Source organism: Pempheris klunzingeri, chromosome 22, assembly GCF_042242105.1.
Source record: "Pempheris klunzingeri isolate RE-2024b chromosome 22, fPemKlu1.hap1, whole genome shotgun sequence".
In the NCBI taxonomy this organism is placed as follows: Eukaryota; Metazoa; Chordata; class Actinopteri; order Acropomatiformes; family Pempheridae; genus Pempheris; species Pempheris klunzingeri.
The window spans coordinates 14,957,078-15,010,645 of NC_092033.1; the positions used below are offsets into that span (position 1 = coordinate 14,957,078).

The window sequence follows — 53,568 nt, forward strand, 5'->3', positions numbered from 1 at the left end:
GGGGGAAAATGACATTTCCACTCAAAACTGATTTTAGAAGAGAGATATTATTGTCATGTAGGATTCGGCATTAGGAAACATTAACTCTGTAAAACTTTCCACTGAGCACCAAGTTCATCTAAAATGTCATTTAAACTGTCGTCACTGAGCATCCAAAAGCTTAAGCTGGGACTTTTCCCATCTAAGTTCACAGACAGTGCTTTCTAACTTCTCCTTTGTGTGTTCCTTTCATAAAGAAGTTTGACTGCGTGTGTGGGTGGATGGATCAATGATGCGTTCAAGGTCTCCGCGGAAGTTGCGAAACCTGAATTAAAGATTCGCTACTGCACAAGAAACATTGACACTACATGGTCATTTATAGTCTGTTTGCCTTGTTTAGGACATCAGCAGTAGGAAGGAAACGTGCATGTATGAGTCACTAACGCTCAAGCTACACAATTTTAATGCCGCATATATTTGTTGTGTCTGCCCTGTGATTGGCTGGCAAACAGTCAAAGGTGTAACCCACCTCTCACCCAGTGTCAGCTGGGATCGGCTCCAGCCCCCCCCCCGACCCTTAAGGATAAGCAGTACAGACGGACGGATGGATGTTTGTGTATGCTTTCCAAGCACTGCTAAAATTCCGACAGTCAGTGAAGGTGTCATGGTATCACGGTTAAATGCACCCGCCTGTGCTCCCCCCCACCCCCCACCCCCGCTCTGTCAGAGAAATGCTCGGATGGAGAGCAGCTTCTGTCTGCAGCCTCTCAACTTCAGAGCTCTGTCACAGGTTAGTTTTTTTTTTCCATCTGTTTTCAACATATTTATGGTTTCTGCAAAGTTTGGGTTATTTCAAACGGAACTATTCCTACTTTTGCTGTAGTAAAGGTCTGCTGTGAGTGTGTGTTTGACAATATACAATGCAACATAACATCAACACAACAGAAAAGGCTGCGTGTGTGTGTGTGTGTGTGTGTGTGTGTGTGTGTGACATTTAGCCTTCAGTGCATTATGGGCTGAGTGCTCTCCTCTCAGTCTGAGCTTGTTATTTGCTCGTTTGGCTACAGTCAGAAACAGAAGTGAAGGCTGGGAGGGGGTGTGAACTGTTACCTGGATTCTTTTTCATGATCTACAGTATCTTTGAATGAGTGTCCACTGCAGGGAGAGTGTCTCCTACTTCATGAATTAAACAGTAAGAGATGACATGTTTAGATTACGTGTTCAAGTCAAAGTAGAAATAAAAGTAAAAATACTCCATTACATGTAAATGTCCTGCACTGAAAATCTTACTTTAAGTACGGAGGGATTCTCAGCTAAATGCACTTACAGTATTAAAAATGAAAGTACTCATACTGCAGCACAATGACACCTGACAATTTGAATTCTATACATTATTTGGTTATTATTGATGATGCTTTAACAGTAAGTTGAACTGCTTTATATACAGTTAGACTGTTTGATATATAATAACACATCTTATATAGGCTGTGTAAAACCTTCAAAGTAACTACAGCTGTCAGATACATGTAGTGGACTAAAAAGGTAACTGTAATGTGTATCAAGACTGCACACATGTTAAACTACTTGAGTAAATGTAATCAATTACATTCCAAGCTGTACTTTGAGGCTGTAGCTGTTTGAGAGGGAACTAAATGTAACTGTTTGGTATGTGTTTTAGGGGTTTAGCCTGTCATAAGACATTATATAATATAAAATGATCATGATGTAACCATAACCATAGCTTATATATAGCTGTAAGATTAATGTTCTGAATTAGACGGATAACGGAAACTACAAGTATTGCACATGAGTAAACGACCGTAGTTACATTCACAAATGACCTTTTTTTCCCCCACTGTAAAACATGCTCTAAATCGGTGTCCGTCCCATGCAGCGTTAGCTAACAAGGTAATTCACCGATGTGAGCTGTTGAGCGTCACATCCTTGTGTGTACTACGCTCTGTCTTTGAATGAGTGACCACTTCAGGGACACTTGGAGCATCTGGGCTCTTGTCTCAGCGGCAGCTATGGTCAAAGGCTTCTGTCACACACATGGACCTCCTGTCAGTAACAACAAAGATCTCCCCCACTCCTCTCATGGCTACTTCAAAAAGCTTTGATGCATGCGAACACGCACACACACACACACACCCACACACACACACTGTGCTTTGATGGTGCTCGGTACAGAGGGTCAGGTGGGAGGCTCGATTGACTTTGCCCTCCCTCTTTAAAGGTTTGCGAAAGGTCTCGCTGGTACGCTGCCACTTGACCTTCCCTGTGTCTCTATGTGTGTGTGATTGAGGATGGGCGGGGTGGCATTTGAGGGTCCACAGGTGGTTTCATCAGCGCGGATCCACCGCCTCAGATGGCACCCTGATGCCTGCGCACATAAAAGCGCGTGCTCAGAGACGACACAGCACAATAAAGTTTGTTTATTCTCTCTGTTGGCTGTACTGAAAGGGATAAACCTCAGCCGCAAGAGCTTTGACAGCCACCGACTAAATAACCAAGAGTAGCTCACTAGGATGAAACACTACAATGAACACAAAAGCCTGTGATAATTGCTAAATGTGCGTAAAAGCACATTAAAGTTCAACAGCAGGTGATTTACAGAGCGGCAGCTTGTTTTAACAATGACCCCTGTGTTGTTGGTCCTGCCCAAATCCTCTTATATATATATATATATATATATATATAGAGAGAGAGAGAGTGTGGTTACTTCATAGGAGAGAAAAAGGCCATAGATGTTGTAATCCCATTAGGACGTCACCACAGGCTTCATACTTTACATCACATCAGCTCAAACACTAAACACTGTTCTGTGTCTTTTAATTTTTTCACTATTTAACTATGACATTGGCCCTCCTCTCAAAACTGTTCCATATGGGCACAAAACATTCATCAACATTAACAGCCCCAAGGTAACAGACCTCGGATAGAAAACAAGTGTATTAACTTGCAAAGAGAGCAGGAGTGTGCCGCGGTATCGTGCCTCCTTCACAGCTTAAAGGGAAAAGCCTGAAAACAGCATTCTTGCAGCTCTTTAATTCTTTATGATGTAAATAATCCACACGTAATATTTTGTAAGCCCTTTTCTTAAGTCTGCAACAGTATACATAAACTGTTTCCCAAGGAAAAGTTATTAAAAAAAACTTGAAGTTTAAAAGTTTAAGTTCAAAAGTCAGAATCAGCTTATTCCCCAAGTATGTGAACTTATACAAGGAATATGACACATAAAGTGAACATGAACATTTAACTTAAGCATGAATATTTAACTACATGCAAATGTCAATATTTACTGTAAGTATATATGTAAAAATCAACTATTTGAGTATAAATATTACGCTCAGTTTTTTTAAGTTGATTGATCTAAAGGGCCACGATCACTCAGATGTTCAAATGAATGGCATTCACCAATATGTTCGTTCTGAACAGAAAGTTCTGTCCTATGGGTACCAAGCCAGAAATGTGGTATTTGCACATTAAATTGAAGCTTGGATCAATCGATTTGAATACAAATACAAGTCTCAAAAAAAGGTCGATTTTCAGGACCAATTAAAGAACACCAGGAAAAATATCAAATATTTATCTGTATCTTAAACCTTTCAATGAAATGTTATTTTAATTGTATAAACTCTACTGCTGCACAGTTTCAACCTTAATAAAACGACGACTGAGTTTGACGATATATACTGCATCAGGCTTTAGTGGGACTATTTTCACAATTACACTTAATTAAGACATTTTTGCTTATGACCTGCAACCTGGTCAAAGCTAAGTCCTTTTTTTTTATAAAGTAAAAAGTCAGATTTAAGTCTAAAAGGAGTGTCGCTCTCTTTATTTAATCATAGATTGAGCAAATCACACACATGTAAATGGGAATTTTTCTTAAAAAAGGTACAGTGTGCGTCAACCAAAGAGCACCAGCAAAGTTAGATTACAGATCTTCCAAGACAGGAAGCAACAGTAGACATGTGCTAAATCTAAGTTCTTCATGTTTTATGATGCTGACAAATGTTTACATCAGTAACATTATAAACACAGTATACAATATAGTAGGCCACGATATTCAAGTGTATAAATATTGGGATTTAAATCAAGTGACATTAATTATATCAGGATAATCAAGGCGGGGTGATGCGAAACAATGTATGAACTCATCATCGTTTACGTCAAGCACATATTCTGGTAGCTCCTAACTTGTATTTAGTTCATCGTAGCTGTCGTCTGCCCTCCTTTTCAAAATTTAAAGCAGCCGGGTTTTGACTTTGTTGGTGTTTTCAGTTTAGTGTTTGCAACAGCCCCACCTGTGAAGCTGCAGAATGAAAAAGTATATCCACCCACTGGCAGGAAGTGTGGTTACATTGCCGTAACTTCGGTACCGGAAGTTTTACTCCTCCTGCGTGAATGCTGCATTATACAACATTGCCAAACTGCACAGGACACTGCAGGGGAGGACTGCTGCCTCCGCTGCATAGTTGAAAGGTTTGAACTTGTGTTGGCGGGAGGAGTGTGTGGGTGTGAGTGTATGAAGAAATTATAATGTGAACGGGTAATGACTGCTGAAGTGAGGACAACTCAGCCCAGCTTTGAACAGTTAGTAAGTAACTTGAGTCATTAGTTTATAGGATCAACTTCACATTCTACTGTAATTGTTTTGACAATGATAGGACAAAAATAGGAGGGCATAACTTTTGTTGATGGTGCCAGCCTTATAATATTTAAGATATTTAGAATTACTATAGCCAATACATTTAGATGATCAATTTATAGCAAAACAATAGAAAATGAACCAGCCACTATTTTATTTAGAAATTAATCGCATACATAATTTAAATCTGAATATTTGCTGTGATATTGAACTGTTGGTCAGACAAAGGTTGGCTTTGGGAAATTGTGATGGGCATTATTTGTACAGTTTTCTGAAACTTTAGTAGGCAGTGTAAATCCTCATAGGATTAGTATTTGTAGTGCCTGCACTATGGAATTATGAGAAAACTTGAGTGTAAAAGCCTGTATATCATCCAGACACCCAAATTAACTTGAACCAACCGATTGATCAGCACAGTTTGGCTGCGCTCACACTTTTAAACGGATTTATCCCCGATTCAGCCCTCGCGACATTCAGAGGAGAAAGCTGGTACCTTGGTTAGCACCAATGTTGGGCCCAGATTATCTGGTTTAAAGATCCCATCTTAAACCTTCAGATCCGCTCACAGACAGATCTCGGCCCCCCTGATGATTTCAAATATGTTTGAAAATTACAATTCAAAATCTGGATAATAACATCATTACTTTCTGCAGGCGGACAACAATAGCCGATGAGAGAGACAACCCTAAGAGAAGACAGAAGTCCTGGAGCAGCTAATGGCATCGCACAGCAGCTGTAAACATTTCTTCACCCAGACCACAAAGCATTAGCAGGTGCACCGCTTGGGTTTTGTTTACATGAGATCCCTCCGGCATGATAATCTTCATCATATCCTGTAGTGTGTGATTAATCATTATTTTCAAATCTTGCAGTGTTTGCATGTTTGAAATTAGAGAGAAGAACATCTGTGAAGATTCTCCTTGTGAAATTCAGTCAGGAATTTAAAACTCCTGTAGTGTGAGAACAGCATTAGAGGTTGAGGGGTCACATGCTGTACTTATTTAAAACTATGAGGTAGTGGTACTGATTTTATTTGTTTATTTCCATTATGACAGTACTTTTACCCTATGACATTTCAGAGGGAATGGTGATACTTACTAGTGGGACTCATATGCTACTAGTCACTATATGGACAAAGATTTCACTTTCAAGGATGAACTCATAAAGTATTTTTAGCAAACTGATGCCTGTTTACACATCTAGTAAATCCTGCTACTTCTACAACAATGCCATGCCAAGTATATCAACCGCCTACTGTGCTTTATGTGTTTCTGGTCACATGACTCCACTGACTCAGGGTCAGCAGGGTTTACAGTAAAGAAAGTAATTTGTGCCAGTTTCACGTCCATGACATCCAGTACTGCAGACTTGGGCACACGTGGGTGCGTATTCCTGATCTACGTTTAGTATTTCAGCTCTATTAATAGTCACCTCCCAGCCTCCTCTCCACCACTGGGACAGCTCTCCGGCAGGCCTCAAATATCACATCGACCGCCACCAAGTCGAAGATTGTGCCATCAAAACTGCCGCAGTAGAGGCAGCGCCAGTGCTTACTGCAGTTATTTTTCAGGTTCACGACAAAAAGCAAAGCTTTTTCTGAGATTATTGTATTTTTGAAGGTGGCTCTGCCAAGCGTGGCAGCAGGTGCTTACAAGTCCTGAAGGTAGGGCGGTTTTATTTTAGTTGCAGTCAGTATCAGAGTGCTGGTTAATCTTGCTGTGGTTTTAGGTGTGAACAACTGCGAGGCTGCTCGAAGATTTTCCTGTCTACACAAAAAAAAGACACTTTTGATTCAATTCTTTTTGTGCATGGATCTCCATGTGGGGAGCTGTTTTGTTGTTGATTTAGCTTAAACCCCTGCTGTGACAGCCAGCTGGAGCAGACAGAGTTCTGAGTTTGCAGGAAAACTTGCTCACAGCCAGCCCTTGCGGTTACGGTGTCACGGGTGTTGAAATCTCTCTCTCTTTCTCCGTCTCCGTCTCTTCCTCCCTCAGGTTGTGTAAAGCATCAAGGGCAGAAAACAGCAACCCTCCTCCCCTGCGTCCTCCCCCCCTGCCAGCCTCTCTTTCCTCTGGAGGAAAAAAGGCCAGTCGGTGTGTGCTGCAGCTGAGGAAACACGGTTGACAGCAACAACCGAAGCGAATCTGCTGAAACTGCTTCACAAAGAAGTCATCATTACGGTTTCCTGGAGATTGTTTGAATATTCACGCAGAGGGCAGAGAGTAAAAAACCTGCAGCCATGTCGCCTTTCCTGCGGATTGGGTTCTCCAACTTTGAGATCGATCCCGGTCTGGCCTACCATGAAGAGGTGCTGAACCCGTACTGTGCTGTTTACATGAAGGAGGCCATCGACACAGGTTAGTGACTGTTTGGGTTTGTCTCTGTGTGTGAAATATATACATGGAGAGAGACAGATCAGTGTAAAGGAGGAAAGGCTGGTTAGATCAACGATCAAGTCAGCAATTCTTGTGATTTCTTGTGATCGTTTCTGCTTGTGAGCCTACCTTAAATCAATAATTGATTATCAAAATCATTGGCAACTATTAGTGATGTCTCCAGAGTTAGACCAATATCTCAACGTTTGTTGACTTTTTATTGAGAATAGTTTCCGATCAAATCAGTGTCGTCCAATGTTCTGATGTCCTGATAATCAATGACGTACATGTCTATAGTGGAAATGATCTGGACAGTAGCAGTGCTGGCTGTCTGTGGGAAGATGTTCACCCTAACATTAATTTGATGAAGCATTTTGACACAGCTGTGTTGCTAAAGATGGTTGAGTTGTGATGATACCATCACTCTGGGTTCAGGTATTTCATAGTTTGAAATAGAGCAAAAAGTTTGATAATCAATTCATTGTTCGAGTGATCTTTGACACAAAAAGGCCAGATTTTTGGTTCTGTTTTAGCTCTTCAATTGTAATGATTTGCTTATTTTCTTTGTCTTATGGAAACACTGAATGTCTCCGGGTTTACGACTGTGAGTGAAGTATTAGTGGACTTTTACCAGAAGTAACACCTTTAGCTCTAGGTGATAAAAAATGGATTGTTTTAACTATTTCAGACATTTTATAGACAAAATGAACAATCAATTATTGAGGAAAAAATTGGTCATGTAAATACCCGTTAGCTTCAGCCCTAACTTGATCTGTTTTTCATTGTCTTTTCCACTCAAATAAAACTACTTCAGGTGACAGTGCTGTCTGTATCTATGTGCATTATAATGCACAAATGTAAACATTTTCATCTAAATATATTTATTACGCAAATGTTCTTTGCCTCTTTTATATTGGTCTTGTAAGCACGAAAGGTTCACAAGGGCTTCACTGACATTTTATATTGTGCAGTTGTCATATCATTGTAGAGAGTGTAGCTTTTAAGAGACTTAAGGTAAAGTGTATATATATAACTTTACTGTAACCCTGTTAGGAGACCTGAGGAATACGATGACAGGCTCCATATAGTTGCGTGTTGCAGCCCTCTGCAATATATAAAAATACTGTAAATGCAAGTTGGTCCATATATTTTAAAAAATATCCTTTTTTCTTTAAGATCTTCATTGTGGTTGTTGATTTACATTCATTGTCAGAACTCTGGGAAACTTCCCACTGTGATAACAGACACAGGGCAGATATCTTTGTTCTACATCTGGCTATCTTTAACCACTGGTGAGTATGAGTGCAGGATAAAGCTAAAAACAGTCACTGAGAGGAAAAAGGAGGGCTCTGATGTGTCTTTTCCTCTCTAAAACCACAAGACTTGTCCTACAAGGCAGCAGAAAGAAGCTCTAAGAAGTATGTGTGTGTTTCATTTACACTACTGACTCAGTGAGGGGCCAACGTCGTTTAGCTTCATTTCACTTTACCTCAGATGAAAAGCTGCTTCATGACTGAATGACACCGACTTTGAGCAAGCAAACACTGGAGACTTACAGTAATTCTATCAAATATTGATACAACTCATATCATATATCATATCACATAAGCATTCTCTATTTTTAAACTTGAACGATATTTAAGTGAAATTACAAACCACACTAGATTTTACCCCATTGATGATCACATAAAATAAGCTTCAGAGTTTTCAGTGTTTGACGGACGTGTTGCTCACTGGCACCATGCTGAGGACGTGAAATTAAGAGCTGATGATGAGAAAAAAAAAAAGATCCCATCAGGCACTCTGGCTCGCTGCAGCCGATTTCATCTTCAAATAAAAGAGATGGAAAGCTTCAATAGATAGCTTTTCCTTTGAAGTACTCTACAAAGTCATTTTTTAAACTCTTTTAAGCTCTCGGGCATTTAAGGCGCTCTGTTTTTTTCCAAATATAAAGTTATTGACTTTGGTGTTTTAATGGGTTAGTCCAAACTAACCAACACAGTTTCCCTAATGGATCACTTTGCAGTCATTCTTTGCAGCCTCTCAGCCCACTGAGGCGATCTACTGGACCAAGCTGAAAACCTTTTGTACATACTTGTCATTTTGAACCCTAAATGTATAAAAAGTAGGGCTGATGTTTAAAAATACCAAAGTTACCCTTTAAAGAACGCCTTTTTATGTAAAGTGTGCCTCTATGCCTGCACTTATAGCACAAGCTTGTTCATATACTCTTTCCTGAAAAGATAAAACAATACTCTATATTTCTTTTAAATGATGTATTAGTCTGTCTTCTTAATACTTTCTGACTTCCCTACCAAAGCCCATTGGTCCGTATCAAACACATGCATCTTTAAAAACAACTCACAAATGTATCGTGTCATTTTATGAAAGAGTCAGTCATTTCCTCAAACAGCTGGGCACAGTTGGTTTTTACGAAACGTGACTCAAACAGAAGAAAACTGTGCATTTGCTGGGGACTATTTTCAGCAGCGGATTAATTTGGTGCTTCAATGAAGGAACAAGTCATCCAGTGCACCAGTGTGGCTCAATGGTGTGTTTTAAATAGGTTTTGGACAGCAATGGAGCTCCATGGCACAGAGGAAGAAGGCATATCAGGCTTAAGACACACATACAACACTAGTTAATAGGATTAATTCAGTGCTGGTTTTGGTGTTTTCATGGGATTTGTTTGACTTGTTGTGTGACAATAAGCAAAGAGCAGTGAAAACTGTGTCTTATCATCAAAGGGAGCGCCCTTTATAGCCTTTTGTGGCCCTGTAGCTGCTCTTATAACAGAACCTGTAAATAAGCATGTTTGTAATAACTTATGTAACTGATTTTTAGTAGTTTCCTTTCTTCCTCTTAGTGACATGCAATATAGCATCTTTGTCAATGGGGAATATTGTTTGACAGCTTGTTTCTGTAGTCAAACAGTGGGCCATTCTTGGCTTACTTCCTCATTTAGAGTCCTATTCAATTGAGGCAAACCTGCATTCTGAGTGAAGACTTTAAGAGCTTAAATACTGCTAACAGACTTTCTGTAGCGAAAGGATTTTACTTTTTGTTTAAAGGGGATTTAGTAACCAGGACCAGGTCCAAGTCCAGCTGTGGTGTGTTTACGTCTCTGAGCTGGTTTGAAACTTCTTGTATAAAAAGGATAATCAATCATTTTAAATTTCAATAAACACAAACAAACTCCAATTTAATTTCTTCATATATCTTTGATAAGCCACCTGCACTGCATAAAACATGGAACATCTAAACTCCTTCAAAGCAGCAGAGGCATGAGTGCTAACCAGTCTAAATGTCACCTTGGTACTTTTTCACAGAATAACACAGGAACTGACTGAGTGCAGGCTGACACAAAAACACTTCTCACTCTCTATAACTCGGCAAGGAAGAGGTCTTTGAAAAACACACCTAGTCTGATATATATGTATGACGGGGGGGAAGCAGACATATTTTACTATCTGGGTGCTTTAATCGGCAGAGACGGCAGCTGGCAAAGCAGGCGATGAGCCGATGATGGACAAGGCCGTAGATCAATTTGGGAGTAAAAAGCTTAGTGGGTTTTATTGTTGAAGCAGCAGGATGGCATGTGGCTGTTATGTAAGTGGATATGTGGGATGTTCTTGCAGTAAAAAAAAAAAAAAAATCTGCAGATGTCAATTATGAAGACCAGGGTTTTTTTTTTCTTTTTTGGCCTTGTGATGAGATGTTAAATTTCTGAACACTGGCCAGGCAGTCAATGTTCAGATGGTATATCGAACATCCTGCAATGCAAACTAAACGCATCGGCCAGCCAGGAGTATCTACTTCAGGGTGATACACTATACATTCATCCTGTTTGCCCGACTGATTCCTGGTGTTGGTTTTCATCACTGGCAGGAAATCTCCATCTTACGGATGTTATTAATCAAAACTTGCAACTTAAATTCTTTAAAGGGAAACTTTGCTGCTTTAATATGGATATCCATTCAGTGTTGATGTGCAAAAGTAGTTCACTGAAGCAATAAATACCTCATTGTGTGCTGTATTGGCCGAAAAAGATGACTTATCCTGCTCGCCATGATGCATTATGCACAAACTCTTGACCCCCAAACCTCAAGTCCTCTAAGCAACACAAACAAGACTCAACACAAACTGTCTATGCTGAAATTCATTACAGCAGCTCAGACTGATTAGCCCAGGTGACGGAGCCTGTAGTTCAGAGAGCATGACAGATTTTGCTGGAGAGCTCAGTTTTCTTGGTCAGTATTGTGCACACAGAGTTATTTAGTTCTTCCATTGACTACTGTTTTCAACAACACTGATTTGGTTATGTTTCCCTGAAAGGATAAGGCCTTGTCAACAAATCTATCAAAAGACTAGAACCTGACAAACTTTATTACCCAGTCTGCGACTCTCAGCCAAGACCTTTAATTTTTTTTAAAAGCTAAATAATTTCCTAAATCAGCAGGGAATTGTTGTTTGTAGCAAACATTAACAGAAGTAAGTGGTGCATTTGTTGGGGTTTATTTTCAGTGGTGGATTAATCTGCATTTGGTATTTTTAGTGAGTATCTGGGACAGCAGGGTGGTAGGGTTAGGTCGCTTCTGATTTTGACGATCCGGTTCAGCGTATGAGCTTAACCTGGTTTGATTTTATGCAGACTGACCTAACCAGCGTTCATCATTATGAGATGTTCTGGCAAATCGAAAAGTAGCCTACATCAGCAACCTGTGTTGACAGCACTAAGTCTATCTTGTATTACATAAGTAGTAAGCAATACGACAACGTGATTAACATAATATTATACTGCACTGTCTGAGTAAAGTTACAGGTCTTTGTTTTTAGCAGTTCATACTCTGTGTCAAAAGTGTGGTCCAGTAACAATGAGGGATTTTATCGGATAAAGCCTGAAAATTAAACAAACCGGACAGACAGAGCTTGATCCGAGGTTTTATGCAGTAAATCTGACCTAACTTTAGATACTGTGTATACACGGCAGATTCTTACATTAGCTCTGGTAGCCTTTGAGGTTAAAAACAAGAATTAGCAGAACAGACACCGTCTGATAAATCTCGCTTTCATGATGGCCGTGATGATTGAACCCTGTGGGCCTAATTCCCAGTTCCTTCTCGAGTGCATCTTTTTTTGTTTTGTTTTGATGTTAAACTAAAAAGAAAAGTTAAGTTCCGTTTTCCTGATTGTGGTGATTCGTGGTCTCTCATTATGCTGTCACACATGTTGTCACATGTCACACAGCGGAACAAAGTGGCTCACTGATGTGTTTTCCACGAGAATTCTCTCCAAGTCTGTGAACTGGTGGATGCACTGTATGGTGCATCTTGCATGTTTTGCCAATCATCATCATAATTCCAATATGAAGCTTTTTACTGATGTGTTGTCTCTGTCATAAATAAGATGCATCGCACTTTGGCGACACAGATAATACTTGTTATTAGATGAATTCATTGTTTAGTTTTGGTCTTTTAATGAGATTTGTTGACTATAAGACATTGTTAATCACAGGCCTAGCCAATTTGTATGTAACAGGGAATAAACTAACCATTTTGTGAGCCTAACGTGAGCCCAGATGTGCTGGTCAGGACGACCCAGGCGGTCTCCAGTTCCCATGGTAGAGGGTTGAAGTGGAGAAAAGATGTTTAATAACGTGATGGAAAGCACCTGGGAGACTGGGATGGGAAAATTAAGGGAGTTATCGATCATTGTTTAAATGATAAAGTGATCGGCACATGTGACGCACATTGGGCAGACTGAAGATAGTGTGTACTGGAGTCAGCTTGGTTTGTTGTATTCATTGTTGATGTAATAAGTCTGTCGGGAAGTGAAGATAGCACTCGGTCCTAAGTATAGTGATAGTATAAGTGAGAAAGATCATTTAAAAATCCCCCACACCTGCCAGCAACAACAAGACCTTTAAGTTGAGGATTAATAAGTATTGAAGTGAAAGTGAATATCACACAGTGCAGCTTTGTTTTCATTTTGTTTCCTGTCTGTTGCAAACAAAAGGTTAAAGCAAAGAACCTGCCAACAAAGATGTGTGTTTGTTTTCCAGAAAAGGGCCAAGTGTACAAGCAGAAGAAGCCAACCATGTACCCGCCATGGAGCACCACGTTTGATGCCCATGTCCACCGCGGCCGCATCATGCACGTGATGGTGAAGGACCGGACAGTTGAGCTGAAGTCTGAGGCCACTGTGGCTCTGGACTCACTGGCAACGCGATGCAAGAAGGAAAATGGCAAACTGGAGATCTGGGTTAGTGCAGTGGGATGTGTGTGTACTTCACGTGTGTGTGTCTTTCCATGTTTGTCGTCCCCGACCAGCTGTTTGGCTATTCCAGCGAAAACCCAGATGGGCTGGCTCACTTTAGGGTCGAAAGACCAAATTATTAAAGCGATAATCCTCCTTTTAGTCTCACACAACTGTGTGTGTATGTGTGTGTGTGTGTGTGTGTGTTTGTGGTGCTGAGCATAATTACCTGACCCAACAGGCCTGGAGATATTTTGATAGCAGGAAAAGCACAGGTGTAGTTTAAAGCCACGTCAGTGAGCCAAGCATGTACTCTAGAAAACTGGGCTGAACTGGAAAAACTCACTTGAATGCAGCTGTCAGTATTGCGGTTAGCTACACATGCTTCCTTTCCTGCTATGACATGTCAACCTTTCTGCAATGGAAAAGATCTTTACTGTATCTTTAAAGGGAATTTATTACCTTGGATTTTTTTTCTTTACATTTACGTGCGGTCAGACTGTGGCTCATAATTGTCATGGTTTTTCTCCTTGCATTGTGCTTTGCTTACTCATTAATATGGAATAACTATTTTGTAGCTTCGACATAACACAATCTGTCTTCTCCTCAACAATAAGTCAATACTGACAACAGGAGAATCATGTCTTTTAATCTAATAATCACAATAAAATAAGCCAGTATGGGTTATGTAGCTATCGTGAAGTAAATAGCACCTGATCACGAGAAAACAAAAGTTATGTTGGTATGAGATCACATCATAGTTATTTCATGATTGCAGTGTGAAGAAATCTACACCTATTAAGTCAACACCAGTAATCTGTTAATCTTTAGTCACAAGAAAACAAGTTATATAAATTATCTGACTGTCAAACTTAAAAAAATGCTTTTTTGAATGAAAAATATTGAACTCTTTTGGGCTAGAAGATTACTTATAAATCAAAAAACTACTGTTACTGTATGTTTTTTTCGACTACATGCATCTTCTCCCTCTACTTTCATCCCAGAGTGCATCAGAATGCTTCATTTACTTAAAAAAAAAAATCAGGGTGTGCTGCTGCACTGGGGGTTTAAGTATATGTAATGTCAATATCCCCAGTTGGAATCCGGGCAGGGACCACTGTTCCATATCACTTCCTCACACTCATTTCTTGTCATCTCTCCGTCGTACAGTCTAAATAAGGACAAAAATGCCCCAGAAATACTTGAGTTGCATCATCATTATTTTCAGGTTACGAAGGACATCACTGCTCATGCTAATTACCCAGATCTTCCTCAATCTATTTTTAACTAATCAGATATTAAAACAGATCACTCCTTGTGCACCAGAGATTTTGTTTCCCTGGAAAGACTCAGCTTTGGATGACACCGCAGGCTTCATGCCAAACTAAGAATCAAACAAAAGTAAAATGGATGAATCAAATCAAATATATAAATATATTCTGGGGCTGAATATCCTCCCCAGTCTGGTCCTGTGTGTGCGTGTGTTGGCTTGTGCCAGACACCAAACGGGTTCTCCATTATACATTTCATGCACATCATCACCATTCTGAATAGACATCCTTCCCTTTTCAATCGAAGTGTTTTTTTCTCAAGAATTTCTGCAGAAAACTATAAATGCTGACTCAATCATGCTTTTGTTTCGTTTTTTCTTTTCTACCGCTGTCTCTTTTTGTCTCAGCTCGAGCTGAAGCCACAGGGCCGCCTGCGGATGGAGGCCAGGTATTATCTGGAGAAAAGTGGTGAGTGGTTCAGTTCTATATGTAACTCAATCAGCTGCCCCTCCATCAGTTATAACAGCTACAATGTACAAAAAAACATGAGAATTTAAATCAACTATCCAAACTAAATCTGTCAACTGAGAGTGAAAAAAAGAGACAATTATCTTCATGATGTGACGTTACACAGATAAACATTTGACTAAAAAGGAGACGTTTTCTCCACTACCATTAAGGCTTTAATGAGCCTTAATCGTCCAAGCCGAATTACATTTTCTCAAACTAAAAATAACTTAAAGTTGATGTGTGAGCGCTTTTTGTTGGATCCTTTTCACAGCTGCTTTCATGGCATTTACACCAATGCCATGGCCTGAGAAGTCACGGACAACTAAAGGGAAGAAGCCATCTCATGTTCCTATATATAGACCCAGTTAATAGGAAATCACTGCTCAGAACAACAGGTGGCATAGTGACGGCTCCACTGTGACAATTTGATCTGTGCAACTTCCCCCAGAACTACAAACACACAAGTCGTCTGAGTGGTCTCACTGACCAGAAATCTAATAAATTCCACATTTTTACGTGAAATTGCCAAATATTCACCCTCTGCAGGGTCGATTCATGCAGTACACAGTATTTCTAAACAGACATTTTGCTTTTTAAAGGGTAGTCGACATTTTGGGCTTATTCACCTCCAGTACTGATGCTAAGCTAGGCTAACCCCATCCTAACTCCAGCTCTGCACTTAATGGAAAGACATGAATATTATCAATCATTGTGTAACCTAAAATGTTAAGGTGTTATATAGTATGTACATGTTATAAAGTTAATAAATAAGGTGAATGGTTGATCTGACGTCTAGTAACAAAGAAAACTAATTCAAGAGTCACAGATTCAGCCACATTGACTTAAAAATGACAGAATCTACAAACAAAAGCCAAAAAGAACCCGAAAGTGCTTTAGCGGTTTACACATAGAAGGGAATCTGACTCTAGTTTCTAGTGGCTCCTAGTACACGTCCTTGCAGTTCCAAGGAAGGGACATAGACATACAACCGAAACAAGGAAACAAATCTGAACAAAGACAACAAACATAAACATATAACTACTATGTACATAAGGCTGTTATAAACTACCACCTGTGGTAATCCCTTCAAACTAAAATCAATAAAGCAAGTAGATGATTCACATTTTCATCATTTTACAATATGCTGGGCAAAGTTTTTGTAGCAACAGCAAAGACTGACTCATCCATACGAAACGGTATAAGCTCTTTGGTCAAAATGAAAGTGTCGGTAAGGAACACTTCTCGATTCACAAAAGGTGAGAGCATTTAGGTGTGAAATCTTCCTGGCAGTGAGGGGACACTCTCACCAGACAAAGCTGAGCTCAATATGTCTTTTCTATCATCCGTTTTCTGTTTTTTTGAGTACAGGCTGTGTGATGTGTTTCAGACGCTGCAGGTCACACAGAGGGAGAGCCAGAGCCCGAACAAGAGAGAGAGGGCCTGTTCGCGCTCCATCAGCGCCGAGGAGCCATCAAACAGGCTAAAGTTCACGTCGTCAAATGTCACGAGTTCAGCGCCACGTTCTTCCCTCAGCCGACCTTCTGCTCCGTCTGCAAGGAGTTTGTCTGGTGCGCAACAAACTGAGATAGTGCAGATGGCCAAACGGTCATGTTCCTCATTATCAAATTAGTCATTTCACTTGTTTTTATCCACCACAGGGGTCTCAACAAGCAGGGTTACCAGTGCAGACGTGAGTGTCAGACTGTTTTCCACTGACGTTCTGGTTGGCAACGTTTGAATCACGACCTCTTCCCCCTTTCTCTCGTTTTAACTCTGTCGTCTTTGTGTCTCTTAGAGTGCAATGCAGCTATTCACAAAAAATGCATAGACAAAGTAATCGCCAAATGCACCGGCTCGGCTATTAATAGCAAAGAAACAATGGTAAGTGTCTCCCTCACACTGATGTTTAGTCTCTACAGACACTCATTGTTTCACATAAATGTTCTGTGACAGTGTGTCACTTCTTACATCTGGAGACCGCTGATGCAGCATGTGTTAGAGATTTGTAAACTTGTGGTTATAAATGCTTACTAATCCAACAGTCATCTCATAGAGAGTCATCTCATATCATTACACCAGACATTCTTGTCTCATTTGCTGCTTTTATCTTCTTGCTCTTGTTTCACTTCCTTGCCAGCCACATGCTTGCTGACTTCACATGCACGAAACCAAAAGAGAATGCAAACCCACGTGTTGTAGTACACAATTTAAAAGGACAGACCTGCCACCCACTGTCGGGATACAGGAAGTGTTTCTGCTACTGCTCTTGGCTTTATTTGCTTCTCTTCTGAGGTCTGGCAAGCCTGTTTGCAAAGCTTAACCTGTAGTAGGCCCTCGGTGATCAGCTGTATGATGTGATGTGTGTGCTGCAGATTCACAAGGAGCGCTTCAAGATCGACATGCCCCACAGGTTTAAAGTCTACAACTACAAAAGCCCCACCTTCTGTGAGCACTGCGGTACTCTGCTGTGGGGCCTGGCCAAGCAGGGGCTCAAATGTGAGGGTGAGAGGCTGGAGTTTTATGGCTTCTGTGGTTTTATGTATGTAACTTGCTGTGTTCAGAAAATGGATTCTTGTCTCGGCTGATAGGAACTTTTGCCCCTTTGCAATGGGTCATTTCACAAATGTGGTTTCTGCAGGGGGCTGTGGAATTTCATTTAGTAAAACAGCTAGCACAATAACAACCACACTGTGCTGTGGAATAAAAACACAGCAACACATTTGTCTAATATAAGTCCAATATAAGCTTTCAAGAGTCAAAGGACTTGTCGCACACTCATACAATAGGTTAAAGTTAAATGCTGATAGTCATACTCTTAAGGCTGTGCTAAAAAGGACAATGAAGAGCAATAATTAAGAATAAATAAGAATTAGAAAACAAATAGAGAAAGATGTAAAAGATAACAAGTTATAAATGAGATATAATTGAGTGTATATTGGCCCAGTGATAGTATGTCCTTCTCGGTTCAGATAAGGAAATTCCACGTTAAAAGAAAAACCCTTTAAGATGGAAAAAGGGAAGAAACCACAGGAGAAAATGTGCTAGATAAGGGAGAGACTATACAGAGGCCAAGGAACACCAAATCCTACTATTCATCCAAGAAATCCAGAATTACCGAAACACATGGTTTAGTCAATAATTTAGTCAACAGCATGACATGATAGACTTCCAACAGCTGGCAGAATATATTTACAACATTTACAACATTTCCCATCAGGAAGACGCAGTAAATATTCAGCATGTTTTGGATGCTCAACCAGAAACACGCTGCAGCTGTAACAGCAGCTGAAAGATGCAGCGGTCCATCTGAAGTCAATCAAATTTCCAAATGAGTCCAACACACTGATGCAGTCAATGTGTGTGAGGCCTTTAGATCTGGGCACAGAACCCAATGGCACCACGAGGGGAAAATCTCTCAAACAGAATTTGTAAGACAAAATGTCACTTCCTCTGTACACAAATGAAGCAATGCATTGGCCCCACTCCGAGAATAGTGTTCTTTATCTTGCATAAACATAGCTTAACGCCCCCTTTTCAAAGTATTGTTGCGTCATATGTTGTGTGTGGAAATATGTGCAGGTACGGTCAGTGAGCATAACAGATAAAAATGTGTTTTTATTAGATGGTAAACTGTGGTCATGCTGTGTTTTCTCTGTGCAGAATGTAGCATGAACGTCCATCATAAATGCCAGAAGAAAGTAGCCAACCTTTGTGGGGTAAACCAAAAACTGATGGCCGAGGCGCTGGCCATGATCGAGAGCAAACAGCAGGTCAGACAAACAAATCTGTGCTTTCAAAACGTCTAAATGTTCGCATACAAAAGTGCTCTTACTTATAATGTGGTGGAGTAAATGTGCCCCGAAGCAGTTTAGACACTCACACAATAAATGAGTGACATTTCCAAAACTAATCATGTTAAATAATCATCATCTTAAAAACCTCAGTGTGATTTTGGTCCCACCTTTTGCCTTCAGGCCAGAAGCACCAGAGACAGCGACATCATTGGTCGAGAAGGTCCAGTAGGTGTTGGCCAGCCGGGAATGATCCGAGCTCCGTCGGGGTTAGTAACAGGTGTACCAGCCACACCTGCAAACAAAGGTACACAACATCTAAAATCAGCTTTCTCATCAAGCCAAGACATTTCTTCTTGATAGTTTTTTCTGTTCCATTCCTGCTTCCTGACCTTCCGTCTTCCTGCAGAGTTGCAGGGTGTTTCGTGGGACGGGCCGGCTGACGTCAGCAGGTTGGTCACTGAAGCGCTGACAGAAGAGGAGCCTCTGTACGCCGTCCCCAGGAAGGAGCACCAACCCAAATTCACCGTCGATGACTTCGTCCTGCACAAGATGCTTGGGAAAGGCAGCTTCGGCAAGGTACTGGAGACTATCTGATCGAAAGACGAAAGGGTTTCCATCAGAGCGGACAGCACACGGTGAACATAATGTTAACGGTCATTACAACAAAAAGAAGAGTGAGGGGAAAGGTTCGGCATCTTGGTCATGTTAAATGGCTTCCTTATTCTTGCTGTGTTCACCACTGACAGTTTTATGTGAAGCATAAAAGTTTTACAGTATTGATTTTCTGCATCAGTTTTAGTAATTTTAGATGGAAGGAGTTAGGTAGATATGAGAGTTATTCACAGAAGTACAGAGCAAAGGTGTAGGATGTCGCAATAATGTTCCTGCAGGAATATATAGAGGTGTTCTTTATGGAGTGTTTTACAGCTGTAAGACTATTTCTGATATGTGTTAGATGGAACATCTTCAGGGGGAAGACTTCATCAGTGGTATTCTAGTCATTCATCAACATGAAGCTTTCATGCAGCACATTGTGTGTCTTGCGGTCACATTTATTTGTGCAGCCAGTTTCTACAGAAAAACCACAGGCTTCTCGTTGCTTTGATGACAGCACTAGCACATTTTTGGCCGGGGGCATTAGAGCAAAAGGAACTATTTAACTGTGCGGCCGCAGCACTTTTTACATGTTCTTGCTGTGTTTCCAGGTGTTCTTAGCCGAGCTGAAAAAAAGCGGACAGTTTTTTGCAGTGAAGGCTCTGAAAAAGGACGTGGTGCTGATGGACGACGACATCGAGTGCACCATGGTGGAGAGGAGGGTCCTCTCTTTAGCGTGGGAAAATCCTTTCCTCACACACCTCTACTGCACCTTCCAGACTAAGGTATTTACTTTTTTTTTATATATACTTGATGCTTGAAGCTCAGAACTCATCTGTAGACCTTCACTCTAACCCTCCTCAGCAAACTCCGCACCCCCCTGACCTCTGTGCATTTTTGTGTCCAGGAGAACCTGTTCTTTGTAATGGAGTATCTCAATGGAGGGGATCTCATGTTCCACATCCAGAACTGCCATAAGTTTGACTTGCACAGAGCCACGTATGTTAAGACACACAACTGTAACCTTGTACAATTTGGGAGGGATGCATGTTCATACTGTGAATCTTTGTTGACATGTTGTGAATAACCATTTGCTTTAACCTTGCTGCATTATAAACTTCTGTAATTTAGTGTAGGGGTGCGAATGAAACAAGCAGGAGGAAAGTCAATAGTAACACACCCACATGTTTGTTTTTTTTTTGTCTCCCTGCAGCTTCTATGCTGCTGAGATCATCTGTGGGCTCCAGTTCCTGCACTCTAAAGGAGTCATTTATAGGTAGAGCCTAAGTATAAGCCAGAAACAGAACTGAAACTGATCACTGCTTTCTGTATTTGCTCACTGATATATCTTGTGCTCCTGTTGCTCTCCAGGGATCTCAAGCTGGATAATGTGCTGTTGGACTCTGACGGTCATATAAAGATAGCAGACTTTGGCATGTGTAAGGAGAACATGCGGGACGACTCTCGGACGTCCACCTTCTGTGGGACGCCAGACTACATTGCTCCTGAGGTGACCACACACACACACACACACACACACACACACACACACACACACCACGTTAGAATGGAATTAAACCAATTAAACAACACAGAGTAGAAAGATGCATGATGCAAGCTGTACTTCTGGCAACACCCTAATTAGTGATGTCACAGTGGCTGTTTTACTTTGACAGGTGGTAGGAAACACCCACTGTATCACACACAAAACCTTTTACTGTTGGAGGCATATGATACCGCAAATATCTGTGGCCAGCTGCATAAAAAAACACTTTCCAGAGTGATCCCTTTCTTTATAGTTAGATGATGCTGCTGCAGTGTCACCTATTGGCCAAATGTGTCAAGGTCACTCAGAGACCATATTCACTGATGTCCACTAAATGTGGCTGCTATAGCACAAAGCGTTTAAGAGGTATGCCATTTTTACATACAGCCCTGTACACCATTTGAACTTTGAGGGCCACTGATAGCAAAACTGTACAGAATATCAAAATAGTATAAAATTCATTACAGTCAATGACCATGTCAATCAATGGAATAGACTTAGAGATATCTCTATTTGGTGCAAAGGATTGAACGACCATCCCGCTCAAACTGCAGCCTCTAAATCCAACCACTTCGCATGTTTAACACACTAAAATCTAAAGTTGGCACAGCTACGTTTTATACAACTCGATCGAGAAAACAGCAAAGGGTAACAGACTGCTTGTTATTTAAAAGCTACACTGAGAGCAGAGCTGGGGAGTGGACTGCTTCAATTGTTTCTGTGTTGTCGTGGGTCAGATCCTGCTGGGTCAGAAGTACAACAGCTCAGTGGACTGGTGGTCGTTTGGGGTGCTGCTATACGAGATGCTGATCGGTCAGTCTCCGTTCCACGGCCGCGATGAAGAGGAGCTGTTTCAATCCATTCGAACAGACAACCCCGTTTATCCCCGCTGGCTCACCAAAGACGCCAGGGACATTCTGGTCAAGGTGAGGCACTGTGTGTGTGTGTGTTTCAGTGGTTGTGTTTGGGGTTGTTAGGGGAACTTAACTAACTCATCTCTGGGATAATCTGGGACTTTGTAAAGCACTATGAGACACTGTGTTGTGATATTGGGCTATACAAATAAAATTGAATTGAACTGAATTGAATAATCTAAGAACTGGTTATTTACATGCAGTTCTTTTGCAGGCAAACATTTGTAGCAAGTGTCAATCGCTGTCACGTGTCCTGAACAACAAAATGTGAGGCTCGTGCTGACATCAACCACACAAATGTTTAAATCAATGAACAACTCTGAATCTGAGAAAAAAAGCCACGGCTCAAAAGTGCTGGTTGACATTTGAGACTACAAACTAAAGCCACAGTGGAAAGAATAAAGGACCGCCTTTCTACAGTTGCAGGACAGGCTAAACTGTTTGTCTGTTCCTTTCTGGGAAATTCAGTCAGAGACACACTAATGGAGGTTTATCCTTCGACGATGTAAAACCAAATAAAATTACAGCTTTCAGAAGATGAGTGAAAAGATTATGCCTGCGTGCGTATTTCCAATCGCACCGTAAACAGTTGGTAAGCCCTGGTGTGTCTGTGCTGCAGTTGTTTGTGAGGGAGCCGGAGGAGCGCCTGGGAGTCAAAGGAGATATCAGACAGCACAGTTTCTTCAGCGGCACCGACTGGAACGCCCTGGAACAGCGACAGGTGGTGCCGCCCTTCAGGCCAACTTTAGTAAGTACAGTCGCGGTTGGTGCAGCGCAGGGTGTCACTCACAGTCAAATACACTCAGTGTGACTCATTCTGAGCTAATGAAAACACAACTATTCTTAGTTTCAGGTGATGATACACTTATGAGTATGGTATTTCATTTCTGCCAACAGACACACACTGCCCTTTACATGGCAAATTCATTGTCACTTTTACAATGACATTTGCTTTTTTGAAACTTTTATTATAAATTCAGGACACAGACAAGCAATTCTGATTACCAATTTGAATCATTTTTGAGTAGAAATGACAAAAGACTTGTCTTGTATGATGGACAAGCTCTGATTTCTGATTTATACACCAGTGATTGGCAGATTAATCAATATGTGTCACATAATCTGATGACTAAAGTTGACCAAAGCCGTTTTACTTGACTAATTCTGACAGTGAGCCGTCCTTCTCATCAAATGATGAATATGTTAAGCTCAACTCATGGTATTACCACACACACTTTACCAGGGTTCCCACTATAAGTCAAATCTAAAATCACTGACGTTTCTATGAGCTTCCTTGACTAAAAAGTTGAATTTCCATTACCCATAACATAACACACAAAATAATTTAAAACACACTTTAGATTAGGGATCTCTTAGTGTCCTCAAGGTTTCATGTAACCAGAACAGGCATGAAACCAGAAACAAGAGGATTCTAATTTGTTGAATTCCTGAACTTTCCCCTGTCTGGAGTAGACTTTTAATTCTATGACTGACTGCCATGACCCGAGGGCCCCCTGTCCTATTCATGATTTGAGGAACAATTGATACACAATTCACAGCACGCTGGAAGACTGTTGAATCAGTAGCGTATTGTACGCGTCATTGTGTCTAATGAAATACTTTCCCTTCCACCCTCACAGACGTCCCCCAGCGACTGCAGTAACTTCGACAAAGAGTTCATCAATGAGAAGCCCCGGCTGTCATGCGCCGACCGGACGCTCATCAACAGCGTTGACCAGACGATGTTCAGAAACTTCTCCTTTGTTAACCCGGGGATGACTCACCTCACAGCACACTGACCGCCCAGCCAGCAACCTACTACCTACAAACAAGCCGCTCAGTCGCCAACAGCACTTACTGTAACTGAAACAAACTGCAAAGACTTTAAACCGTGAATGTCACAAAAGTCAACTGTATCCATACATATGATGATAACCACTAAGGGGGTGTGAGGCACATACAATCGCAAATAGGATCACAGGATCTTTGTCACATGACTTGTTTGTCTCTCTCCGTTTTACAACTTTAGGCTTGAGACAAAGAGGCGCAGAAGATGTACCAAGACACTTCACATAAAACATGAACATCCCAGGACAAACATCTCAGAGCATATAAATAATCACCCATAGAATTCCCTCTTAAATTATTCAACCTCCTTCAAGGACAACTCCAGTATTTTTAAACTGGGGCCACATTTTTACATATTTTGGGTTCGAACTGACTGACGGGTACAAAAGGTTGTGGAATTGTTCCAGTAGATTGCCTCAGCCAGCAGCCGCGAACAGACTACACTGGTTGTCATTTAATCTTACGGGGCAACTACGCAGGTCAAACTGACAACTGCAACTGACAGGCTGTAATTTTTACCTTGTGGAACATGGGAGTTAGTAGTCTAGCTGCTGTTGACTTCCGTGTTTTATCACATTAGTTTGGCTCCAGACTAAGTCTTTCAAACACCAAAGGGGCAAAACAATAAAAACGAACTGACTGAAGCAGCTGAAGAACAGTTCTGCAAGATTAAATTGCTGTTTTTGTCAATGAAGTCTGGTGGCTTTGAACTGAGCGATAAAACTGCTGTTTCTCGTGGAACAAAAAGGACTGAACCATTTCCAAAAATGTATCTACCTACTAATCCATTATCTAGATCAGGGTCGTCAGGGTCGCGGGGGAGCTGGAGCCAATCTCAGCCGACTTCGGGCGAGAGGCGGGGTACACCCTGGACTGGTCACCAGCCAATCACAGGGCTACACACACACACAGACAGAGACAGACAACCACTCACACACATACACCTACTACCTACTAATCATTTAGAGCCAATCATTTAGCCAAGGAATGTAAAAATAGGGCCCAGGTTTTTAACGTTACCGCCATCATCCCTTAACTTTGTGCTTATCAGGGTGCGTTTATCAATGGGAATGTGTACTTATGTACTCCTCATAATAATTTATGACGTTCACTTCAAGTAAAACAAACTGAACTTTGGTTACACCACTATAGTATTCACAGTCCTGTTATCGTTTTATTTCCTGTTCTATTTCATAGCTTAATGAGGCTTTTACCTCCGCATTTGTTGTAAAAATACATTTTAACAAACCTTTGTTGTGTAAATGAATGTGATCTAATTGTGTCGATATACTGCACCGTCAGTTGGATGTAGATCTGTAAATGTGAGTTCACTCAGAGGGTTTTTGTTTACGTGATTTCTCATGGTACCTCGAGAGCTTTATTGATGCTGTAATTTGGATCAGATACTTGGATCTCTACATACGGTAGTTTTTATTGTTCTCTTCATTGTGAATCCTGTACAATAAAATATGTGGGTTTTTTTTTTTTTTTTAGACCATTGTCTGTTTTGTTTCTGGCAAAAACTGAACACCAGATTTACTGAGAGAGCAGAGGTGGAGACAGAAAGAAGAACAATCTGGCCTTTACAATATATTTTCCAACGTTAAGAAATTCATACAAATTATACAATGTAATCTAATACAAACAACCTGGAAATGTAATTAAAAATAGTTATAGACAAACTAGCCAGGTGGGCATGTGCGTTTCTGGCAAAGTTAATGATTTAAGAACCTGACAAATCAACTTACTTTGTCACGTTAATGCAAAATCCTATAATCCAATTATGCCAGTTCTGTTTAGTGATTTACAACTTTGGAGAAATAGAGTAAAATCATTACCAGTTAACAATTCCCTATCATATACTCGTATTTATCATGAATCCGCTCAGCCCCACTAAATGTGTTGAGTTTATGGCAGCACTGTTAAAATTAATTAGATTATATTGATTACATAACTGATTAATGGGCTGACCTGGACTGAGGAGGAGAATGTGACACAGTTTCCAGTGAATCTGAATCATTCACAACTTAAACCATGGCATATTTAGTTGTTAAAGGAGCACTGTGTAGGATTTAGGAGAATCTACTGGCAGAAACAGAAACTCATGCGTAGAATCTGCTAAAACTAAAAATCATTGTGTTTTCATTATGTTAGAATGAGCCCTTTATAACTGCATGGGGAGCAGGTCCTCTTCCACAGAGTCTGTCCCATGTTTCTACAGTAGTAAAGTGGTGGCTTGAATTTGGTGGCACATATTTGCAGGACGAAGAGGAAATAAGAGGAATACCATTTTTGTGTCATGACAAACAAAGGATCATACTTATTATCTACACACTGTGCCTTTTAATAACTTTGTAGAGCTGTTAAACTGACTTCAACTTCTTTGGATGAAAATAGGATTTAAACACCGTCAGACACAAGTTTCTTTTGGGGAAATGTTAAGTGCCTGTGAATTAAGTGCCAGCACCACCAAAATGAGACAAAACACAAAGCTCGTAGAACATATGTGCAACAGAGGGACCTCATAACCAGTAAGAAAATACTTATTCAATACTACTACACATGCAGAAAGTCAGGCAATAGAGCCACTTCTTTTTCTTCAAAGCATTTCTTTATTTGGAGTGCAGCAGTGCCCTCAGCTGACATCAGACCTCTTCCAAGTAAGCAAGGATACTTTGGTGATAAGCATGTGGTGTCACTTTCCCTTTAACATATCTAACTACATGTGGTGAACAACAGTGACCATGTTAGTGTCAATTAATTACAGCATTCTTATGATTTAGTCAATAACAGGATGAGAATATTGCATAAAAATAACTAAATGAAGTCTGAGCACAAACAAAAAAATAAAAACAGGCAGTATTTCACTATGGCAGTCAGATGAAGCGGTGTAAATGAAACACAATTTTCACGACAAAATTAACTCAGCCATGCAAAGAAACATTAATGAATTGAAATACTGACATTTGGCCACCGACAGTGGCAGCAAACCATTTTTATGAGGTTGTAAAAGAAGTTCAAATAAACTGCAGAGATATTTGAAGGCATGTGGAGGGGGAGAACACACTTGTGATGACAGGCTGGTGCAGAGAGTTAACAATTGGCAGAGAAACCATCCACGTGTGCCCAGAGGATCAATGCACTGGGTCCCTCATGCTAACATACATGATCATGGAGAGCAGCAGCAAGACAGGTGCCAAAACCAGCATTTTGCGTCTGTAATGAGTAGTAGCTCTCTCTGTGAGCTTATTAGCACACCTAATTTCCATTGACGCCAAGCCAAAATGCCAATATTAAAATGTGTATCTACTGAGTCGTTTTAAAATCAGCTTCTCTGTAAAGTTAGTTCTGTTTGGGACAAGTTTATCCTAATCAGGGCTACAAGTTCTGTTGCTTCTCAAACATCACATTTCACTTGCTAACATGATAAGTCTCCTTTTGCCTATTTAGAAACTATCAGTACAGCGTTAATTCTGCCCGTTTTGGCCTGTCTAGTAATGTTGTATTTGATACACTTGGAGCCACACAATGCTAGCTTTAAGCTAGCAGCTAGCTTAAATCGCACACGTTTGAAAAATCCGGCAGGTCAAGTGACAGACTTACCGCCGTTTTGAAGACATTTCCACCTTCCTAAAACACTTTTGTGGACAAAAGGAAAGAGAAATATGCCGCCCAGTGTGCATTACAAGCTTTAACACCAGTTTCACAAGATGCTTCCGTTTAAGGTTTTTAAAAATGGCGGCCGGAAGTGACGGTAGTGCCTCGGCGGCACTGCTATGTGAAAATATATAATGTTTAATAAGATATTAATGATAAAATTGTGATGGATCCAATTGGATTCTAAATTGATCTTAAATAAAAATTAATTAATAGGTTTTTAAAGCAAAGTGACCACTTTTGCTCCAAATATAAATTTAGCACCTTGGAAAATAGGTTAAAAATGGTCTTTATGCAGCTAACTGAATCTGGGAATGCAATCAAAACAGCAATAAATGTAGTTAACAGTCTATGTTGTGTGGTTTGTATCTGTCCTTTAAAAAAAACTGATGCCTTAGTTGAATTCTGTGAATTGAATAAAGTCATCAATGCAAGTCTCAAATGTAAAAAATCAGGAAGCAGGATGTTGTGCAGCAGCTCTGCATGTTTTTCCATTAAGGTTTTTCTCACAGGGATGTTTCCTTACCTGACTGAACTGCATTCAAAGCCCAGTGAGAAGCAGCTGCTTTGTGGTAAGTTTCTAAGTGAATATGTTTTCTAAACTGAATTTACTGGGAATCAACATTGAAGTCTCTTAAGTGCTGTGCAGGTTTATTTTATGTGAACACAGCTACCAATGTGATTTGATGTAGTATTTTACCTGCCTTTATAGGTAGATCTGCCACATTTCATTTCCACAGTTCTCAAGCTCAAAACAAAACTTGGCTCGGTCTCTGAATAGTATTCCCATTCACGCTTACTTCATTATTGACCAAGATATTACATTCCTCCTGTTCAGCCGTCAAGTTACAGACAGTGAGTACACATACAGAATGATTTCACCGTTAGACAACACAGAAAGTGCTTCAGGACATAAAAAGTTAAGACTGGGAGGTTCTTGGGGCACACACACAAGTTTTTATGATTCTTCTTTTACATCAATTCTTAGGTATCTCTTGTTTCTTGGGTTATTTTTTTAAATACTTGGCATAAAAACAACTGGATGGCTATTGTGTAATCTCAAAGGAAAAAAAAACTGTAGTTCATTTTATTGCCACATATGGTCCATATGAGTCCAGAGGAAGGTTTTTGTCCAGACCAGAGTCTCTTCGCATTTCAGTCCAGGGAGAATCCTTCTCTCAAAGTTCACAAACCACCACTGAAGAGTCACAGATGTACAGCATTAATGCAATGTCACTTTTTAAAGAGTAAAATGTCGTTCACATCTGATGTGTCAGGACGTGCATAGGCCACGATAAAGGGCATGATTGTGTAATAGACCTATAGTCCTGTGTGAGCTATACCTTAGCTGTACAGTACAAATGCGGTTGAATCACTTAACAAAACATGAGGAAATTTCCTTCACACTTAATGACAACTAGTTCTTAAATGTTTGTGACGGTTTGCTAATTTCAGGATGGCCCCTTCATCAGGTGAACCAAAATCTTCACATTTCAACATCAATCAAGCATTTACAGCACATCTGAACTTTCAACTACTTTCAATCTACTTTAAATAAGATATGGGTTATTTTCTTGATATGAAGGAGGCAACATGGTGTACTTCATGTATCATGTAATAACTATGTGTTTTTTAGGATCAGTTCGGGACTGCAGAGGTTTTCATCGTCTCCCGGTGGTGCCGGCACCACTACTGCGGTTGAGGTTGCGGCTGAGCTGAGGGAAGTGAACTGTGGGTGTTCTAGATGTGGGGCCGTAGAGACCGAGATTCCTGGCCGCTGCCGATTTTCTAGGCTGCTTCACAGAAGGGAACGGGGAAAAGACCTGCTGTTTAGGAGCAAAGGCGCCGCTGGACTGGAACGCTGGGGTTGACGGGGAGGAGGATATGTGAGATCTGGATGATGAGGAGATGGAGGATAATGAGGGAGTGGAAGGGGAGGAGGTTTTGTAAAAGGTGGAGGGTGCCTGAAGAGGAAAAGTGGTCAAGCTGTTAGCTGAAGGGGATGATGGGAGGCAGGATGTGGAGCTTGGTGTTGGGGTGGAGGGTGGTGTTGGGGAGGATGAGCAGGATGGACCGAGGGAAGCCGGCGGAGGGATGGGGGACGGACTCAGGGTGGAAGGTGAGGATGAAGAGATGTTGAAGGAGGGAAAGTGTCTGTCAGAGGTGGTGTTTCTTTCTGAACCTAAGGAATCAGAATCTTTGTGTCGGTTTGAGGCTGGCGGAGGAGGGAGAAGAGGGACTTGGGGGACAGGTTTAGACTCTGGCTGTGTGTGTTGTGTGTCTGGGTTTGCGTCGTTGGGGGAGGTCAGATTTGTTGCGTCCTTTAACTCCAGGGAGTCCAGCTGCACCACCACCTCTGCAACTGCTGCTTCTTTTGCCTCATCTGCAACCTGTGGAGCCTCTTCACATGCGGACCCTGTACCAGAGGGATCAGGAGATGGACACACAGAGGGGTCACTACCCTTTTTCTGCTCCTCGTCATCACCCTCCCTTTCTTCAGCCTTTCTCTCCTCTTCACCCTGCATTCCTGCTGATCCTCCTTCTTCCGTCTCCTCCTCATACTCCCTTTCCTCTGAATCTCCAAAGCCCAGCTGTGCTCGAGCTCTGGCTATATTCCTTCGATGTACCCGCACATGAGCACGCCAGGGCGACCCCATGCCTCCTCCAGAGCTCCCTGGAGATCCAGTGCCGTTAGAGGGCAGTGAGCCACAGCGCTGCCTGGCAGGGGAGCCCTGACTCTGGGACAGAGAAGGTGGTCGGGACCCCGGTAGTGTCGTTGTGCTAGTGGAAGCCAGTCTGGTGCCCCCTCCGCATGGTTTCCGACCCAGAAGGAGGTGGTTGATTACTGTGCTGGAAGAGTTGAGCTGGGAGGCCAGGACACGGGTGGCAGGACACTTGTCTTGGATGGAGCGTGTAAGGTAGAGACAATAAAAATAGCAGATGAGTACATTTAACACGTTAAAATAGCAAAGCACAAACAGTGTCTTTGTGTAAAACAATGAGAGTAGAAAAAGAGATATTTGAAACAGTAGTTTCATGAGTCACTTCTTTAAAGAAGGGACTTAACCTGAAGAAACTTTAGACAAACAGAGGGCCTCTTACGTTTATATGCTGAAGTGACAGCTTGAATTTGGTGGCATAAATGCACCAGTTGGGAGATGAGGAATAGGTAGTTGCTGGTGTTGGATTACATGTCTTATTTACCTGGAGCCTACTGTAGTTTCTCCTAAGGTAAGGGGTTTTCAGTTGCAGTTGTAAAGGTGCAGTTATACACTTAACCATTACATTATATGGATGCAAAATTGATCAGATATAACTGATTAAAGGCTTGGTTTTCCCATTAAAGAAAAATTTAAAAATCACCAAGGTCTGCAACTGAGGATTTAATACAAGATAATTGATAATCAGTTAATCTATGAATGAAAAATTACAAGATTGTCAGACTGCTTCTCTTTTGATTGACAAATTAATTCACTGAATCCGCATTACAGTCGCTACAGAAATGAATAACCTCTGGTTGATTCATGCAGCAGCTGAGCGATTTAGAAAAACAGTCAGCTGTTCAGAGCAGCTGTTGCCAAAAGCTCAGAACCTCCATTAGACACCAGAGGGCGTCCGCACTTTTCTGGTTTTACCTCAAGAGGATTTGTGAGACATACAGTGTTTTGGATCACTGCCAAAATGCATGTTAATTTGTCTCGTGTTATATAATATGTGTTTACATATGATATGCAGTATTTTGACATTTTCCAATGTTAGTAAACCATATTAATGAAAGCATGTCTGTAGAAAAGCTGATTACTGAGCTTTACAGTGTTGATATGAGTGATGATTAGTGTGGACAGAGAGGGGTGAGTGTGAGTAAATGTGCGCACAGATGTTTGAATCAAAAAGGAAAAAACACATCAAATCTCAGTGTAATACTGTTATACAAGCGTCACACATCACATGTTAGCATAAGATGGGAGAAGCACCAAGTAAAAGGAAGTAGAAGTTTCTGATAAAAGGTTAGTGAAAACTGAAAAAATGAAATCAAACAATTGAATTATTTGCAGAATCAAGTAGAAGTGGGAACACGTGTCACCACTGAAGATATCCTCAGTGTTTAGTTGAATGAAACATAAACTGTAAAAAATAAAATGATGCTCACCAGAATTAGAGGTGCTAAAAGCGCACCGTGTTTTATCCTTATCATAACTAGAACATGATGATGGCTGAATAACTATGGGGAAGCCTGTGTACGGCAGCTAAGAGCATGACAACACAACTGTGGTTTATGCATCTGATGGGCTTCAGTTCAGTCGTGACATGTGTCTCCAAATTAATATTCACAATATAGCTGCTTTAACTGTGCAAATACCACCTGCACCTAGAACAAAACCAGCACCAGTTGTCCCAGCGGTGGTATCCCCTACACCACACATACTATATTTTGTTGAATAAATAAATAAAAGTATAGCTGCTATTGACAATGATCGGGGTCTGAGCCACTTGCGAGCGTTTGGATGCTTGTTTCTTATTTAATGGATGAGACACAAAACTCTTGATTTTCCTTGTGGGATATAAATCTGCTTTCAGAAACAGGATGAAGACGTGTTTCACATGACTGCATTTTCAGCAGCTTAAACTTTTGAATGTAAACTTGATTATTGAAGTGCTTTTTTCTGCATTACCATTTTAGCAAAGAAGAAGAATAATAATAATAAGAAGAAGAAGAAGGAGAAGGAGAAGGAGAGAGGTCCAAGCACCGATCCCTGATTAAAACAAAGTGCAGCACCCATTTCAAACCAGCGGTTCCCTCGCCACGTTTCCAATGTTCCCTTATGTTCCCTAAAGGCTTTCTCTTCAGCTTATCAAAAGATAGTTAAAATAAGCATGACAGAGTTAGGTTTCCTTCTGCCACATAAAACACACCTGCTTAAAACTCAGCTGTGAATTCTGCACAATGTTCGCTATGCTCTTATATCAAGTGTGAGAAAATCATATTGTATGTATGTAACAGAGGTTATATTCTTAATTCATCCTAAACCCATTGAAAAACTCAATTGGAAATCTGCCTTGGGAACCTCTGGTAAACATAACTTATGAAGTGCCCTAAAATCGCTCAATTAGTTTATTTCAGACATGAATAAATCAATCATTGAAGCCCCAGGACACCCAGTTTGACACCAGTACCGTCAGTGTGGTGGTGGGTACTGCCACTGTTTTTGTTGGGTTGCTCCTGAGGAACCCCTGGACTTGTGGTCACATCAGATCCAGGTCCTGCGAGTCACACATCATCGTCAAACATCCAGCTTTCTGCTGCCTGCGTGTGTTTCCCTCCTTCTGCCCAGGTAGAACCTCAGTGTCTGTCTACGCTTGTTTATAGAAGAGCGAGCTCTGCCTTTCCCGGGTTCTGTGTTTTGATTAAGGCTTGGAATTGAACTGCCACCGTCAGCAAAAGTATGTATGTTTAAAAACATTTTCTGTGGTATCTGTACATAACTATGTTTTTAATATGATTTCAATGTGTATTGCTTGTTTACTTAATGTGGTTGAAAAAGTAAAACAGATGTGGTTGATGTATTGGTGTTTCATTTCCTATGTGGTGAAACGTTATTAAAATGGACAATAAAAAAGGAAATGAGCCTTGGCCCATCTATTCTGCAAGTCGTCCCACTTCGCTGACAGTTTTCTATTGACACTGAAGATATTTCACACTGATATGAGTTATGATTCTGATGATCATTACTCTCCCCCCCCACCTGTGCGTATGTAGAGTTGCATAGCCTGTTGCTGCTGCCGCCTTTTGATGCGTGTATATTGCTTCTTCAGGGCGTAGATGTCGGTGCTCATTCTCTCCATCATCATGCTGTTGATGGCCGCTTGATGCTCCGCTCTGGCACCTCCTCCTCCCCCACCTCCGGCCCCTCCGGCTCCTACCGCTCCCGGGCTCAGCTCTGCGATGTTCCCCTGCTCTGCTCGCTGGTCTGGAGGTAGAAAGGAGACACTGGTCAGGTCTCTTGTCATGTGCTTTATCCCCACGTTAAACTCCTTTTCTGTGTTCCTTATGTTTGTACCCAACAATGTCTGACCTTATTTCTTCTTGTTTGATTTATTTCGTGACTGTCATTTTGGCTTTCAGACACTAAGACTGACAGAAGAAATCAAGTGGCGTAAAGATTAGAGTCATGGGCTTTGGTTCAAAGGGGGAAGGAAACATTCCAGCAAAATACACAAATCAGATAAAATCCACTATGCCTTTTTAAGTCTTTTTAAGCTCCTTACTTAGTTATTTGTGCACCCAGTTTTGCTTTTATCCCCTTTAATCAAGATCAGCAGATCACTCAAGTCACAAACCTAAGTGCCACATGAAAGAGCCTCTTGATGCTATCTGAGGAGGACGACAAAAGAATTTGGAAAGCCAATGTTGTTTTTATTCTATGTTCACAAAGACCAAATGTTTCTTCTAATACATACTGCGCAAGCCTGAAGACAGAAGTCTAAAGTTACATACTTTGGGTCTGAATGAAACCATCCCAGTAAACTCAGTCAGTCCTTTCTGATGGCATCATCAGCACTAAGCAGTGTGTGAAGAAAAGGTAAAAATGCATTTGGCACAACATGATTGACATTTACTTTGTGTATTGAGGTCAGTGTGTTGGAGGTGTTTTTCCAGCAGCTCTTCCTCCTTTCCTGCAGCAGCACACAGTGTAAAATGCTCTGGAGGCCAGCAGCTCGCGGTCTAGTTTGTTTACTGGAATTACACTGTGGTCTTGGAATGATTTATTGCTGTTCGTTTTCTACTTTCTCTTATGGGTGAGCCATGTTTCCCTTTTAAACCAGGTCAAAACAGTTGTACTGAGATCTACTTATGATGTTAAATGAAACACTGATTTCACTAAGGAATTTCTTAATCTCTCTGGAGAGTGACGACTACTGCTTCAGATCTTGACCAGTATTTTTAGCTAAATCCCTCAGGCTGCTTGCCTTTTTTTGAATTTTGGAAGAGCCATTGAAGGAGGAGGAAGTGGGGATTTGTCTGGAGGAAACAGATCAGAGACCGTTTGTAATTGGAGTCAAATTGGGGGCAGAACATGAGGATTTGGGGCAGCAGTTTGTCTTGAGCCACTTGGCTGCTGTGTCTGTACACTCTCCACTGGCTGCTATTGAAATGACTGTGTAGTTAATCATGTGTCTGGCCTGACCTTTGAGATGTTTCTGGTATCTCTGCAGCTCGGGGGCCAGTAGGCCACCCAGGGGACCCAGGCAGCCGAGCGCCGTTACCACAGAGTCTTCGTCGTCCATGTCGGCATCGTCATCACTCTCCCAGCTGCCCAGACCACCACTGGAACATAATATCCATCATCATCACCACCACTGCTACTATTACATGTTCCCATCACCCCAACCTCACATATACACATCTAAACTATTTTATTTTGGATTTTCCATGGTTATAGACATATTTTGCTTTCAGTTTACACTGTTTTGTGCCTTCAAATGACCTGATTTCATTGGTACAAATAACCTCTAGCGTAAAGACACCCTGTTGGTTTAAATAATCACAATGATTGTGACCAGAACCAGCTAAACATCTGGTCAAAAACTATTAGAATTTCTTAGATTTTCTAAGTAAAGAACAAACCTTCCATTGGATTTGACTGAGCTAGGGAACGGAGTGATGTTATAGGTGTATTTCTCTCTCAGCTCAGCCAGTTGAGGGAAAGGAAACACTGCTATGGAGTAAACCTCCTGATAGACGAAGAGAGAATAATTAGGCTAATTGTACATGTATCAGTTTAAAATCATCACTAAAGAGGTTAAACGTTGTGCAGGGTTTTGTTAATCCTGTACCTGCATGAGTTCAGTGGGATCAATGAGGTTGTGCTCCAGCATCTCCTGAGTGAGGCAACCCATCGTGCTGTAAAACTCATCTGCTGTCTGACAGTACTCGATCCTCCTGGACAGAGACAGAGGGAGGAAGACAAGCAGCTTTTATAAGAGGGGTAGTTGAAGATGGGAGGGAAAGAAGAGGCAATCAAAAATCAGGAAGTAAAAATTAAAAAAGAAATATACAAATGGGATAGAGGAGGATGGAAACAGATGGATGTTATACAAATGTGTTCCACAGGGCAGAACCACTGGCTGTTTGGGGGAAACCTGAAGGCATTTCCAGTTGTATATTTTAGCATGTACTGTTTTAGTATTAGAGGCAGCTGTAGTACTATTGGGGGCTTTTCACACTGTTCTCAGCCTGAAGCTAACAAAGATTTCAGACTGGCACATTCCAAAGTGGGCTAACCCTGATTTTAGTCTAAGGCTTGCTGGCACTGCTCCAGAGCAGGGATAACCTTGACTCTGTGTCTTCATCCCCTGACTAAACACAGGGCTAAAAGGTGCTGAATGTAAACAATGGAACCAGTGCCGAGGCATATTAGTCATGTATTGCCGATGTATCGACATTGAAGCTCAATGGGAGTTTTATAGTCCTGGGCTTCGGTTAACTCGGGGTTGTATGTGTGAAAAAGTGCACAAGAGTTAAAAATTAAGTCAAATCGTTATTTCTGTAAGTTATGGTCCACTCACTCTCCCAGTCTCTCCCAGATGGCGAGGGCGACTCGGAACAGCACCTCCGAACCCTCGAAGAAAACGGAGTCCCAGATCTTTAGCACGGTGGGCGCCGGCAGGCAGGTGGCGAACATGGTGAGGAACCACTGCATAGTGAACACGTTGGTCAACGGAGGCTCGTAGCTTCCTGAGAGAAAACACACAAGTTAGATGAGATATTAAGTGAGTCATTTGTACATGCATACCTCAAGTTCAGTTCAAGCTCTTTTGCCTGTATGCAAATTACAAACTTGAGCCATATTTTTACATACTTTTATAATGCATACATTTATAATGACTGGTTGGTACAACAAATTTTGGAATTGGTCCAGTAGATGGACTCAGCCAGCAGCCACAAAACAGGCTACAATGGCTGTATGTATGCATGGCTGTAATCCCTGAAGGCAACCGAGCCCTGTTTTTACCTCCGACAAGCTTAAATTGTTATTTAACGTGTCTAACACCATTAAAGAGAGAATATCTACAGCAATTGACCTGTAAGATCCTTTTTGTGTAACCAGAAACAGAAACACCGGAAACAGCCACTAGACTTCACTGACAATTATTTTACCTTGCAAACACCAAAGTCGCACAATAACACAAAGTCAGCAATAGAGGGAAGCGTTAGACCAGCAACTTCTGTGTTCATGGTAAAATGTTAAACAGAAAGGATCCATAATGCTGTCAGACACTTTGAATGACAATCTGAGCCTGTCAGTGGCAAAAACAGGCATTTTTAGTGGATGTACTTTGACACATGCAGCTGCCCAAAGAGATAACACTGCAGCCTGTTTTGTGGCTGCTGGGTAGGTATTTGTACCCACAAGTGATTTCGAACCCAAACTATTTAAAAAAAAATAGGGTCCAGGTTTAAAAATAATGTAATGTAACTGTAAAAGCAGCATTAAGTAGCTTTGCATGCTGTTGGCATTGAATATTAATTCCAAGTAGAATCTTTTGTTAATGAGGACACACAAACACACACATTTGTACCTCCAGCCTCTCTGTTGGCAGCTTTCTGAAGGTGGTGGAGATGCTGGGACAGTCTGGGCAGCTTTAGACGCAGCAGGTCTCTGAACACCGCCATATCCACTAATAGGGGCAGATGTTACAGATTAAAAACGTTTGTTGATTAGAGAATCAACATGACATTAACTTGATGGTATCAATCAGGTTTCAGACCTGTAGGTGCTGTAGATGTTTTACTATGTCATTTTAATTGCTCCTAGATCCCAAGTTGACCTATTTTTCTCCAAGCAACAATAAAAAACTAAGAAAACCTGCAAATAGTCACATTTAAGAAGCTGCAATGAGTGAATTTTGTGGCAGTCTTTCTTAAAACATGACTTCTTGCAATTGTTGCAGATTAAATTTCTGTTGATCAACTAATCAAATCAAGTCATCTTTTCCTTTCTCTAGAGCAGAGGAGCTCTGTACCCTCCTCCGTATCCTCATACAAGATTGTTCTGTACTAAATGTATCTGCAACATCCTTTGCCGAACATGGACAACAAATTCTGTACTTTTAGAACGAACCTGTGATTTATTTTTGTTGTTAATCTCTTTTTTTTCCCCCCAATTGGCCTGTGTGCGTGTCATTTCTGTTTACCTGACAATGCTCGCAGGTTGTTGGCAAAATAGCTCTCAGGCAGGACTTTGTCAATCAGGTAGATCATCACCTGAATACAGAAGAGGACAGTTCAGGCTCAGCTGTGAAGTTTAATCATTATTCAAAGGGCATAAAGCAACATGTAATTCCACTAGGAAATATTCCATGTGTGTGTCTACCTTAAGTGCATCACTCTCATTTCCCTCAGTAACTTCCAGTATGAGTGCAGCCAGCACGTTGAATCCTTGGCAGTAGCCCACAGATTTATTCCAGCGGGCGTAGGCGAGCAGCACCCTCTTCAGCACCACCCTGTCCTGCTCCCCCTCCTGGCCACAGTAAGAACTGCAGCCTGTCCTGTGTAGGTCCTGCACATTAGAAGGATGTACACTATGGATTAATTTATTTGAAGTGTGTGTATTAACTGGATACATGCATTTAGGAGAGACAAAGTGATGAGAGGACAAACAGAGAACTCAACGATTAGACTTTGCCCTTTTGGTGGAGACAAAACAACATTAGTCTGTTGAATCTCTGAGTCACTAAGAGAAAGGAGCTGCAGTGTTTCCATGATGCAGTCATTCCCTTCTCTGACGCACAGTCATAAACAAACACCCTCTGACAGACACTGTGCTCCATCCTTCAGGAGACATACTGTAGTTCATTAGTAGGATATGCCTATATATATATATATATAAATATATATATAAACACACACACACACACACACACACACACACACAGTATATATGAAGATCACTTGTCAACAGCATAGTTGTGATCAGCATAGTTCAACAGGTTCAGGCTGTTATGTGTCTTTAGCTGGAAATAAACCCTCTTATTCTTTGAATAATGGCACACAGTCTGTGTGAGTTCAGTTAAACCAATATTTTAGGATCATACAAGACTATCTAAATGGATTTTGGATGGCTCTTGTCCTCTGCCTCCAAGTCATAATCAGTAAATCATCTCAACTCAAGGTCAATCGCAGGGCTTTTCTGGAGGTTTCAAATCAATCTTACTGTCTTCATTAGTGAATGGAGATTGCTCAGTGGTCCAATCATCATGCTTGCTGATGAAGACTGTGAGGTTCAGACTAAAGCTGGTTAGGGGACCAAGATGAGGAATTTCACTCTCAAAAACCAAACAAACAAGCAAATAAAAATGCTGCCCTCATTTAATTTTTTACATTAGCTAAAGGCTTAACTTATAGGTCATCAAATGGCATTTTTTTCAGACTTCTGATGTTAATTATAGTGTTGTTATATTTTACCTGGTACGGTGTGTAGGACTGAAGAGGATCTATTGGCAGAAATGGAACCTAATATTCATAATTGTGTTTTCAGTAGAGTATAATCGCTTGAAACTAGGAATCACTGTGTTTTTGTTAGCTTAGAATGAGCCCTTTACAGCTGCATAAGGAGTGCGTCCTCTTTCATGGATGTTGCATCGCCATCTTTCTTCACAGTCACGTTTTCATATAAAAGAACTGCAACAATATTGTATGTCCACATTCTACTTGTGAATAATGGGTAACGCGTTCAAAAACACTGGTACAACACATTATACCAATGATTGTTAAATCACTTTAAATGGGCTGCAGTGCTCATACAGTGCTATAGTAAGAATATGTTTTGGTAACTCTGAATAATCTCTTCATTAGATTTCAAAAGGCATTCATGCTGTTTCTGTATCAGCAGTTTTCATAGCATGCAGGTTGAAATAAGCAGAGGCTTCAACAGTGAGCACAGTGCTGTTCACTCAGGACGCAGAGCACACATCTCACCAACAACATAATAATACTGTCTGATTACCTTGACGATCTGGATGCCGAGGGAGTCGTCGTCTGGGTTGCTACGCTCGTTAAAGGCAAAACGCAGCGTCTTCTCCCAGTCAATAGAGATACTGTGGAGGTACTGGTCTGCTAGTGTTAGCCAAACCTGCAGAGAGAAAACAGCAGCAGATACGCAAGGAACCGCATTAAACAACAGATAATATCAACTCAGTGGGGAAATGGTTCAGATATGAGGACAGATTAGGAATCCAGATCGACTTTGTCATTCAGTGCCAGGAGCCCCCTTGTTCACAGAGATTTCATCTTTTTTGCAAGTTCAGGAAAGAGACAGGATTTCATTGTTCGTCTCTTCTGACAAGATGAAAGAAACCCCTTCCATTTCTCTGTTCCCTTTTCCCCAGGAGATGAAGCTATGACGTGAGATAAATACAGCATCGTAGACAAAGTGACTCTGCCTATTGTTCGCTCCTTCCCTCTGAAGACTGTAAAACTCGGCTTGCACGTCGACAATTTTCTTGTACTGTAATAGCACAATTGGGTCAAACCTTTCTTCTACTAAATATCCTCTGGGTTCAGCAGCGACAAGTAAGAGAAATGCATAAGGTTTTATTTATCAAGATGTCTCTTTAAATGGAACATATTTCTGGCTTAAACACAGGAAACACCAGGGGTTGGATTTCATGTATGCATTTACTGAACATGCAACAATTACAAGGCTGCAATGAGGCTGCTGGATTCACTATTTCAAATTAAGCTGCTACTTACATTTTCATTCCCTGTGTAGCTCAGTGAGTATAGCAATTTACTAGGTTGTTACTTTTGGGAAAAAAGATAATTGTCCTAACAATTCCATGTGTTATAATTACATACCCTCTTTCTCCATTCCTTTGGGACTCCAGTGGGGAGCCTTGCCACTGCCTTGAGGGCGTCATACCACTGTGGGGAGGAAAACACACACTGTTTTATTTGCCATTTTAATTAGCCAGCACACTCCCACTGAGGCCATGACCACAGTAACACTAACTGTATGAACACTAATACTATGAGACAAAGAGTGCTGCAGTGCTTAACAAGTCAGCATTCACTCACACACTACAACACATATGTATATACATATGATACACAGTAAATGTTATCCGGCACGTTGCGGCTCTTTGCTGAACGCTCTTATCTTAAACTGAACCAATGGGTTGAGGCATATTTTCAGGGTGCTTACCTGCTGGAATCCATTCTTTCCAAGCGATGGTTCAATGGTAAACTTTAGCCTTGTGTCAACTCCTGCAAACAAACAGACACCTGGTCAGTGTGGACCGGATCTGCGTGACAACCATCAGTCTACTCAACATTATAACATTTCCAAACTTACTGCACAGAACATATCAGACTGACATTTGGGGAAAAACCTCTGTTTTACATTTATTTTTGCTTTACTATATATATGTGTAGAGACTATAAACATAGTATTTACTATGTATATGAGAAATAAAGATGTCCTTTAGGGTAAATGCATTTCTAGCTTTTCCACAAAGAAAAAAAAAAAACCCACGTAAAATATACTGTGAACACACAGTGCAATCATTGTATTACAGCATCATGTCAGCAGGGTCCTGCCAAAGCTTTGTTGATCTGACATATAGCTTCACTGACAATATTGTGATACTGTCACTCAAAAGCTGCTTAAAGGGAACATTAAGGAGGTAATCAGGGTTCAAGAGGCTCAGTCTGTACATAAAATGGCATCAAGCAGCTTTCTGTCGACCGGCTTATGAACAGAACAGAAGGAAATTATGACAATAAGTTAATGATGTGGCAAACCAAAATCAAATAAAAAGTAGCATTTTTTTCAAATCAGAGTCCACCTATAAAAAAATAACACGACACTTTTCAAAAGGAGTTACACTGATTTGCCAGTGCAGCTAGTTAAGGTGGAATTCATGTTAGTAAGCTGCCCTTATTTCTAAGGCACCTTTTCTAAGGTGCTGTAGAAGGTGAGGTAAAAAGCCATGAGATACAACTAGATTTCAATTTCAGACAGAGAATTAAAGCAACATAACGTATATTATTGTATATATACATACACATACAACATTATTGTTTCAAAAGATTTTTTTTTAGAGCTTTGGGACATGTGGCACTGACTTTATACAGACTTCATACTGAGAAGGAGTTTGTTCTACATTGCTAGAAGCTGACACAGAACAAGCGTGACCCTTTTGTCTTAGTTTAAAAGTAATCAAGAGACTCTTAAGCTGAGGGGATGTCCAGAGTCCAGGAGGCTTAGTTTCTCCATAAAATGGCATCAAGCAGCTTTAGTTGAACAAATATTGTGAGCACAGTAATGAAATCATCCTCAAGGCAAAGCAAAATCCAAATCAATCTAAGTTTACAGATGATGAACTGAATTGTGGCAGACTTATCTACAAATATAAAGCTCTGCAAACTGACATTAGGTAACACTTTATGGTATTATCAGAAACCGAAATGAAGGAGATCTGATGCTCTGTGGGTGTTTTTTCACCTGCGCATTTAGCCTCCGAGAGAAATGTATGTAATCTAGAATTACCGCCACGTGGTTGTATGTCTCTGCCAACCAGTCAAACTGCAGTTTACATCCACGTCTGTGCAGACTTTGCTAAAAGGGAAGTTGTCTTTATGTATGATTCCAGTGAATAATGTCCTGTGAGAAACATGCGGCCTTCATTGTAGAGACTATTTCTCATGGAGGACTGACAGAGAGCTTCATGACAAGGTGTGACGACAACCACAATGAGCTTGTGGTGGACTGATTCCTCATCCGAGTCGACAATCTAAGGATAGATATATAGATAAACTTGATTGGCTTGACTTTGTTACACTCTGTTCTTGTTCTGCTGTATGTCTATTAGTGTGTGAGTGAACAACAACAACATTAAGAGAAATATTGAGAGACAGATTCCTCGTCTATGCTCACATGCTTGACCAATTCTGCTGATTCTGACAGAACACGAAGCTGTACCCATGACAGCAAGCAATGCTTCAGATGTCAATGCTGCTGCAAAGAGGATACAAATTCTAAATAAAACGTGGATGCTTCGCACACATCTCTACACATCTCAGCACAGACGATCAATCAGCACAGTTTCAGGGTGGGCACCCAAGACTATTCAGTCTCTGACCAAATGTGGAATATAGTCACAATCTCCCCTTCCTGTTATGGTGTTGAATAATGGCCAGAGAAGTGTTTGCACATGATGTCACAGTGAGGCTGACCTTTGACCCTTTAGATATAAAATGCCACCACCTCATCATTTTATCCTATTAGACATTTATATGAGACTGTATCAGTCTTGAGTTATGGCCAAAACACTGTCTGTCCTGTGAGGTCACAGGGACCTTTGTCCACCAAAATCTAAATCAGTTCATCCTGGAGTCCAACTGGATGCTTGGGCCGAATTTGAAGAAATCCCCTCAAAGCGTTTTTGAGATATCGCGTTAGTGAGAATGGGACAGACAGACAGACGGACGGAAGGACGGATGTACGGACACCGGAAAACCTAGCGCTTGAGACCACGGCTGCCCCCGGGGATCTGGCATATAAACAAGAGATTTAGGGCTGCAGTTTTCCTATTAAATCCCAGATTTTTGAACAGAGTTTGGTGCGCTGAGACGCTTCACGGAAGAGTCGCTGTCCACTTCCGCGTGGTGCTGAATCCGCGCTTCAATCTCCGCCTCTCGTGTAAAACCTCTTTGCACACACACACACACACACACACACACACGCGCGCGCAGATCTCTAGAGGAGATGTGTAAGCGCAGTGGACTAAACCCCCTCGAAGACCAAACGGAAATTAAACTTTGATCTGAAGTTAAAGGGGGTGGTCCTGACATGCTCCGGCCAACAGCTCCGACTGCAGCCATTTCTCCCCCCGCCGCCCCCCAACAGGAGGTTCAGCCTGTCTCTCAAACGGAAGCCGATCGCTCCACAAAAACGAGCCGTATCGTTTTGACTATAAGAAGAGTCCCTCAGATATGATAAAATAGGTGTTTAACCTGCAGGGTCCGCCTCTGTCGTGTTGTCCTGCGCCATGGTGGATGAACGCCGCTTTCCCCTCGGAGCTTTGGGAGAGGATTAACACGGAAAACCCTCCTACTTCCCTGTCACAGATTAGAGCAACACGACTGGCACTAAGCGTGCATGTAGCTCAGGTTGGCGGCATTAGAGGGGTCAGGCTACACTCCATCTCAACACATGACAGTTTCATCTCTCCACAACTGTAATTAGTTGAAATGGGCCCTGCTGAAGGATACAGAGACCACAGGGAGAGATGAGGGAGGGAAGGGTCACCAGATCCTACACTACTAAAAGTAGTAATACTACTGTGTAGAAATACTTTTACTCTTTTAGAAGTACCAAAGTATTAGCATCAAAATCAACTTTAAGTAGCAAAATGAAAAGTACTTATTGTGCAGAATGGCCCATTCCAGAGTATTCTGCATTATTGGATTATAAATGATGAATTCATGTGTTCATGACTTTAATGTTGCAGCTGTTTCATGTGGAGGTGGTTTGAACGACTGTTTGTGAAAAATCATATTGTGCCAATAAAGTTGTATTTTAACCTACAACCATAATAATAATCCAAACATCATCTTTGAACGTATGCTCAGTTGCATGTTTCAGCAATAAACCAAGTTTGCTATGTTTCCTACTTCAGCCATTTGACTAACTAACTAACTAACTGGACCAAAACAAATTAATTAAATTACAAATTAACTAATTCCAGCAGAAGTGCAGAGCAGAAAGCTGGACGTTTGTGCTGCCTACATATCTGGAGTTCATATGAAGTGCGGTTATTTGGTCAGTGTCATACATTATTAGACGGACAAATCCAAACCTGCTACTTAACGTCTCTCATGATTTGATTGAAGGTGACTTACTCAGTCAGGTTTTCTACTCCCTCTGTTGTAAATGAGCTAATCTGACACCTTAAGAGTCTGGATCACTGCTTTGTAACAGCCGATAGGACACAGTCATGAGAATATTTGCAATACAGCAACAGAAGACATTTAGAAGACAATTAGCTGGTATCACAGTCTATATCCATCAGCTAGGCTGAGCTATAATCACTTATATGATGGTGTTATATGGCAGCCATCATTTTAATGATATTGTATCAGAATTTTAACAATCTAATTTGCTTAAATATGACAATCACTTTCTGATATTTGACACAAAGTTGCAGCATTACTGTAAATAAGAGCAGGCCTGTCTGAGCAGCACATGTAAAAGGGAAATGAAACAATAAAGAAAACAGCAGGAGAACAGGATGAACAAAATGTCTCTTCCATAGAATACCTTACATTTACCACAGTGGGAGGCCACTTTGTTGGATCAACAATGCTTTGCAGTGCCTCTCCACATGAGCCTACATAAATGAGTGAGTGGACATGGGTGCTGACGGGTCACCTGGCTCTAAGGTGCAGAGCAGCCGGGGTGCGCTCCTCGATATGCCGTTCCGTTTCTTCAGGACGTTGCTGATGATGTTACCGACCCCTCCTGCTCCTTGATGCCGCTGCTTGACGCCCGCCCTCGGCCTCCTGCCGGCGGCGGGGAGCCGCTCCTGCCTCATCGGGAATCAAACCGGTCGGTCACCTCATCGTTTACTAATCCTGTCAGGTCTTCCTCGGCGATGGGGAATTTATCCGGACGATCAGAGACGCAGCTGTTCCTAAACGTTCTCCTCCAAGACGTTACTAATTAATCGATTACAGCGATTGCAGTGTTTCAGAGCTCTTCCGGTGACAGCTTGTGTTTCCGACTGGAGCCCGAAGAAACGACCGAGCTCCTCTTCATCACTCAGCGGCAAAAACAACGCTCAGGGGACGCGCGTTCAAGCGAATCAAACACCTACATAAAATATGGAAAATGTCAAAAATAGCCGCTCGGTCCGGTTGGAACAGCGGTTTGTGCTGCCTGAGGTCGGTAGTGCTGCTGATGCTGCACACCTCCTCATCCTCCTCCGGGTTGGCGTCACCGGGATGGAGGGATGCGGTAGGATGGGGAGCCACGTGGGGAGGAGATAGAGGAGGATGAGGTAATGGTGAAGGAGAGGGGAGAAAATGAGGAAGAAAGAACAGGGGGAGGATTTCTGTGCCCTTAACTCAGACCAAGGCAAGGAGAGAGGAGAGAAATGTAGCTGACAAGGATGCAAGGAAAGACATTATTTCTGCACCCAGTTGAAAGAAAGACGCAGCCTGACAGGACTGCAAAGTGTGGTGAGACAGAAGGACAAAAAGAATCTAACAAACAGAAATGTAGAGCTTAATGGCTGGATGAGTTTTATCCACCAATATAGACCTCAGCTGCTGTTCTCACTAGGCATCACTTCAATCAGGAAGCAGTCCTAAATATCCAGTGTGTTTAGTACAGCTGAAACTATTGTTAATTTATTTGATTAGATTATTATTTAAGAGAAAACCTCACTGGTTGTAATTTCTCTCGAGTGAGTATTTACCAACAGATAGCTAGTCATTGGGTTTGGGACCTTGATAAAACAAGCTAAATTCAACATTGAAACTTGTCTTATAAACCAAACAATGACTCGAGCCAATAATCAGCAGATTCATCAATGCAGCCTTAACAGCCATGTACAGTTTAATATAACTGTACAAGCGACAAGATGTCCATTATCAGGAATGTATGGACAGTGGAGAGGAAGGGAACTGTCCAACGTTCTTGCAAAAGAAAAAATAAATGAATGACCTTGATTTTTGTTTTTACAGGTTTTGAAATCAAAATCTAAAATATTTATACAAGGCATAACTCCGTTTCCCCGGTGACACCTGAGGGTTTGACTAGTACCTGGAACAATCATTACCATCCCATAAGGTTCTTATGCAATGGAAACACTATTCACTATCCCAGCATATCCAGTGATCCTTAGAGACGACTTGGCAGCAGGAGACATTTCTAGTCCGCTCAGCTCAAAGAACCCTTTGGCTCAGCTATGAGCCAGTAAGCTAATGTTATGCTAGCAAGATTCAAAGTCAATAACAATGTGTACTGTTGACAAACAGTAAATATCATTTGACAGTGTGTTTAACAACAAGATTAACTAGCTATCAGCTCTGTCATTGTCCCCAAATCAATAAAGATTTTACCAACTAATGACAAGTCATGTGTACTGTTGGCCTGAGTTAACAGCCAATGGGATGTGACGTGATGACTAACCAAAGTAAGTTCAGAGGTGCGGTGTACTTCCTCCAGCTTGTGTGTTACATTCTCCATCCTGTGGTGTTCAGAAATGAGGACCTGAAGGAGGACACCCACGGTTGTGTTGCATACACTGTAAACAGAGGCTTTGACTGCATCCCTGTTGCTATGGTTACCCATTTAATAGTAGCAAATTCAGAACAGTGAACAGACAGCTTCAGACGGCAGAACTGAAACAATCTGATGTTCAATCAATCGCATGGCGTCCAGTTAGGAATGGGTGTAAGGGTGGTTCTCCTTATTGTCTTTTGGAACGGAGAACTCAGAACTGGTACTCAAACAGGAACTGTTACCTCAAAGACAAAGCACAGGTACATGCTTTACCAATAAGCTATCCACCAGATAGAAGCATAGCCTGTGTAAAAGAAGGGGACGTAGCTTCCAGCTCTGATAAGTGGGGCCACTGTGGAAGCAAACCTGCATTCTTCACACTGGCCAGCAGGGGGCGACTCTGCTGGTTGCAAAAGGAAGTTTGAATGTATGGAAATGTATGGAAAAAAAAGAAAAGGAGCCTACTCCTCACTTGATTTATTACCTCAGTAAACACTTTTTAATGAGTTTCTGGTCCCAATCGCTAGTTTCAAGTCTTCTTTAACACAGCGTGATGTTCATTTAGTAAAGTATGGTCCCATTTAGAATAAAATAGACGATAAACCAGGGTATGCTCTAGAGCGGGGCTACTGGGACTACCGCCTAACCAATCAGGCTCAGGGACCGTCATGGAATGAACGTCGCTTCTGGCCAACCAAGATGGCAACGGCCTCAATGCTAAACACAAGGCTTCAAAACGGAAGTCCATAACGCAGTGGGTGACATCAGAGTGGCTACGTCCACTTTATTTATACAGTCTGTGGATACAAGACAGTAAACTCTACCAACCATACAACTTTGGAAACTCTGATTCTGATAGAAAGCAATAAATGAAATGACATTTGCTATCTAAAATCTATAATGCATGACATTGTGAGTCAGTTTTACAGGTACAGTAAGTGCTTCCTGAGAGGAAAACACATCCAGTCTTAATGATGTTCAGAATCAATATCTGCAGTCGGGATGATGATAACAAAAAAAGGCCTTGATGATAATGTTCCATAACCAGTAATGGACATTAGAAATTATCTCGTCTCTAGATTCAATTGAATAGTTGCTCTAATAACTCTAATTTGTTTTCCATCATGAAAATATGAGTTTACTCACTTCATCTATAGGGCTACTGTAAAACACAGAGACCTGATGATGCACAGTAGCTGCAAATCCTTAAATGATACATTTATAGAAAGAAACAAGTACTTTAGCAGTCCTGAAAGTAAAATGACCGAATTGTGTTTTTATTGAATTGTTAAAGCTTCAATAGGCAATAGTTTGCCATATAAGCATGTAACGTGAAGCAAGTACTAGTGAAATGTTGAAAATCTGTAGAAATGACAACTTCAGACAAAATAAACAACATTCATGCTTAATGATTAATATAGTTATAATATTAAATGCCGAGTAACTGTCACATAAAATTAACAGATGGCCTGTCAATTTCCTCTAGCCGAAAACTGTGTCATAAAGTGGCTTTTTAATTTTCTTAAGCCACACAATAGTCACATCATAATTTGAAAACACTGACGTCATTCAACCCAAGAAATAAATAAAATGTTATTGTTGGCAGCTGATTGGCTAATCTTAATCAATGACTGGCATTATGTATGTCATTTGTAAACAATGACAGGCAGTTTTCCCAGTGTAGCCATGTTGGCTCCACAGCACTGAACTGATGTTCCCTTCTGAGTAACTGACTGTACTGTTAGTAGCTCTGTCAAACACTGGCTGTAGTGGAAATATTAGCACTGAAAACCACAGATGTTATTGTATTTTCCATCTCCCTGGAAGCCATCAAGCTGCACAGCTGAAAACAGTATTAATACATCTTGTAGATGAGTCCTACTTTTGTCCAAAAAAAGAGGAAAACCTACATCCACAAATACATTTTTACCTCATAGAATATCTACATTCAGCGACTTATCTCTTCGTGAACTTGCTTGATGAAGGTATGGGCTGATAGTCAAGTACAGGCTCTGTAACCAAAGCCTTTTACAGCAGATGTACATAAATAATTTATATCATGAGAACTTAGTGTTTGTGATCACTACAATTCCTGGCCTCCATGAGAACTTGTGAAAACACCACTTCTGAAAGTTAACACACATATGCTTTAATAGTATCTACCTTAAGGTTAATTCTGGTATTTTTTCAAACCTGGGCCCTGTTTTTACACATTTTGGTTTCTAAATGACTGCAAAAGGTTTTGGTTACCTAGCTGTGGAACCAAGGCCTTTGTATGACTTTGGTGTTTTTGTCAAGGGAGTCTGGTGGAGTCTGTAGGGAGAGATATAATGGCTGTTTCGTGTTGAACAAAAAGGTCTTACTGGTCTGTCTCTGTAGGGATCCTTTCCCCAATGTTGTCAGACACTTACATCAACAATCTGAGCCTGTCAGTGGAAAACACTTTTAGTAAACATACAAGTTGCTGGCTGAGGAACCAATTCCAAAACTTTTTGTACCCAAAACATGCACAAATAGGGTGCAGGTTTAAAAATACCGGAACTACTCTTGAAACCTGCTCTTTTTAGTATTAAAGCAAAAGAATCATGTATTCTTACGTCGTTTTTGTGAGACAGCCTGAAGGCACGCTGTGATGATGTCGTAGTTCTTCTGCAGTTTGTGACAAAGCCGGTCCCGTCTCTTCAGCTGGCGGATCAGCTTTGCCGACTGCAGGCTTGTGCGATATTTGACCTCCTGGATGATTGAATGCAGCTCCTCCAGGGCTGGAAAAGCCAACAGAAAGATGCAAACAAAGAAATATATAAGCTTAATCAGGGTTGCCATGGCATTGATGTACAAATTTAGGATTCTCTCCACAAGTTGTCATTTTGTTTTCAATGGGCGCACGCAGTTAACTTTCCTCATGGCTGAATGAAATTCAAAATCCAGAGTTTGAAACAATGAAATCCTATTATTTTCCCTCTCACAAATTTGCATATGAACAAGCTAAAAAAAATTCATGTCAGACTTTCTCACCCGCATATAAATACATCACTCATTTGTGAGCTGCCTGGGCTATTAACCTCCAATGAATACTGCCTAAGAAATCCACAAATAACTGCAACTGGTTACACATGTCAGGCGATCCTTGACTAGAGAAGGTTTATAGTTTAAAACTACTTTTGTGAATCCCATATAATCTTGGGAAGCAATTACAAGAGCAAATAATCTGTTTGAATAATAAAGTTCCTTGATAAAAGTGAATTGTGTGAATCTTTTTTGAGCTTTCCGTAAAACACGAGTGGCCCTATATTTTTCTGTTTCAGAGTCATGGCACAGAGAAGCATTTATTCATGTCTGCCTAAATCACCATGTCTTCTAAATACAGCTACTTGATACAGTTTGGAATATCATGTGACGTCTGTCCTCGACTGTTATATCAGGTCATTTGTCTGTTTTCCAAGCTGCGGGCAAAGAGAGATGAAAACCAGAACTATACAAAATGTATTAGGCTGAAGAAAATCTGATTTTCAACTGAAGGTGACACAGATCTGAGGCATAAACACATCTATGGTACAGAGTTCCTCACTATTTTTCTTGTGGGTAAAATAAAAGGCTCAGTGCTGTGAATTATGTTCAAATCTTATTTTTTCTGACTCAAACACTAACATCAGTCTTAAGTATAATAAAAACAGCTTTATAGTAAAAAGCCAAAATGTTTTCTCATTTTTATCTGTTTTGTATTTTTATATACACTGTATAATGACAATAGTCATAGTTGCATTTCTACATCAATATGAATAATGATAATCTTTTCATCTCTTCTCTGGTCTGTCTGGGTGGTTAAAGGTGATCATCACCTACAGACAGCGCCCAGTAGGTGGTAGGAATTACCTCAAGGACTTTAGAAATTTCGCAAATGGGACCAAAACTCCACCATTAGGGCCATTAATCCCTGACTAAACACGTTAGAAGTATGCGCATATTTCAGCTGTTCTTTAAGGCGTCATCACTATCACTTCCTCTTCCTGAGTGGCAGCCCTCTGCATTGTTCAACTTGACTGGGCCTGTGTAGAGGGCAAACACTGAGCTCGTGGGCCTGGCTCTGTTTACTGTAGGATTCCAGTTGATCAGAGGAGACAATGGCGGCGCGGCACTCACAGTCACATGCCTTTCAAGACTCCCGGCAACACAGCGTAGCACACACTGACAAGTAATAAATGAGCTGTCAGCGTATGTGTCAGCCTCTGTGTCAGAGTGTGTTTGTGTGTGTGTGAAGTTCTCCAGCCAGTAGAATTGTTGTAGACATACCAGCTACATATTAAAAGACAAATGATGTAAAGAGGCACATATCATTTCTTACAGACTCAGCTCACTGAATTTATCTAATCAATTATGGTGCATTTGAGTTTTATGTTGTTAAATTTCTCTCCTACTGTTTGCCGTCTGTGTCCAAGATGACTTGAAAAAACAGCTGTGACTTTGCTGTGCATGCTCACACACTGTAATTAAATGAATGGTTGATTTATTACCACTAGTCATGGCTACCCCACGGCTTCTCACAGTTAATAAATTATACTGCAAAAGCCCCTAAACCTATACGCTTTGTTACATTCATTCAGTCATGGTGGGCACCACAGCGATCCCTGTGACACACATTTTAAAATTAGGGCAAAGAGAGCAAACCAGTATCAGAGTCTGTTGTAGGAGATAAAATGTTAGATCTGTCCATCCCTAATTGTATTTGTATGAGTAAGAGTAAATTATTTAAGGTGTCTAGACATTTATGCTGCCTGAAGCATTGAAATGGAGTTTCTTCACATATTTCATGAAATCTTAAGCCTGTAGGGGGTAGCAGTGTGAGTCAGCCAAGCAGTGGAGGTGCCACCTTTGTTGCATCTGTGACATGCTGTTTGTAAGGGACGTGTGTCAGCATATTATACAGCTGCACACCAACAGTGTCAAGTGGCAGCTTCTTTCTAATCTCAGCACTGCTGCAGCCAATCAAGTAAATGAGCACTAATTATTTAGATTTTTAAATGAAAATGACACATCACACTCGCTCCGGCATGACGTTATCAAATATTTTGGCTCATCAATTTCTGCAACAGGTGGATTTGTGAAAGTTAAGATATGGACTATAATTAAATAAATAAAAACATAAGGGATGTCACAGAACACTTCTGGTGAACAAAAATATGTACAAATCAATACAAGGAACTAACAGCTTAAAAAATATATGTGGTAAATGTATTATGCAGACTTTATCAGTGTCTGCAGATATATTGCTGTAATGGTGATGATTTGTTGTATGTTCTACTCACCACATTTACATGATCTTGATAAAAACTGATATTGATAGATGCACCCATTGTCATTTTACTTAGGCATAGTTTAAATATCCAAAATAACTAATAATAAATAAGTCAGGGTCTATAGCTGGATGGTGGTTGGGAAGCCCTTTGAGGCTAATTTGTGATTTAATATGATTAAAATTGACTTGACCAGAAGTTTTTCCTAATGGCAGACAGGGCCTGTCCACGTCCCTCACACACACACACACACCCCCTCACCTTTCTGGGCCAGGTAGCTCATCTGATGCCTCCTGGTGTGCTTCTCCTGGAGCTCCTGGAGGAAGCTGGACCCGGAGTTACTGCGGCCCAGAAAGGCATCAGATCCGGACGCCTCCGTTGAGCTGTCCCAGCTGTCCGCATGCTTCCTGCTGCCTCCACTGTACGTCTCATAAAGCTCCACTAACAGGCAGTCCACTATGGAAGCCCTCGCAGCTCTGACTCCGTCTTCCTGGGATTCAGAGTCACTGTCTGCGGCCGTGCTGGTCCTTCGGTTGACGGCACCGGTGCCAGGCGGAGCCCCGGGCTCGCTGGGGTCCTGCTGTGCCGGAGGTGATGATGTGTCAGTGGGTGACTCGGCGGGGCTCGTCCAGTGCTGGAAGCCGGAGAATTCATCCTGGAGGGAAGCGGCAGAGTTGACAAAAACGCCGCTCTCGTCCTCGGAGCACACGCCGCCGTCGCATATGTCAACTTCCAAAAGTTCATTCCCGTCTATATTCACTTCCGCCATTTTTTAGTCAATAAAGGCAAACTAGCTAAAATGTGCTTATTTTTCTAAGGTTGAATTGTCATTTTTCCAGACTGCTTAACAAAAGTTATAAAGTTTTCTTTGAGCGTCTCGAGGAGGATAGAGTTCCTGGAGCACTCCATTCCTCTCCTCCAAAGGTGGCGACCCGTCTGACAGCTTTTAGTTTCCTCCCTGAACCTTCCGGACTCTACTTTCCTTACTCCCCCCCTCCAGGAATGAACAATGGACCAGCCCACTTTGCTAAACTTCTCAACGGCTGCCAAACTTTCTTCAGGTCGCGCGACAGGTGCAGCAGGTGTCCGTGGATGTTGGATTGACCAATCACAGAGGAGCTAAAAGTATCTCGACCAATCAGCTCCCTGATTTTAGGTCCACGCTAGGAAGTCGTTTTGGAAATGCATTACATTTGGAAATACATTAACAATAACAACATCAAGCACAATTCAAAGTAGAAAACAACTGAATATAATTTCAAAATAGCAATACATTTTCTGTTTTACATTTTACACTTTACCCCTACAGTAGTATACTCACTTAAGTGTTATTAATGTCTGTGGTCATATAACACACACTGGTACACGCTTGCTGAAAAGCAGAAGGTAGATGAGAGGAAAAACTGCTAATTTCTGTGTGCTTGAAGTAGAAATGATATGATGATAATATGAAAAAAATGTAGTAGCCTTTTCAACATCATTACCCGAAATGTTGTTTATCTGGTAAGGCTTTTCATCCACTTTTGTTCAAAAACAGGTCTGCAATGAAAGTACAAGCTGATATCATAGACATTCTTTTCAGGATCAA

At 41.2% G+C, this 53,568-nt stretch overlaps 2 protein-coding genes across 3 annotated transcripts; one reads left to right on the plus strand and one right to left on the minus strand.

The window, feature by feature from the left end:
* The first annotated feature begins 701 nt into the window (after positions 1-701).
* On the plus strand, positions 702-25,210 carry prkcq (protein kinase C, theta). 2 transcript variants are annotated; one of them, XM_070853592.1, is made up of 18 exons: positions 702-769; positions 6,628-6,990; positions 13,070-13,269; positions 14,942-15,002; positions 16,432-16,612; positions 16,703-16,734; positions 16,840-16,925; positions 17,417-17,546; positions 18,705-18,814; positions 19,019-19,142; positions 19,245-19,414; positions 20,044-20,217; positions 20,340-20,431; positions 20,646-20,708; positions 20,804-20,942; positions 21,716-21,904; positions 22,512-22,640; positions 23,533-25,210. In XM_070853592.1, exons 2-18 carry the CDS (start codon positions 6,873-6,875, stop codon positions 23,689-23,691), a joined length of 2,157 nt encoding a protein of 718 aa, XP_070709693.1. In that variant the 5' UTR covers positions 702-769; positions 6,628-6,872; the 3' UTR covers positions 23,692-25,210. The 2 variants fall into 2 exon arrangements, with proteins under 2 accessions (XP_070709693.1, XP_070709694.1); XM_070853593.1 differs by lacking the exon at positions 702-769 and having other exon boundaries at positions 6,573-6,990.
* A 3,121-nt stretch (positions 25,211-28,331) lies between these two features.
* Positions 28,332-52,759, minus strand: tbc1d30 (TBC1 domain family, member 30). Its single transcript, XM_070853822.1, has 15 exons — positions 52,242-52,759; positions 49,287-49,451; positions 40,603-40,664; positions 40,257-40,322; positions 39,406-39,531; positions 37,774-37,959; positions 37,595-37,664; positions 36,980-37,078; positions 35,966-36,134; positions 35,234-35,339; positions 35,025-35,131; positions 34,585-34,724; positions 33,142-33,366; positions 32,573-32,659; positions 28,332-30,296 (listed from the first exon to the last, which is right to left on the minus strand). Exons 1-15 carry the CDS (start codon positions 52,747-52,749, stop codon positions 29,059-29,061), a joined length of 3,354 nt encoding a protein of 1,117 aa, XP_070709923.1. The 5' UTR covers positions 52,750-52,759; the 3' UTR covers positions 28,332-29,058.
* Between the last annotated feature and the right edge of the window lie 809 nt (positions 52,760-53,568).

Coding starts and splice junctions, on each gene's coding strand:
- prkcq (XM_070853592.1), top strand. CDS start 6,873: ATGTCGCCTTTCCTGCGGATTGGGTTCTCCAACTTTGAGATCGATCCC. Junction 6,991..13,069: donor GAAGGAGGCCATCGACACAG/GTTAGTGACTGT, acceptor TTTGTTTTCCAG/AAAAGGGCCAAGTGTACAAG. Junction 19,415..20,043: donor GGAAAGGCAGCTTCGGCAAG/GTACTGGAGACT, acceptor CTGTGTTTCCAG/GTGTTCTTAGCCGAGCTGAA.
- tbc1d30 (XM_070853822.1), bottom strand. CDS start 52,749: ATGGCGGAAGTGAATATAGACGGGAATGAACTTTTGGAAGTTGACATA. Junction 34,725..35,024: donor TCAGTCAAATCCAATGGAAG/GTTTGTTCTTTA, acceptor ATTATGTTCCAG/TGGTGGTCTGGGCAGCTGGG. Junction 33,367..34,584: donor ATACCAGAAACATCTCAAAG/GTCAGGCCAGAC, acceptor TTCTACCTCCAG/ACCAGCGAGCAGAGCAGGGG.